The sequence below is a fragment of the Eriocheir sinensis genome, chromosome 41, assembly GCF_024679095.1.
Source record: "Eriocheir sinensis breed Jianghai 21 chromosome 41, ASM2467909v1, whole genome shotgun sequence".
Classification (NCBI taxonomy): Eukaryota; Metazoa; Arthropoda; class Malacostraca; order Decapoda; family Varunidae; genus Eriocheir; species Eriocheir sinensis.
Window position 1 is genome coordinate 9,000,010 of NC_066549.1, and position 70,965 is coordinate 9,070,974.

Genomic DNA, 70,965 nt, shown 5'->3' on the forward strand with positions numbered 1-70,965 from the left:
TTCCACATCTATATCTCTGATGCATATGACAGATTGAGAGGACACTTTCTTATAACACTCTTTACTCCCATACTCACACTTCTTCCTTTCATGACTCTCTCTAAAGCACAAAATTACCTGTCTGCCCTTCACTACCCTCTCACTTATCTCTCCTTGCATGAATCCATGCTTATATAAAACTGTTTCTAAGTAAACTCAAATACTTTCTCCATCCTCTCTTCTTTTCTCCTCTTATACACCATATGAAAGTCATCCACAATCCTCTGCAGCATCCTGCCACTTTCTGACAACAACATTGTATTATCTGCAAAAAGGCCTGGCACCAAAGACTGCTCCATTCCTTTAACTTAATTCCCCTACTCTGGCTTTCATTTCTCTTATACAACCATCCATTCCAACATTAAACAGCAATGGTGACACCACACGTACACCCCTGTCCCACACCTCCACTATAGTGAAACCAGATTGGTGAGAAAATATTTGGGTTGGCTCCTGCAGGTCCTCCTCCCTGCCACTCTGCTACACAGCTCCAACACTTATCTCTTCCTCTCATAAGTTACAAATAGCTAACATATGAGAGGAAAAAATAGGAGTTGGGACTGTGTGGCAGAGTGACGGGGAGGAAAAGACCAGCAAGAGTCAACGCAAAAACGATCTTGCCAATCTGGTTTCAGTATAATACCAAAACTCTCCCTCAGCTCCCTGCTCACATGCAACAAGGCACTCATGAGCCTGCAAAAAGACCCTGCAGGTAAATGCTCTCCCACACCATATATCTTCAGGACATCCCAGAAACCCTTCCTGTACACACTGTCATAGGCCTTAGTACATAACAGCAGCAAACATATTTCTGTCTTTCTCTTGGTATTTTTCAACTATGATTTTCAGTCCAAAAGCTCGATCCATGCATCTCCCCTGTTTCCTAAAATCCCCTTGTTCATTGCCTACTTATACTGATTATTCTCATCATTCCCTCATTTAAAACCTTTTCATATACAATTCGTGGAACATTAAGTGAACTTATTCCCCTATAACTTTTACATTCATCCCTACTTCCTCTTCCTTTGTACACCTGAACATCATTGGCATTTCTCCAATCCTCTGGCACCTCATCCTGCTCCCATGATAGCTCACATAGCCATAACATCCACTCTGCAACTACACCGCCATGCCAGGGGCCCTTCCTACTTTTAACTTCATTACTTCCTCTATCTCATCCACTTCACCTCCCCCTATTGAAATGGCTGTCTTACTTTAATCTTAGGCCACTACTGCCCACTTCTGCTTTCTCTCCCATACTTTCATTAATCACAAATTGAAAATTATTCTTTCATACCTCCTTTCTCTCCTCATTCCTTTTTACGAGCACCCCATCACTCCCCTTTATCCTGTGAGTGTCATTCTTCTTTCATCCCAATGATCTTTTATGGTAACTGTAAACTTGTATTATATAAGTGTGCATACAATAAAAATTAGTACATTTGGAAATAAAGATGGCATGAGAATCATTAGAAATGCAATTTTGAAAAATTAATGAATGGATATGCACACATCAGTATTGAGGAATCTGAAGGAGTGAAAAGTTGTACAGAAGAAATGCCGGGTGACTGATACATGTAAATTATGCATGGGAGTTCTAAAATAACTGAACCAAATGTTGAGAAGGCAACGAGGATGGATGGCATAGATGCGAAAAAATAAGCATGGAGATTAAGGGAGTTTTCAGTGCTTGTATATCCAACAAACAGAAAATCATTGGTCGACGACCATAGTGAATTTGAAAATTAATGCAAGATAAACTTACCAGATGTAGGAAGAATATAGAAAGATCATAAAAGGCAATGTTCAAATAAGGACGATGGTTTATGATGAATGACTGAATTTTGAGAGGAAAAATAAATAAATAAATAATTAAAACAGGATGAATCAAAGAAACATCTGCAAGTATACAACTTATGGGAAAAATATTTGATAAACTGTTAATGATAATACTTAATGCTCTTTGATTATGAGATGAAATAGAACATGAATAATGTGTGCAGCAAGCTATATATTATGTCTGTTCAAATTTCAATTTTTTAACCATAATATTCATACTGACTATAAATATAAAGGAAAATTTATTCAATTAATCAACTTCATTGTTGCTTTCTTGGCTCTTTGATATATAAATAATGAACAGGATCGAAGGATGACATACATTGACAATCATGATTGCCATATTAAACCTAATGAAAATTTGTATTGCAGTTGGGGGAGACAAGATGCTGAGATTTCGCATGGCAGAAGAGCTTAAAGGAACCCCTGAGACTTCTTGAGAAGAGGAGGAAATAGAATCAATGGATAAAAAGTGAAAACAAGTCGATGTACGGCAAAACTGATCAGTAGGTCTGGAGTCATGGGGGTCTTTTCATCTATTCACTTCATGACGCACACAAGAATCTAGTCTATTCAAGAAAACAAATCTTTTCTGTGACATTCTGCCTGAAATCTGAACCTCGACCCCAAAAATATGAGGCGCACATTCTAGTGTCGTCAAAAACTACACTGTAGCTTAAGGCCTGTGGACTCTTTGTTGGTGTCCTGCACCCTTTCACTTTCTAATACTGTAGTAGGATACAATCCCCCAGCTTATAATCCCCTAAAACTCACAGTCAAAAAGGAGCAATTGCAATGAACTGGATATAAACCAATCTGAAATTATCAATGATATTCTGCTTCTTCATTTTCTCACTTTTCTCATCTTTGAAACTATAATATTTCCAGCACATCACTACCCCCCATCGAGGTTTGAAGTTCTTAGTTATAACTAGCATGATTTGGATTGATAAATTCCTGGAGTAAATATTTCTTTGTAAATTCAAAGATATAAATTTATATTCAAATCATGAGACATTTAAATGTGAAGAATTAAGTTATCACAGGAACTTCAAGTCCTATGACAACCTTCATATTTTTGCCTTTTAGCTTTCATGCACAAAGAATTACAACATGCCTAACTGAGGTAATAATGCTCATCATTCTAGCAGTAGGCTCACTAGTTTCCCTGAGTTCCTGAAGGACACCTACCATAATACTCACATGCAGTTTCATTAATTTACTCTCAGACAATACACCTGTCCTCTAACCCTCATCCCTACTCTTTGCAACCTCCTAACCCCACAATATACTAACATTCCTTTGAGCTACAATTTCCTTGTCCATTCTCATCATATACCAAAATCATCTGAGGACATTCTCACACCATAGCTGAACATTAATCTCATAAATTCCAGCCCATCTCTTTATATTCCACAGATTTTTCTTAGCATGGCTGCATATATTCATATATACTGCAAATAGTTATGATGATGGAGTCAGTATCATATCATAAAATATATAAAAAAAGTTCCATATTAATGAAAAGTTGAGAATGCCACTGAAACTAATTTCATCAAAACTTAACAAGCAGTTTAACTTCACAGAAACAGCTAAGGTTAACCTTATGGAAATAATATACTGAAATGCAGATTGTGATGTAAATATAGAAAACTTGTTTTAATTGTTATTTAGACTTGATCAGTTCACATCTGACTAATTCTGTTCCACTGACAAGATTGGAAAGTCATGTGCAACAGCGCTCATCCAGTTTGCCACAACAGATTTGCTGATGCTGTAACTGATTCTAATTTTCTACACTTGAAGACACTGACAGTATGTAATGTTTTGTAACTTATTTGACAGTGTGACAATGTTGCTGAAAATGTAATGATGTCTAAGACAGTGTAGGATACCTTGTGATAGTGTGGAAATATGACGGCATGAAATTGCTTATATGACAAAGTGGTTGTGAAATGACTGCATGAATGTGTACATATTTTATCCCATGGTGGTGATTACAAGGTGAATGTTAGTGATGAGTATTGATATTGCTATCAGAATCATTTCAATAATAAGTATCAGTATTCATATCAGTATTGGGAAGCTATCAGAGTATGGGTATCAGCTGAATAATGTGCCTTTTTATTGGTGTCAGGAAAATATATTGATATCAGCATAGCCCTACTTCTGTTAGTTGATACTTTGAAGAATCCTAGGTTTGATGACTGAATAAATCTATTCCAGACATCCTTCTACAGGTGTTTCTATGGAGCCAATGCCTTGTCCAATCCATCAGGTAAGAAATCTGTTTGCCATCACCACTAGCTTCACTGGTGCACACTCACCACTTTCCTCCAGTCTCTCAATATATGCATACATCTTGGCATGCTTTCCATTGTTCCCCTGTCACATATCAGCATTTACAAGTCTGCATTTCCTCACTTTTTACCATGTCATCCCCTCACACTCAACATATGTTTCAGAGCATATTCATCTCCACTGGTTTTACTCTTCACATTTTTGCTAATGTCAAAATATAATAGTTCCATAGAACTGAAGTGAAATTAAAGTTTCTCCATGGATTTTCCATACCATACAAATCATTCATTCTTCATACAGTACTCATAGCTCCATTCAAATCCCGCCCCCCCTCTGCAACACAATCTTTCATTTCAGCATAACATCTACCACTTGCTAAGCTTAGCTCTGCAGTTATCTAAGTGCCACCACTTCAAGCTAGGGTTTCCTTAGTTATGCCATACATGCATACAGTATGTTTCTTGCCTTTTCCTCTACCATTATTAATTGTTTCTTGTGCAAGTCTTTCATGTTTTGACAGTCATCTATCTATACAAAACGATTGATATACCTGCATTAGCCCTCCCATGAATCTGCTTAAACAAAATCAGCTCCAGACATTATATTTAACATGTGCCGACTGTTTCCATTTTCTACCATCCATACCTTTCTTGCCAACATTTGTCCCTTATCTCCCTCCTCCCTTCATCCAAGTAGACATTCAACTGGTCTTTCCAGTTTCAGTCTGGATTTTGAACCATCTGTATACTAGAAACTCAACTGGCTCTACCACACATCCTCCCATCCACCCTGCAAATGTACAATTTATACTGCCCACAGCCACTTCCACATTTGATGCTCATCATGCCAAATCAGGAGGGAAAAGGAGAAAGGGTAGATATCAAGACAAGGATGAGACATATATATGCTTGCCAATTATGTAATAAGTGGGTTATCAAACAGTCAATGGGAACATATGCTGGGAGTGCACTGCCTCACCTATGGTATCATCACTGGGGTTTCTCTGAACAACTCTCCAAGCAGACACCTTTTCCATTTCAAGTACGTACTTCCCTACTGGATCCAATGATGTGCTCTTGTAACAAGATATGTGAGTGCCCTGTTAGCCTCCTCCACTCAGGGTTGTCTCTTACAGAAATAACTAGCAGATGAGCAGGCTTGATTTCTAAGCAGTGTGCCACATACTCATATAGCTGGAGTTTAGTGGCATTCACAGACTACAAAGGTAATGAGCATCAATTCAGCGTAATGACACAAAGTCCATGATTCTATGAAGACACATCACCAAAGTCATCAATTTGCCTCTTCAAGTCACTATTTAGTGTTCATGTCCATAGAGTAAGACAAGGAGTGCAAGCAAGATGAAATCCAAATCTTCATCATTCTGAGCAGGTATCAACATTGTCATATACTCATCCTGAGTGAGTTCATAACCCTTTCAGCAAATCCTATCTGCCATAAGACTTCTTGACATGCTACAGCATTAGCTGCCCTACCAAAGTATGTGAAGCATTTCAAAATGTCCTTGCCACACACATGAGCGGCTGTACTGATTCATTCAATATACATACCTTCAAACATCTCTACCTTGGCCTTGGCTCAGGAGACCTGAAGTCCTGATGATTTTTCTCCTCATGCAAGTACTTTGAGAGCCATCACTAGAACCTCTATTGACTCAGCAAGGATTAATACTGTATTGGCAAAAATAAGGTCAATGACCTTGGTATTGCTAACTGATATTACACAATTTTTGTGGTTCACAATCTGTCCAACACCCAGTCCATACTATGTACTTTTGAAAAGTTATGTGACAAAAACACAGCCTGCCACACTCTTGTGTTCACAATAAAAGGAGCTGAATATGCCCCCTAACACTTCAAAGTACTCAATCCCTGAGTACAAGCCAGTTAATAGACCAGAAATCATTGCAGGAATCCCAGAAAGTCACAGATCTCTGGGTGCCTCATAAAGCACTATATCAAATACCTTTTTAATATCAACAGGAAGCATCTCATGTCAAAACTCACATTGATATGATCAACCAGTATGCAAAACACTAAAATATGGTCAATTGTTGACTTGCCAGGTGTGAACCTGGACATTCAGGTCTCTGCAAAGTCAGATGACAAAATTGCCAAAACATGGGGTAAACAGAGCTCTGGATTTCCTTTTAATGAGATTAAAGAGAAAAGGCTATACATTTGCTGATCTATATATGACTAAAGGAGATGGGGATGAATTACTGATTGGTGCTGACAGATACTACAGCCTACAGTCTGTTCCATTGAAGTGTTCCTCCCTCAGGTGGGGTTTGTCAGGCCTCTCCTGACTGGCTAGATTCCTCTTTTACTCTCATGGAGGTTGTCTGTCAATCTCATATGCTCTTGTGATACAAGTTTCTATATTACTTGCCTTAGCTCACCTCTTATTCGAGATATATTTGTGACAGCTATGAGCAAGACTAAAACTCACGTACATTTATCAAAATTTGGTAGAATTTTTTTTATGATGAGCATAACTGAAGGAACCGCTCTTAAAGGTTTATATTATCACTGCCATTTGGATGAGTGATCGAAACAGTAGATAAATAAGCTATTTTACCATATAAAAATAACTCCTGAACATCATTCTGCAGCCAGCTTACAGATTTATTGGGATATAAATAAAAAAACAATGATTCATAAGAACATGCAGCACTGCTCTCTGGACATGGGTACACTGGCCACTGCCTGCTGGCACTGATGTAAATACTATGCCATACATTCACACTTCCTTGGTTCCTCACAGTACCTAAACACTTAATACCTCATTTCTCTCCTTTTTTTTTAACATTACAAGACTTCTTGATTTCTGCCAATTATGATACTAATAAAAACTAAGAATTTATGCAGATGTGTAGCATGGGAAAGGAGAGAAATGAGTGGCTACGGGGGAAAGAATCTCATAATTATGGGGATATGAAGAATACGTAGCATGCCCATTAATTATCCTGCCACCACAGGACAGGTAAAAGATTGAAAAGGGGGAGGCAGGGTGACAGGGAAGATTTTGAGTGTCTGGCAGGGTGATGAGTAAAAGAGTGAATGGGCAGCAGGGTGACAGGGAAGAGTTTGAGTGGCTGGCAGGGTGACAACGAAAAGTTTGGGTGGTTGGCTGGATGACAACGAAGAGTTCGAGGGGCTGGCAGGGTGATAGGAAAGAGATTGGCCCAGCTGGGAAGGTGACACGGAAGAAATTGACTGGCTGGAAGGGTGATAGGAAAGAGATTGGGTGACTGGGAAGGAGACAGAGAAGAGACTGAATGGCTGGCAGGGTGACAGAGAAGAGTTTGGGTGGCTGGCAGGGTGACAAGTAAGCAATTAAATAGCTGGCAAGGTGACAGGAAAGAATTTGAGTGGCTCGTAGTGTGACAAGGAGTTTGCGTGGCTTGCTCGGTAACATGAAAGAGTATGAGTTTCTGGTAGGTTGACAGGGAAGAGTTTGATTAAGCGGCAACTTGACAGTTAAAAAGTTTGCTTGTCTGGCAGGGTGATAGGGATGAGTTTGAGTTACTGGCAGATTGGCAGGAGTTTGCATTACTAGGGTAGGGTGACTATGAAGAGTTTGAGTAACAGACAGAGTGATAGGGAAGAGTTTGAGTGGCTGACAGGGTGACAGAGCAGCGTTTGAGTGGCTAGCAGGGTGACAGAGAAGTGTTTGATTGGCTGGTGTGGTGATAGGGAAGAGTTTGCGCAGCTGGGGGGGTAATAGGGAAAAGTTTGCGTGGCTGGCAGGGCGATAGGGAAGAGTTTGAGTAGCTGGCAGGGTGTCAGGGTAGAGTTTGAGTGGCTGGCAGGGCGACAGGGAAGAGTTGGGTGACAGGGAAGAGACTGGGTGGCTGGCAGGGTGTCAGGGAAGAGTTGGGTGACAGGGAAGAGTTTGAGTAGCTAGCAGGGTGTCAGGGAAGAGTTGGGTGACAGGGAAGAGACTGGGTGGCTGGCAAGGTGATAGAGAAGAGTTTGGGTGGCGAGGACATTGAGACCTCGGAATATTTCACATACCTTGGTAGCGTTGCTCAGAACAACGGTGAATCTCGCCATGTAGTCTTACGGTGGATTTGCTTGGCCGACTGTGTTATGAACTCGCTCAGCACGAGTATATATGGTTTTGTCGAGACCTGTGTAGAATGACAAAGATCCGTCTCAATCGTCTGACCAGTCTTCGAAGCCAAGAGCGAGTCGAGACATTTTTTTTTTATAAATAATGTTCCAAAACATACTAATTGGGTCAATCGCAGCAACACGACGTCTTTCTCGATCCATTGCTTGTACCCGAATCTGCGGTGTCACTACACGTGCACTTTTTTATATAGCAAGTCATTTATGACCGACGCCGGGACTTAGAAGTATGTGTATGCGTATGTAGGCCTGTGTGTAAGCATGAATGTGTATAAATGCGTGCGTACAAACGTGTGTGTGTGTGTGTGTGTTTGCGGCCTCTAGATCGTGTGTGAGCGCACGCGCGTGTTTTCTCACATGTGCGCGTAAGTGATTATTATTTAAATAAATTCTAGAGCTGTTAAAATACGAAATGGATTTGGGCAGGTCATATTATGGTAAGGTAAGCATAAGCTATAGTTGCGCGTGGCCCCGGTGCTCATCCGTTACATTGACCATTAATTTGAGCCTGTGGCAGGAAATAGCCCCATTATCCCGGGACACGGAAATGTGTGTGTGTGTGTATGTGTCAGAGACACGCCAGTCCTCGTAGACAGACCGACTTGGTCGGCTCGGCTGACGTCAGCCGATAGAGTTGGTCTGTCGGCACCCTAGCTGCTACGGGCCACCATTGGCAAAGGCCCGTGCTCTCCCCTATAAGGAGTGAGAAACCTTTGAACAACAACAACGTGTGATATCCGGGTCACCACAGTTACCTTTCCTAGGTTTCCCTTCATGCATTTATTGATCAGCCCGAAAGAGAGGATGAACAGCTGGGTGGTCTATATATGCGCCGACTGCCCGAGTCGGGATTCGAACCCAGGACCGTGGATTGGTAACTAGGCGTGCTAACCACTTCACAACGGAGGAGTAGAACTGATAACAAATAGACGACTAAAGACAACCCAGGATTTGCGGAAGTCAGGGCATACGGAGAACCAGATGGAGATATGAAATTAGACCTCTTGCCCAAGCAGGATGGCGTACGCTTGTAACATCAGACATGGATAGGAAAGGCCTTTGTCCTGCAGTGGACAAGTGATGGACTGATGGCTATGGATAAGTGAATGTCGACCACTCCATCAAACTTTCAAAACGAGAGAGTATGATCAACTATATATAAATAGGCCAAGCTGACCCTTTCTTGGTCCTGGGCCTAAAAACTTTCATGCTGCAAGACTATCTGTAATCAGGCCCATAATTTTGGCAGATCGCTTTGGGAGGACTAGAGATCATAGGTTATAATGAGATGGGGAGCGTGAGGGTGGCGAGCGGGGCCAGGATGCGCATGTGGGGGAATTTTTTTTAAAGCACTTTTAGTGGCATTTTGTGGCAAATATAAAAAGCATTGGGGTGATATAGCCCCTCTGGTCCCCCTATAAATTACGGCCCCAGTAAGATAGCTACCACAGCATTCAAATGACTATAGCAGAGAATTAAGTGGGATATTCTATTTCATTAGAATAGTCTATACTAGAATATGTAGAATAGCGTTTTCTCTGAGGGTCATTTTAAACTGCGGCGCCAGTCTTTCATGGAAGACTCGTCTAAAAACATTCAGCTGCCGCTGGCTTATCAGACAACCACTTCTTTGATAGGAAATATCTTCACAAGCCAGGCACAAGAGAACTAGGCAGGAAGAAAATAATTCAGCATACTGTGTGTACCAGGTAGTGGAAACAGATATTGTTGTTGTTAAGATTTTCCCCAAGTATCACTAGGGGAACGGGCCTTTGTCCAAAGACGGCCCGTTAAGAGGGGAAAGACCGCTCCCCCCTGCACGAGGAAACAGATCTGCTTCTTCCACGTCCATTACTATACTTCTACTCTGCTAGGCTTGCCAAGAAGTTTACGATCACCATATGAAAATTTCAGTATTTGTAGTGTCGGCAATAAAAATATTAATTACCAACCGTCCAAAAGAGTTATCAATAATATATAAGTCGTATGATTAAAAAAGCATGGCAAAACGGACCTGAAAATTTAAATAAACTCATTTAAACTTTATGTAGCTTTGTTAGGATACAGGAATGATGGAAACTCAATAATGCAAAACATGACTAGACGAAGTGGGGTGGCTATATATATATATATATATATATATATATATAGAGAGAGAGAGAGAGAGAGAGAGAGAGAGACGTCGCTTCTCGATCAGTCGAATATATCTTCATTCATCTCTATTTTTGTGTTGATGCAAATTACCGCCTCCATGACCAGGCCAAGACACACACACTTGCCGTGTGGCCCCGCCCCGCCTCTCTGCATCCCCTCCCTCCTCTGAGTGGGAGAAAAGGCTCCCCCGAATGATTCCAGCCTTCATTTAACTATAAGGTTGTTACGGCGTGTCGCGTAAACTGCAAAATCGAACCGTTCCCAGGGGCGGTGACGTCAGCACACTGGGAGACTGATGGCGGTGGTCACGGACTGAGACGAGACGGCACGAGGGAGGTGGATCAGAAAGCCGATTTATCCTTGCTCAACGATAGGCTTACCAACCTTGGTGCCCTTTTTGCCTGCTACACTGTTTAAATTTCGATCACTGTTACTGATTTAGTTCATAGAAAGAGGATGCAGAAAAATAGAATAATAACATTCAAGGCTTCAGTGTTCAATATCCACCCAAGCTCAAGTTGTCATCAGACAAACCTGCATCCCTTACACTTAACGTCTCAACGGCAAGCAATAAATCTTCTGGCGAGTGTTTCCAGACCCCTTGGTCGTCATCGTTTCGCGAAGGCTGTATAGCCGCCAGGCTTGACGACGCATTCCCTTCGGTGACTCGAAAGGGTCTTGCCGATGATGATTTAATTATGCTTCGTCCCGCCATTACATTTCCATAAGGGGCCGAGACAAATCTGCGAGACTAATCCCTTTGTACCCCAATGCTGCGCCCGGAAGCCCTCTTGGCTTCTGTTCCTGATTCTCTTATAAGCTGCCTTTTGGCAAACGCTAGTATTCTACAACAGTGCTACTCTAGTTTTAGATACTCCTACTAGAATATTTACTTAGCTGTGGATGCAATACGCATGCCATGTCTTTGATGCAAACAACACTTTGTGATGGAAGCTAAAGAAGAAAGGACACGATGGCCTATAACGAGCAAGATTCATATCTAATGGTCGGTCCGATCCCAAGACCCCTCGGCGCCTTAACATGCATAGCAACATACACGGCAGTTTCATGGGAAAGCAGAAACATCAGTGTTGTACGAAGGGTGAGCACGAGACACATCGAGGGTAACTGTGATTTTGGCAGCCTTCATTCATTACGCTTCGCCCAGTCTAATTTCTTCTCGGACAGTCTTTTGAGTATTTCTAGCCTATGATGCCGGATTCATAAGTAATAGGCGCAGTCAAAGTTCTTGTCACCAAATCTAGGAAGGTTACATATTTGTAACACTATCTAAACCTTGGTACTTTAAACCTACGCTTCACAGATCACTCATGATTAAATTATTCAGCAAAAACAAATCTATAGCATTACATAGTGAATTTTGCACACACGTTTGCATGTAAACGAACGGCACCTCATCTTCTCGTTTTTCTGCCCTCTTTCTTCTCCGCACAAATGGTACTGCGTCAGGTTACTGCTATATATCTTTAGCTGGAGTCAACGAGGCTAGCAGTGCTCAAATGTCCCCCTCCCTTTCCTGTTCTCTGCTTCATCTCTCAGGCAATCTGATGTCACCAGTCTTTCTGTTACGATAATGAGCGTGACGTGGGAACATTATGGACATCCCTGAACGTCTGTAACAACCCTCCTCCTCCCATTCCCATTCCCCTCTCAGCTCGGCCGCTCCCCTACCATGGGCCGCGCCGTAGCCAATCGTCGGGTGGTGGCTCTGAGGATACTCACTTGTGAGCGTCATCCAGCAGGCCTTTATGACCTATTTGCATGCCGAAATCATACTGAGAAGGCAGGGGGCCATAATCTCAATTAAGATCTTGTAACGAGTTTTCAAACACGTCCATAAAAGATGTGTAAAGATTGAAGAGATTGTATATATTTTTTTCGTTATTCAGAGGATAATGTGTTAGATGCATGGGAGCTGAATCTTCCCGGCGCCACCAACAACTGGGAATAATATTGTGAGATGCTGCGCCTGATCGCCCTACCCTCATTCCGCACCGATTATTGTTGTCCTGTCTCTATGTAGCGATATCAAACATACTATTCATTACTGTCACTTGTATATTACTATTGCCAGCCAATACACAACTGAACAACGAAATGGAGTAACGCTTAAAGAAGTGGCTGTTCATAAATATATTGAGTAATAATTAGTGAATAAATAAATCAGCTTGTTAGCAAATGAATTCATGGTAGTATAAAACATAGTCCTTACTTGCTCGAGCGAACACACACACACACACACACACACACACACACACATTGTTCTGGAATTCTCCTACTGTACTTGTTCACTATTTCCAGGAGCAGCGCCAGCGGACCTTTTTGTTTCCTCTTTTTTTTTTTTTTTTTGCCCTAGGGGTGCCTCCTTTCCTGTACACACACACACACACACACACACACACACACACACACACACACACACACACACAAATATAAGTAAGAAAAAAATACAAACTATGGATCTCCCATCAGTACTCACACACACACACACACACACACACACACACACACACACATACACTCCCCTCATTTAAAAAACCCCAGACAAATAAAAGAAAAAAATAAACCATGGATATCCAGCCAGTACACACACACACACTGACACACACACACACACACACACACACACACACACACACACGCACACGGCCGGAACTCTTGTGTCCACTCAGCAGTGGTCAACTTTTATGTCTTCCAGCGGACACGATATTCTCTCATATTGTCGTGGAGGGAGGATGTTGGTGGCGAGCTGTGGGAGGGGGAGGTAGGGTGGGTCGGGGGTGGCGGTGGGTAGCGGTGGTGGTGTGGGGATAAATAGTGGCGGTGTGGTGTTATGAGGAATGGCTAGGGTGGAGATGGCGAGGGTGGTGCTGCTGTGGTGGTGAGTATGTGTAGTGATGCTGTAGTGTTTGCTGGTGGTGTGGTGGTGAAATCTGGTGTGGTGACGTTTGTGGCGGTATTGTTTTAAGGTGATGACGGCGTGGTGCTGCAAGATCGAGCTGGTCCTAGCTTGCTGAAGGGGGTGGTGCTGCAGTTGGTGTTGCGATGTTACATAGGTGGTAGTATTGTGGTGTGGTGGTGGTAGCTGTGGTGGTGGTGTTCACTGATGTTGGAATGTACTGGATGGATATGGTGTTGTCATTGTGGGGCTGAGAGTGCCAGAGTTGGTGCTGAGGTTTTACACTGGTGCTAGTATTGTGGTGTGGTATGATGGGAGAGGTGGTGGAGGCTCAGTGATATGGTGATGTATGTACTATTTTGTTCTTGAGATGGATATCGGGGTGGCATCGTCGTGGAGAGGGTGCCATGGTTGGTGTTGAGGTGTTGCACATTGGCGGTAGTATTGTGGTGTGGTGGTTGTGGTGGTTTAGTGAAGTGGTAGTGTAGTGGTTTCGAACATGCTTGGCTATGATCTGATGGTCTTATGGTATTATGATGATGGGACTGTAGCAGGTGGTAGTGCTGTGACTTAGCGATGGTGGTGATGGTGGTGGTGGTGGTGGTCTTGGTGGTGGTGGTGGTGGTGGTCGCTATGAAGAATGATGTGGTTTATACAATGGATTTACATTATCTGTGAGGCGTCGATCTCCTTCCTCGCTTCATCATTCTTTTTCAACAATAGACAAATACAAAGCAACACAAGATTAAGACGACGATGCACATAAGGTGGTAGCGTGCACACAGGCGGCGGTGTTGTTGGTTGAAGGGTAATAAAGAAGGACGGAAGGATGAAAAGGAAAACATACACATCAGAAGAAGAAAAAAACTAATGCATAATAATATTGAAAAAAAAAATCATTGTAGGAAACGTTTGTTCCATAATACCGAAAGGGTCAAATCAGTATCCAGTAGTTTGTGTACTAAAATGACAAACCAAAAATTACGGAACTGGATGAGGAAGAAAAAAAGAGAAAAATAATGAAAAAATAATCAAACCACAAAATAGCAAAGAAACGATACCAGGGTCAAATCAGTATCCAGTAGTTTGTGTGTGTGTGTGTGTGTGTGTGTGTGTGTGTGTGTGAGCATCAGCCTGGGAACCGCCATGTGTGAGGGTCGAGGGGATGAGCGCCGCGTGTGTGCCGATGATGCTCTTTACCGCCAGCTGCCGCGGCCGCGTCAGGTGGTTCCTCCGACGTTTATCTCTCGCGCGGCTGTGCTTCTCCTCTGGCCCGCTCCCCGCCCCCCACGCCGCGAGAGAGAGAGAGAGAGAGAGAGAGAGAGAGAGAGAGAGAGAGAGAGAGAGAGAGAGAATTACATTATGATAAAGAACTAAGAATACACCTTGCTCTCTATCCTATGTGCAGCCTACGTGGTGATCCTAAGTACTTCAATCAAATAACTCGGTAATCAAATCACGACGATGCTCTTTTGTCAACACACCCCAAACGGGATTATCTGTTCTTTGTTTTCAATACTGTGACGCTCCTCCCTCCCTGAACGACGCCTGTGGAAAATAAATAGTCGATAATGGCATGGAAAGAGCTCAATCTGCGGTGTGCTTTTTATCGGAGAAGTGAAATGGAGATTGAATACGTTACTGCATCCTTCACTGTGGCGAAATTGTCATCCAAAATTACACAACATTGTACTTGAGAGAGAGAGAGAGAGAGAGAGAGAGAGAGAGAGAGAGAGAGAGAGAGAGAGAGAGAGAGAGAGAGAGAGAGAGAGAGAGAGAGAGAGAGAGAGAGAGAGAGAGAGCAGGGATCCTCTCCATTACCGCCTTGCCTCCCCTGCCTCCCCAGTTTATGGTGTCGTCAACCAACTTCGGACAAGGGAAGCAGCCACAACGACCTCGGCAAGACATAACTCGGCCAGCGTCCACTCCCGGGTATTAAATATGGCCCGACCCCGCCTCCTCTTGGCCAATATGTCCGGCCACTCTGACCCTGCCAGCCTCGGCCCGCCCAGAATTAAATCGCCTGGCCACCGTTCCTGGATGATCCTCAACTTTCTATGTTTTTCAAAGATTTTTTACAGGAAAAAGAATAGAAAGAGAAAGAACCAAAGAACTAACTCGACACAGGAAGGATCAGTTGGTGTTCATAGTTGTTCGTTGCTCTAAGCTGACGAAAATATTTTGATCGAAGATATTGGTATTTTTAAGATAGCTGTTGACCACCCTCTCGTCTCTTCTCTTTTCTCCCTTTCTTTCCGCCAACTGCCCAAACTTGCATAAGGGCCAAACTTTTGATGGAATCTTACATTTACAGCTCCTTGTGTTGAGCCTTCGGTAGCCTCGTTCAGTGGACATGCTTGGCGCACTGCTCGCCTCAGCTGTAACACGCAGTGCTGTGAACAAGTGGCTGCCAAGAATAGAGGCAGCGTGTGTCGGTGCTGGTCAGAGTGATAACAACCCCTGGGAGGAAGCAGCTCGGGTGGAGGTGTGTGGCATCTTGGGGTCAGAACTAATCCATATAAGTGGTGGTCATCTGAGAGAGAGACAAACTATTCGCCTCTCCGGTCCGTTTCCTGGACTCTAGTTGCTTTTCTTTACGAACCTTTATTTTCTGTCCATGGTGGTGTTGCTGTCGCTCCCTCCCTGGTAATCTTTTGACTTTTTTCCTTCGAGGGTCTCCTGCCAGGCTGGATCCCATCCACAGGACACTTATGCTCATAAGGATGCCCCCTCATCCCCACAGCACTTTAACCAACTCTCACGAAGGTTGGTATTTCGCCATTCTTTCGTCGACTGAGGGTGAACGAAATCTAAAGAAAATGAAGAGGGTGTAAATCTGAGGGAATCTGTAGGATTTCCCGGCAGCGGATCATCTCTCCTGATGAATGTGTCCATAAGGGCTTGCCACAGAGAGGGGCGCGGGGAGCGGACTTGGCATTAATTATCAACACGGAGGCGCCAGCGGTATAATGTTCCTCCAGATGTGTCCAGACCCCCAGCGGCTGTCCTGCTAGTTTGTGAGGTCCTGCTTTTGGCTCCTTCTCTTTCCCTTCCGCCCTTTCTGCTGATTCCAGTTGGCGGCGTCTATGAGACTCTTTGTGGGTTTTGTTCCTTCCTTGCCGCTTCCAGCACGACGGGGGCCGATTAGACGACAGGAGGTTTTCATCAAGTAGAATTTATCACAATTATTTTGTTCTGATTGACAGACATTACTGTTGATTTCGCTATCAAAAAAGTGTCTACTGTGCAGTTTAATAAAACTGCATCACTTATTAGTGTGTTTCTGTGAGAGGCAACAATACCACGGTTGTAGATTTTGAAGGAATCGACCTTGAGGATGTAAAAGTTTTAGTCCCGTGATCTTATTACGACAAAACAGTTGCCCTTCTTACGTTACGCCGGTTTCAATTATCTTTTCTTCATAACATGCGTGTAACATTAAAACATTTACTTCCACTAATTTAGATTTCTTTCTTGCCCAATATTGTAACATAAAAGTTACTATATAAAGCAAAATAAGAAACTGCTATGGAAAGTGGGCAACTAATTTTATAAAGAATATGAACGAGAAACTATTCAATCGATCATCTTCCCTCGAGATCGGCAACGCTTCAGTTTAGATCGGCAGCAGCCCGGCAGCCGCTGCTCGGTATGATGCACGAGGCTTATACATGAGCGTTATTTGTGACACAGCGTTCAGACTGCAATAACGCAAGTTAGTGGTTTTACAGACTTTCATCGGCAGTTAATACTTCCCCAAATGTTCGCAAGCTAACCAAAACAGAATAATCCTGAGATTTAAACATGGAACAAAAACAAAGGACACACACACACACACACACACACACACAGGAGAAAACGAAGCACACTCTTTCTCCATCACCCTCGCGCAGGAGGAACTCGGGACAGTAAAATTCTCGAGGCATGCAGCGCTCGGGTCCGGCCCTCAACCCCTGGCCATAAGCCTCACCGAGCTGAATAATTCGCCTGCTAATATCTTTCATTTGCATCTCATTTGATCCACTAAAAATGCGTCGAGACAAGCTGTACTCTGGGTTTATGGAGATCTTTCCCCGGCAATGGCGCGGGAGTGTCGGGCCCGTGGCGACAATCCCTGGCGTGATTAACCCCGTGATGTCTTCTCCGCAGCCCATCTCGTCACCGTGTCCAGCTTGATCTCTTCACGCCGCCGCCATGCTTCACACCACGGAATCCCGGCCACAGTACTCTTGCAAGGCACGACAGACCAACGGAGATAGGTGCAATGCGAGAGCGTGAGGGAGATATTATAGATGGCAAGACAAGGGTAGAGAGAACATAACACCCGTTACAGGCTGGGCAAGGGAAGGCGCTCGTCAATGCTTTGGCCCCAGACAGCCGCTGACGAGGCTCGGCTGCCGTGTAGCCACAACTCCAGGACAATGGCATATATGCTTCTTGACGGTATTTGCATTTTTACGTCCACGCGCCGTGCTTGTGAGGGCCGAGGCGTCCCTTTGTTTCTCCTGCAGCGGACGCTTAACGCCGTCAGACAAAGCTCTTCTGGCATCATTACTGCGTGCTTTAGGCCCCGCTGGCACCCGGCGGGAGTAACGAGGCGTGATTACCCCCGAAACAAAACACAGTCGCGTGTGTATTCTGACGACTTTTGAAAAGAAAGTGAAAAATTTTCCTTTTTTTGTGTGATTCCACAAAGAAGTATTTCCTCGCATACTTTTGTTCCTAATGTTGAATATACTTATAATCTTTGTGTTTTCTCTTGATATTCAAATCTTATTATTTTCTCTTCCTTTCATCTAACATTCCATGACTGGGTAGCTTTCGAACTTTTATTTACAGATTCATCACTTCGTCCAATATCTTCTCTTCCTCTCTCTTCGTAAAACCCTTTACGTCCCCTCTCACACTTCACCATAAACACGACTCCGCGAGACGCACTCATGTCGATAAAACTCACGAGAATATGAATGAGAAAAAGAGTTCGTCTCCGAGTTGGCTGTGTGACAGGATGTGTCTTTACCTTCCCCGACAAGCCCCAGCACGCGGAAGGACTTGGATGGCGTTGTGGTGTTTGCGGCCACGTCGTAAACGTCTTAAATTCTGAGACACTCTCTTCCGAGGAGTGCCCTGGACAGTGACCCAGCTGTCCAGAACATTACTAGACCCTGCGTGTGATGCGAAAGTCATGCATGGGAACTGAATATATCGTGGCAATGAAAAGTGCAAAATATCCTGCACGATTATATTTCGTCTTACGGGTAGATACTATAACAAAAAAATGGAAAAGGAAGAAATAGTTGAAGTGATAGAGAAGGGAAAGATAAAGAGGCAAGCGGGGAAGGAAAAGGAGAAATGGAAGGGAGGGAAGGCACGGAGATGAAATGGGATGGATGGGGCGGGAGGGCAAAGGAGAAAGAGGAAGGGCCGCGATATGAAGGAGGGGCGCAGAATAAATGGGAGGACGGAGTGGCGGGGAGGGAGAAGGTCGTTTAAATGAAGTGGTTCAGCTTGCTGGTGAGACTCCGCGACAAACGAGCGACCTATCAGCCCCATAATCTGCCGCCTGCCTGACACGCTCCCTCCGGCGGCCAAGTCAGCAGGACGGCACGCCACGCCCGCAGCCACGCCCGCTCCACGCCACTAGCTGCCAACTTTCCTACATATACGCCCTCCGCGCCCTCATTACAATTACACTTCTCTATATGGAGACCTTTTATGTTTATTTATCGAGAACCGTATCAGCTACACAGCCATAATATCATAGCGCTTATCGTAATGGGCACGTCTGAGCTTGGGCCGGAACGCACGACTCCATTTTCTGCCCCTTATCGACTTTCCCGCGCGTGGCCTCAAGGGTGAGTGTCCCGGAGTGGCTCAGGAGTGGGTTACGCCTGCAGGAAAGCCCCCTCCACCTTGCGGTTATGAGGTTTGCAAAAATTTGAGCGAAAGTTGGTTTATGGGAGAAGTTTTATCAGAGCGGCCACGGAGGGGACACATCAGATACCGGGCATATTTCCCATCGCCTCCGCTTTACGGCAGCCTGTCCCATGTCGCTGCCTGCACTCTCTCTCTCTCTCTCTCTCTCTCTCTCTCTCTCTCTCGAACAGTAAGACAAGAACGCATCGCATCCTAACTCATGATTCATTGACCGCAAGCTCGTTTAATAGCACTCAGCATTGTTAAAGGTTCACAAACTGCCGCGAAACACAAACTACACGGGTATCGAACGAGGGCTCACAAATAACCCTGCCAACTAAAACATTATGGTGAAAATGCAACAAAACCAACGATCACACTCTCTTTCCCTGCCTCCCGAACACGACATTTATGATAACCAAACACTACAACGAAGGGTAATGCGTTCCCTTGCGCTCCAAACGCTGGATTCACAATGTTCGAGCGTCCAAACAAACCAAAAAAGGAAGGGGAGAAAAGGGCTAACATGTTCTCTCCCATTAGGGGTAAGGGTCAGGTTGAAATGAGACGTCTAACTAAAATCATTACGATCAACACACCAGGAACTTCTGTGTCTATGTATGTGTTTGTAGAGAAGAGAGAGAAATAGATGGATAAATAGATAAAGATAGATAAGAAGACGGATAGATAGAGGTAGAGAGAGACCGTGTGTGTGTGTGTGTGTGTGTGTGTGTGTGTGTGTGTGTTCCCGTAGCAGCATGTATGTGTTTGTAGAGAAGAGAAATAGATAGATAAATAGATAAAGATAGATAAAAAGACGGATCGATAGAGGTAGAGAGAGACCGTGTGTGTGTGTGTGTGTGTGTGTGTGTGTGTGTGTGTGTGTGTTCCCGTAGCAGCATGTATGTGTTTGTAGAGAAGAGAAATAGATAGATAAATAGATAAAGATAGATAAAAAGACGGATAGATAGAGGTAGAGAGAGACCGTGTGTGTGTGTGTGTGTGTGTGTGTGTGTGTGTGTGTGTGTGTGTGTGTGTGTGTGTGTGTGTGTTCCCGTAGCAGCAGAGCAATGACGGGATGCATTAACAGGGAGGGACGCTAATGGCTTCCGACCTCCCGCAGGCAGTTTCCGTCCGTCGTGGCCACGCTGGACCCTGCTGGCTGCTGGCTGACCCCTTCCTCCCACTTACGCTCCTCGACTCTAACCGATATTGGCACACTTCCCCTGTCTGCCCTGTTTCTCCCTCCCTTATACCACCGTTCTCTACTTCCCTTATACCACCGTTTTCTGTTTCCCTTATACCACCGTTTTCTGTTTCCCTTATACCACCGTTTTCTGTTTCCCTTATACCACCGTTTTCTGTTTCCCTTATACCACCGTTTTCTGTTTCCCTTATACCACCGTTTTCTGACTACCTTATACCACCGTTTTCTGTTTCCCTTATACCACCGTTTTCTGTTTCCCTTATACCACCGTTTTCTGTTTCCCTTATACCACCGTTTTCTGTTTCCCTTATACCACCGTTTTCTGTTTCCCTTATACCACCGTTTTCTGTTTCCCTTATACCACCGTTTTCTGCCTTCCTTATACCACCGTTTTCTGTTTCCCTTATACCACCGTTTTCTGTTTCCCTTATACCACCGTTTTCTGCCTCCCTTATACCACCGTTTTCTGCCTCCCTTATACCACCGTTTTCTGCCTGCCTTATACCACCGTTTTCTGCCTGCCTTATACCACCGTTTTCTGCCTCCCTTATACCACCGTTTTCTGCCTGCCTTATACCACCGTTTTCTGCCTCCCTTATACTACTCTACCCTGTTTATGTTTCCTCTACACCACTCTCTCCTGCCCCTGCCTCCCCTACACCACTCTCCCCTGTTTATTTCCTCTACACCATTCTCTCCTGCCCCTGCCTCCCCTACACCACTCTCCCCTGTTTATGTTTCCTCTACACCACTCTCTCTTGCCCCTGCCTCCCCTACACCACTCTCCCCTGTTTGTGCTTCCTCTACACCACTCTCTCCTGCCCCTGCCTCCCCTACACCACTCTCCCCTGTTTATTTCCTCTACACCACTCTCTCCTGCCCCTGCCTCCCCTACACCACTCTCCCCTGTTTATTTCCTCTACACCATTCTCTCCTGCCCCTGCCTCCCCTACACCACTCTCCCCTGTTTATTTCCTCTACACCATTCTCTCCTGCCCCTGCCTCCCCTACACCACTCTCCCCTGTTTATTTCCTCTACACCAATCTCTCCTGCCCCTGCCTCCCCTACACCACTCTCCCCTGTTTATTTCCTCTACACCACTCTCTCCTGCCCCTGCCTCCCCTACACCACTCTCCCCTGTTTGCTTCCTCTACACCACTCTCTCCTGCCCCTGCCACCCCTACCCTCTCCCCTGATTATGTGTCCTCTACACCATTCTTTCCTGCCCCTGCCTCCCCTTCACCACTCTCCCCTGTTTATGTTTCCTCTACACCATTCTCTCCTGCCCCTGCCTCCCCTACACCACTCTCCCCTGTTTGCTTCCTCTACACCACTCTCTCCTGCCCCTGCCTCCCCTACACCACTCTCCCCTGTTTATGTTTCCTCTACACCACTCTCTCCTGCCCCTGCCTCCCCTACACCACTCTCCCCTGTTTATTTCCTCTACACCATTCTCTCCTGCCCCTGCCTCCCCTACACCACTCTCCCCTGTTTATTTCCTCTACACCACTCTCCCCTGTTTATGTTTCCTCTACACCATTCTCTCCTGCCCCTGCCTCCCCTACACCACTCTCCCCTGTTTATGTTTCCTCTACACCACTCTCTCCTGCCCCTGCCTCCCCTACACCACCATCCCCTGTTCCTGCCTCCTCTGCACCACTATCCTACCCCTGCCTTGCCAGCCTAACCCGTTCCTGTCTCTATATTCTCCCTCATTCCGCCTTATTCGTATCGGTCCTGGCTTAACACACTCCTCTTTGAACTCCCTTCCCTTCTTTTTACAGCCAGACTTTTTTTTTTGTCGTAGCATTCCTTAGTCATTCTGGTTTTACATCGTTTTGTCTATATATTTATAATTGTGTTGGTATGTTTGTTTATTTTTTTTCTACGTTAAAATGTAGCAGCGTATATTAGCTTAGCGAGTTGTTGATGAGCCAGCTGCGGCCATGCAGTGCTGATAACATGATTAACGCTTCCGTCACAACTTTGTAATTATAGCAGATAAATGTAATATGTTTTGACCCTCGAAGGTATTCAAATTAAAATTATCGTAACTATATGCTTTCCTGAGATGGAAAATCAACATTCCCTTGCCGAGATAGTCTGACATGAGAAGAGCAAAATGTACGTAAAGTAAATGTTTCTACCGTACCACGCCACGAGAGGTTAATTAACGCAGCGGTGTGTCAGAAAGCAGAATTTAATGTCGGTGTAAATGTTCAACTAAAGGCATTTTACACACAAATGGTAACGCAAGAAAAAAATAAATGAAAAAATACAGTGAACCACGCCGTGTTTTTGCCTTCGAGCGATGCTATCATCCTGGCGCTGGCTGAGCCCTGTTTACTCTCTTCATTCAAGGCCACACCACCTAAAATGTGTGTGTATGTCTCTCTCTCTCTCTCTCTCTCTCTCTCTCTCTCTCTCTCTCTCTCTCTCTCTCTCTCTCTCTCTGTGTGTTTGTCTCTCTCTCTCTCTCTCTCTCTCTCTCTCTCTCTCTCTCTCTCTCTCTCTCTCTCTCTCTCTCTCTCTCTCTCTCTCTGTTTGTTACTCCTACTCCTATTCCCACTCTTACTCCTCTCTCTCTCTCTCTCTCTCTCTCTCTCTCTCTCTCTCTCTCTCTCTCTCTCTCTCTCTCTCTCTCTCTCTCTCTCTCTCTCTCTCTCTCTCTCTCTCTCTCTCTCTCTTCCTCTCAAAGACTGCTTGATAAACTTTGCCTCAGGCGTGTCTGTTTTCCCACTTTCACATCTGCATCCTTCCTCCCCATCCTCACTTTCTTCGTATTTTCCTTCGGCCAGACTCATGCCTTTTCACTTTCCTCCTGGAGTCATGAATCCTCCCTTTTCCTCCCTGTCAGTGACGTTCTTTACCAAAAACACATTCTTTCCCCCCTTTACATTGTCCACGTCTCTCTTTAGCCATTCCTTCCTTCCTTCCTCCCTCCCTCCCTGGCATTCCTCTCCTCTTTTCCTCCCGCCATATTTTCTAGCACTCTCTCCCGCTGGCTGAATAGAGGAGAGAAAGAGAGAGGGAGCAGGGAGGGGAGTATTGACACCCAGTATTGCCGCCTGAAGACGCATGGCGGCCCTCCATCATGACCCGAGACACGGGATTTGCATGTCTCTGGCGGGTAACGAGAGGCCGCCCCGCCAGCCACGACGCCTCCACGAAAAATAGAACCTCGCGGGGAAAACAACACGGCAGACGTCGCTCAGAGGCGCTGCGAGGGGAGCAAACAAGGGAAAAATGTAGGGAACGAGATTCTTGAGCCGAATGGCAGCGTCACAGTACACATCACGCATCTCGGCGAAGGATACTACTACTACTACTACTAGGCCTACTACTACTACTACTACTACTACTACTACTACTACTACTACTACTACTACTACTACTAATAATAATAATAATAATAATAATGACCACAAGTTGGAGGTATAGCCACCGAGGGGAGCGCCGCACACTCAGGATGGCGAAATACGACGTCAGACATATTATAATAAGTATTGTTGTCACAGCTTTTGTTTGTAGACTTGCATGCCCCGTTATATGTTATGTCAAAATGTTTTCCCTGCCTTTCCATTTTTTATTCTTCCCGGTGTCTCTTACATACTTATCAGTGAACTCACCATTCTACTTGGTGTCATTCTCTCTCTCTCTCTCTCTCTCTCTCTCTCTGGCAGTCTCCTCCCCGCCGCGATCCCCTTAAAGGTTGTGTTGCGTCGCCCATCACGAATATATTTGACATCATTGGAAAAGAGAGAGAGAGAGAGAGAGAGAGAGAGAGAGAACACCATCGTACTCGTGCTGTACACTGCAGGGTGAGGGAGGGCCGCGAGACGCAGCCGAAGCGCCGTGACGTCAGCGGCGGCTCGAAACAAACGATGATTACGATGCGTGGCCGACGCCAGTTTGGGAATTTTTGTGGCGCGGCTTAGGTCGTCAGCCTCGTCATGAACAGCCATTTCTACTCCGCTATAAGGAAAAATGTCTCGTATCTCTCTTTCCTAGACTGGTATTAAAGGCAATCAACCGAGTTTCCTAAATATTGTTTTCCTATTTCTTATGCATATTAATGCAATATATATATATATATATATATATATATATATATATATATATATATATATATATATATATATATATATATATATATATATATATATATATATATATATACACACACACACACACACACTTAGTTTCTAAACATTAAGTTATTTTCAGCCAGTCTTTCTTCGGTTAATCTTTATTTGTTTCTGTTTATTTCAGCATCTTCCTTTCTCTCTGTGTCCCTCTCTGCCCCAGACTCTTCCCTTTCTCCCTCGTCCGTGACCTGGCAAGGACTAAGCCTGGAGGGAGTGGTCGTTCGTTCGGCTTAAGCCCATGAATCAGGCTCGCCGCTCACCCACAGTCTGTTCCTGCGCCGCCGCCAGCCCGCCTCTGCTTTACGACGCCAGCATCAGCGTGGCAACGGAGCCAGACGCTCTGTATTGTAGCCTAAATGTTGCGTCCTGCCGAGGCTGACGTTAACTACCACACCGAGGGAGGAGTCTTTCATCGGCACAGTGGACGCCATGACTCCGAGCACAATGCATGTGGTGCAGCCAGGAGGAGGTATATTGATGCTACTTCCAGAGCTTGCAAGTGAACCTACATTGTCAAATCAAGCTGTGCGCGCCTGTTATAGCACACGAGCGGCTGTATATCTGACTAGTGGTGTGACATATATCGCCTGGCACACAGCTGACTCATCCACGGATCGGAGCATGGACACGCCAGCCACTCACACACTGCTTCACTCGCCATCAAGGCAAAAGTAACAAAGCTTCCATATCAGTTACCAGCACACACTATGAGCACGCTGATGTGCACTTTATAGTGGGTGGCAGCGAGGCTCCACCACAATAGCGGCAGTCGAGGGGCCACAAATCCCCGTCCTCCACAGAGGCCGTCACCGCCAGAGTGAGAGCCGCTGTCTAGACCTCTGAGGAGCCTCTGTCGATACATCTATAAAAAATGAAATTACGTTTTTTATATAGCAAAATTTTGTTCCACTGTGTATATCAATATGCATTTGTCATTTTTTTAAATCTTATTATTGCTGGTCTCTGTAAAATGGAAGCAGAAAGGCAACGAAAGCAACAACAACATATGCATTTATTGGTGGAGCATGAGCGCCACAGAGCGACTACGCCAGGTACTTCATAAATTGATATTGAACGAAATAGGAGACAATATTGTTCTGCTGAATCTTTCACAGTCTCGCTGCTCTTCCCTACACCTCTGCACGTCCTCGCTCGTCCTCTTCATGTCTCTTCAGTTTCTCTTTTGAGCATCACCAAGAGCTGCAGCCTTACTCTTGAAATTCCTTATAGTGTTTCATGACACTCGCCCGCCCTGACATTAATTTCTAAGACATCCTGACACACTCCTTCCCAAATCTATTCTGTGTGCTATTTCTGCTGCTTAAACTTATTCATCACAAAACTCGTAATCTCTCCTTTTGTCATCTAATTCCTTGGTATTTTCCCCTTTTCCCTTCCTTTCACTATTCTCCTTTGATCAGTGTTTTTCTTAGTCACTCGTTTCTTTCAGGTCCAGCAGCTATAGACCCCCTCCCAGTGGCAAGCTCTTTCAAATGGTCTTTCCTCACCCTCATTCCTTTACTCCAGTTTTAGTTCTATATATTTTTCCCCTTTTCGTAACCCTCTGGGTCCTCAACATTTTTTACTCCTACGCCTTGACTCCTTTTCCTCCTCCGGTGAAACTCAAGGTGTCCTCACTCACACGTCCTCCCTTTTTTATTATTCCTCCTTTCCACCTCACTCCATTTCCATCGATCCCAGTGGCAGACAAACTCCTCCGCCGCCAATATCCATCCCCACTCACAGCTTAAGCTCTCTCTATCTCCCTCTCCCTCTCCCTCGCCATTCCCTCCCCTTTCCTTCAGTCGGTTATGCATATTTTCCCTTTCTCCCTCGCTCTCCCCTCCTCGGCCTTTCCATGGGTTCTCCTTCGTCTTATCCGCGGCTCTTCTGTCTGCTCCCCTCGTCCCTCAAGCCTTTCCTCGGTGCGTTCTCCCGCTCGTCTTCCCTCGCGCCCTCCACTGATGGCTCAACTTTCCTTTACTCACCCGGATTGTTTTCGTTGCTGTTCGCCTCTCTCTCTCTCTCTCTCTCTCTCTCTCTCTCTCTCTCTCTCTCTCTCTGTCTGTGCGGCATTTTCTCCCCTTCTCCTTCCCCCGCTAGGAGAGCAATGTGTGAGCAATATCTCATTAGTGGTGTTTTACCCGTCTGCCCGCCACCCTCCGCTCCTCCCCGTCTCCCCTCCCTGCCTCCTCCTCCCCACAGGTTGGTCGCCGTGAGAACAGTCGCAGATGAAACACCTCCTGCTCACCGCGGCCGAAAATTGGCAGGGGCCCAAATCCTGACCAATTGTTGAACCACCTATTTCCTAAGCGTAATAGGCTTAACAAGAGGGAATAAGGTGACGGTGAGTTGACGCTGACGGATTGGGGGAAGAGGGGGAGGGCGGGGATCGGCGAGGGCAGTAATGATAGAGAGCGAGATGGGTGGTTGTGGCGCGTGAGGACAAAGTATATAGGTTATGGCGGCGTGAGTGAGGGTATGTGAGGGTGCTTGCGTGAAATGGAAAGGGAGTGTGAGGGGAAAAGTAGTTGTAAATGGAAGATGTTGAAAAATAGACGAGTGTGGAGCAGTTGAACAGGAGGGTCATGTGAGGATGATTGAGTGAAATGAAAGTAGTGTATAAGGGAAAATAGAAGTGAGTGGAAGATGTTAAAAATAAAAAAAAGTGTGACGCAGTTAAAGAGGAGGGTTATGTGAGGATGACTGCGTGATATGAAAATAGTTGTGAAGGGAAGATGATAAAACGAAAGAATGAAGGAGTTTAGGAGGAGAAATACCCATGGACGTGTGTGTGTGTGTGGTACCGCGCTATGGAGCCAAACATCGACCCTTGAGCTAATACTTTCCACGTCTTACCTCACGCTCTTTGGTCTCTTCGGCCCTTCACGAGCGTCCCTGCAACATCGCTGTGGCAACACGACGTGTGGTCCTTTCCGAGGTATATTTTGAAGGCTTTCTCAGGGTCACGAAGACAGGCAGCCCCTAAGAGCACTCACACGCACACCCACACACACTTCATCGAGGTATGCTACTAAATGAACTCAAAGTTTTGATTGTTCCGAGGTTTGGAATCAGTTCGCTTCGTCGATCATCACTGGTTTCTTTTGACACGGGCGAACCACAAGAGTTGCCACGTATAATTTTTCCACGGATAAGCTAATCAGTTACCAGACATCACCACGAAAAGTAATACAAAGCCTTACACAAATGTTGCCACGTAAATTTTTTCAACGTATAAGCTACACACTTACCAGACATCACCAAAAACAGTAATATAAAGCGATTTTTGTAGAAACATTTTGAATGGTTTCCGGCAAAATGGGTGGGAGATAAATAAATGCCTTTTGCAAGCATTTATTGGCGGGCGGGTGTGTGGGTAGTGCCTTGATGCAGGTAAGGGCCGGGTTTGGCTGAGGCCGGCCGGGCGAGGGAAGAAAAATAGAGAAATTCAGTGCATATAACGAAGATAGAGAGAATGTATTTGGTAAAGAGGATTGAATAGATTGGAAGAGGGAGATGGATAGATGTAGATGGAGAAAAAGAGAATGCTGGATAAAGGGGAAGGGAAGAGAGAGAGAGAGAGAGAGAGAGAGAGAGAGAGAGAGAGAGAGAGAGAGAGAGAGAGAGAGAGAGAGAGAGAGAGAGAGAGAGAGAGAGAGAGAGAGAGAGAGAGAGAGAGAGAGAGAGAGAGAGAGAGAGAGAGAGAGAGAGAGAGAGAGAGAGAGAGAGAGAGAGAGAGAGAGAGAGAGAGAGAGAGAGAGAGAGAGAGAGAGAGAATCTTGCACCAGTAGTTTTTGCAATAATTTCATTCATATGATAACCTTTTTTTTTTTTTTTTTTTTACAGCAAGGGAGACAGCTCAAGGGCAATTAAACAAAAAAAGCAACAAAAAACCCCGCCATGTCTGTCACCTTTCGGCACCATAGCCAGGCGGACGAGGTGTTAAATCGGGAAAATACGAAAGAATCCTCTTTGATTATAATATTTTTCGCAGCTGATATTAATAGTTTATTTACCCTCCCTTTTTTTGGGGTGGTGGTCGCTGGATGACAAGCGTCGCTTCCTGGTCGTTCATTATTTATAGTATTTGATTTTTATACAGTGTCATGACCACCCCCCCCCAATTGCGGCAGGCAGCTCCAGCGACCCCGCCTGTCACGCCGTCTTCTGGGGAGGCCGAGCCCTTCCTTGAGTGAGGACGTTGGTCAACTCGAGGTCGGGGCTGCGGACAGGGTCACGAGCCAGGCGAGGGTTGCTTGGCATCAGCGTCATCTCCCACTCCTCCCTGAGTCGAGCCGCCCGCTGCAGCTCCTCCAGCTGTGGCCGGTACACACCTCGGCCTGCAGGCTTGTAGACGCTGCCCCCACGTGGCCCACCGGGCAAGGAGAGTTGATGAAATTTCACAGGAAACAGTTCAGAGGGATGAAGATATTTAGTTTGCAGGAAACTAATCTCCTTTTCATGGGATTATATAAATATGAAGTAACATACGATAAATTTAGGTGAAATATTTCCCCACAGTAGCGTGCAGGGAAGGGTTATGACATTTTATGTAAAAAATATCTCATTTAAGCCAATCACATAGGCTAAATCATTTATTTCTAAAAAATGTTAATAAGCAAGACTGGCGTTACCAGAAGCGAGAGTAGGGGCAGCCCACCAGGTAGACGAGCGTGCTGCCCCACCTGAGACGCATCACGCCCTCGAAGATCTCCCGCGTGGAGATGTCGTACGTCCGGAAGCACTGCAAAGGTGGGGAGGCTGCTGAGGCATTGATCCATCACTTACATCCTCCGTGATATGAGTGTGTGTGTGTGTATATATATATATATATATATATATATATATATATATATATATATATATATATATATATATATATATATATATAAAACCACAGAATTTCAATAATCTTAAGTTACCTGGGAGAATAAAGATTGTATCCACTATAAGTTGGTGTTTCCAGCAACAGCTTGAAGGGAACACCAATCAGTATCTTCTGCCCAGAAACAATAATCATTAAGACAGACATCATCCCGAGCTAAAGATGCCGGCACTGGAGCCAACTCAAACTGGTTACGAATAGGCTTATCGTCTAAACATATCCATGTATAATTACCAACATCTAAATTCCAATTCTCAGTCACGAAGGAAGCAGTCCAGGGAAACAAGACCAAAGACAAATTTATAAACTGTGGTGGTCCATTCTACAAAAACAGCTCAACAGGCCGACTGAAGTTCTTCGTAAACCTCCATTAAATATAATGTAAATACGTCAAGAGTGTGTCACACACCACATAGCCAGGGATCACCTGAGCTTCGGAGGGTACACAGGTGAACGTCGTCACCAGCCTTTGTTCTTCGCCAACAAAAAATGATAAATGAAACCGCTGTAAATATATAATACAGAACACACACACACACACACACGCACACATATTTTTTTGAGGTATAGGACGTATTAATGGGATTAACACTAATTTCAATGGGGAAATTCGTTTTAGTTTACGAGTGTTTTGGTGTGCGAGCAATACTCCAGTACGAATTAAACTCGTAAACCGAGGTAGTACATATATATACATGCATACATATACATATCGACTAACATTTCTTCGAGAGTTCAACACCAGGCACTTGAAATATGTGTATTACTTCCTAAACAATAATTTTGATAAATATAGTGAATATAATAACTGTATTGACAGAAAAGAAACTTTACTTACCATCAAGAAAATTTCGTAACTGTGGTACTTGTCAGCGCTGTCCTCGGCGTGCAAGAAGATAACGAGGGACCGAGGGCTGCTTCGTGGCACCCACGTCATGTTGCACAGGTCACGGGATGGCGGTGTGACCCGCCGGGCAAACCTCAGTTCACGGTGCAGCCCTTCCTCATATTTAGCTTTTAGCACTCTGAAAAAAAACATCTATGTGTATATCTATATCTGTCTATCTATATCAATCGCTCAGTACGAGTACATGGCGTTGTCGATATCTGTGTAGAAGGACAATGATCCGAATCTTCAAGTCGCTTGTACTCCCTGTCTTACTCTATGGCTGTGAGACATGGCCACTAAATAGGGACTTGGAGAGGCGGACTGATGCCTTTGGTAATACGTATCTACGAAGAATCATGGGATATCACTGGAATGACTTTGTCAAACCGGCAACTACTCACTGAGACTGATACGACATAATATTACCTGCAATATCCTTCAACACCACCCCCGGCTATACGGGCGTGTGGAGCGCTTACGAGAGGCCGACCCTGCTCATCAGGTTGTCTTTGTAAGAGACAATCCTGAGTGGAGGAGACCAAGGGGACGCCCACAGAGCTCGTGGATTGAGGAAGTCGATATATCCTGCCAGGAGGTACTTGGGATGTAAAGGGGGCCTGCATGGAGACTTGCCCGAAGGAACCCCCGGGCTTGGCGTCGTAAGGTGGGCGAGGCGACGCGCCCCCGACGTGTGCCACCACTGATTGATTGATTATCAATATAGCTATCTATTTATCTATCTATCTATGCTCTAACGTGTAGCTTACAAATATCCTGTTTATCCGTGAGTATCAGGACTTAGTACATTTCAGCAATGACTCACAGGTCCAGGTCGTTGACGGTCACCTCGGGGTTCTGGTTGTAAAGCATGCGGTTGAAGTAAAGCTCCTGCTCAAAACCGTTGACGTGCACCCCGGCAGAGCCCGCGTGGAAGGTCCTCGACACCTCGGGGGACACCACGTCACGACCTTTTCTTCGGTCTTCCCACGTCAGCCACCAGTCCCAGTCTGCTTTTTTCTGGAGAGTTAAAGAAGACCAACGATGAGGGACGAGTCCTTTCTTCCAGGAAATTACTTATGCAGCATATTTTAAACTGTTAGGTCTAAACTAAAGTACATGGGCATATATTTGTGGTAATGAAACTGGAAAGGGTTTGTATTGGCACGGAATTACTTTACGAAGATTGTTTTTAATTATAATTATCAATGACTTTAGAGCCTCACCCCGGGCGGCACCCACTTCTGCGTGATCTCCGCTGCGTAGGTTCTCGAGGCCAGCCAGCCATACATTGGGTAAGAGCGAGCCCTCAGTAGCACCCGCGGGTCCTTGGCTGTGTCGGGGAAGCTGTTGCTGTTGAAGGCGTTGATGCAGGACACGGTAGGGTCCCGGTCTAGCAGTGGCGCAACCTGATGGTTGAACCTGCTCGGGCAGGAGGTAGGACGTAGTTTGGGAAAGTAATGTTATAATATTTTCAATTGCACAGGACGGAGATTTTTCACTTAAAATATATGTAAGTCGCAAAACATCAGATTTTTATGATGCCTAAGTTGTAATACTACTTTAGCTACAAAAGATATTGACCACATCTGATCACAGCATGGATGAATAAACTCTCACTCTTTAAGCATGGAGACGACACAAACAAACAAAAGGGAATGCAGAGAACTGTATTTTTTTATATCTTAACAATTACCGAAGATTAGCCTCGAAGCAAGCTCTCAGTAAAGCCTCTATCTAGCTGACGATGCTGAATGAAATGAACCTGAGAACAAACTCATTTCATAAAGTGTTGATCAAGTCACCTTGGCTAATAACTCAAGAGAGATGCTATGAATGTATTCACTAAACCTGTAGCTCTGTTAAACCTCTTTCTATACCCCCAAATACCCCTCACGTTATTGTTCAGTCTAACCTCAGGAAGTCCGGTGAGAGGAGGAGGTCGTCCTCCAGCATTATGGCCTTGTCGGCGCGGGGGAAGTGCCTGAACACGCTGGAGAGGGCGAAGCGGACGTTGGCGTTCGTGCGATTGCCAAGGACGCCCTCTGGCCGGTGTACCAGTGTGTCCACACCCATCACGCCGGCCAGGGCCAGCGTCTCCTGGTGGGCGCCGTCCACCACAACCAGCACCTCCGTCTGCCATGCTCCGGCCTGCGTGAACAGCTGACGAAGAACTCTGACAAAAAAGACGCGGGAAAAAAATCACAAAAAACTTTCTTCAGAAACTTAATCACCCCTGTCGAAACGCAGAATCAAGTAAAAGCTGTTAACAAAATGAAAGAGCTATTAATCAGAGACAACCCTACCTGTAAAGATAGTAAGGTCTGTTGGCGGTCATCACTACGACTGGGATGTCTTCGCGCACCGGGATGGTTTGCTGGTGAGGGAGTAACAAGACTTAGAACAAGAATTATAGAATAGCACTCACGATACGCTTAAAGGAGAACTACAGGTTTGCCCAGAACTTCCTGAACTGTGTTGCAATAAGTTTAGTACACACTAAAATATTTTAACCATTAGCTTTTGGCATGACACTTTGTCCATCATTTACCTGAACTTTCCGGGTCTCGGGGAAGAAGGGCCGCTCGCAGGCACACAGGTCACCATAACCGTCATACTCCTCGCAGAAAGCTGCCTGGCGGCTCATACCTGGAACATCATACCAGGCACACCTACTGCCTGAAGAAAAAGTTATTATATTTTTTTTTTCGCCATTTGATATAAATGAGTTTTATCGTAGCTACAGTATGTACGAGAAGAAACACTAATAAAGAGGTCACAAGGTTTCATACTTCGCAGCTTTCCTAAGCAAAGAACAAGAAAAAAGCATGTCTTAGTCCTTCATGTCAGTACAGTTCATGTACGACTGAGTGGGGAACAAGTGAAACAACAACGCAAAAAACGTGGCAAAAAATTAATTGCAGTAAGTTGCAATAGAAAGCCAGTTCAGTTTTAATGCCAACTGACATAATACTCTTTGTTAGACACAAACACTGTTCATGGTACAGGATCTAGCACTTTAGCCAGTTAACAGTCCACGTGAGGTTTCCCTGGTCGCCGGAGACCCGCGTGGGCCACATGCAGACACTCGGTGACCTGCACCCCACAAGGGTTCACTTGCCTTGGCGCTGAGTCTTGGCCACGTTCACGTCCAGCCTCAGGTCGGCCGCCGGGTACTGCTTTGGACTCCTCGTGGTAGCCGCCTCAGCCAGTGTGCTCCCTCCCGCAACGCCCACCCACGCCCACACCTCGCCCTGCCCGACGCGCGCCGCCCACTTCGACCCCAGCGCCGAGAGAGCGTCTTCAGCCTCTTGCCCTAGAAACAAGACCCATTCCGGCTGGAGGTGGGGAGGAAAGAGGAGTGAGATAGAGGAAAGTGTGGAAAATATGAACAAGTGGACAAATAAGATTACAGTAAACAAGATTTTATCATTAATTAAAGAACAAAATTATATCATTAAAAGATAGCCAATATTTATCAGTTCTGTTATCTGTTTTTATGGTCAAAGTGCATCTTTCCGAATAGTATGATAAAGCCTCTCTTGACAGGTTATGTCCTACCCTTAAAATGTCAGCTACATGTGGCATTCTCTTCATTTTATAACAACGTGTTTCTATTTCCAACTATGCATATAAATATACATTACTCTCTCTCTCTCTCTCTCTCTCTCCATCTATCTATCTATCTATCTATCTATTTATCTATCTATCTATCTATCTATCTATCTATCTATCTATCTATCTATTATTTATCTATATCTATCTATCTATCTATCTATCTATCTATCTATCTGTCTATTATTTGTCTATATCTATCTATCTATCTGTCTATCTATCTATCTATCCATCTATTTATCTATCTATCTACCTATATATATATATATATATATATATATATATATATATATATATATATATATATATATATATATATATATGTTATCTTACTCACGGCCCCCAGCACCGCCACCACCCTGCCGGGCTGCATGGTGGCCAGGCACTGCCGCAGCCGTCGGTGTTCGGCCGGCTGGTGCGTCAGGAAGTGCTGGGCCATCATGAGGTGCCCGCGGGCCTCATGCACCACCAACACGTGCACGCCAGAGTGAGCCGCCCCAGAACGTTCCAATGTCGGCCTCCGTCCCTCACTCTCGTACTCCTGGTGAGAATACTCATTATACGGTTTGTGCAGACTATGAAGTAAGGGATCACGAGGAATAAAAAGGAGAAAGTAAAAGATAAGAGAACACGAGACTCACCAGGACGTTGTTGATGAAGAACTGTACGAGGCTGTCACTGAGCCGAAGTGACAGATGGATATGTCTCTCTTTCGCTGCTGTTAAGAAAAATAGTAAAAGGTACAAATGAAATAACTAAATAGATAAGGAAGTTAATAAAGAAATAAAATAGATATGTATATGAATAATAAATGAAAAAAATACACAAAATAAGAAAAATGAAAAAAAATTGCTGAAAAAAACCCTTCATGAATACCAAACGTAATGACGCCCACAAGACTGCAATAATAAACTGACATTTTTTTTGTGGCAAGCGTGTTGTATCATAGGCTTAGTAATCCGGTGTCTTGTCTTTCAAGGTATACTGAATTCCAGTTGATAATTCTTGTTTTCATTTTCCTCCCCAGTGTGCTGAACTGCCAAGCATCACGGGTATGACGTATGTACATCTTCCATCTAAATCTTCATATATGTCACCATCACCAAAGCTACTTCAACTACTATTACTACTGCTACTACTACTACTACCACTACTATTGGTACTACTACTACTACTACTACTGCTGCTGCTACTACTACTACTATTGCTACTATTACTACTACTTCTACTACTACTACTACTACTACTACTACTACTACTACCACTGCTACTGCTACTACTGCTGCTACTACTACTACTATTGCTACTACTAGTACTACTACTGTTATTACTACTACTACTACTACTACTACTACTACTACTACTACTACTACTACTACTACTACTACTACTACTACTACCTTTATCACTACCACTACATCACATGAACCAGGATCATGAATATCATTGCCACCACCATCAATAATATTAATTTTCTATGCCTTCATATTTACTTTTCATAATCATACACATTAATATCAACACCCACCTTGTTTTCGTTCGTAAGTGTCAAGGTCGAATGGTCTATACTGACGTTCTCCTGAAAACGAAAAGAAAAAAAGGTTGTTGGTGAATGGTGAAAGAATGAAAAAAAAAAAAAGGACAGCAAAGCACTTCACCAAGACTTAGGACACTATTCAGCCTTGATACGACTCTTTCTTGTGTCTTCACTAATAATCACATTGGTACATTTATTTACGTTTATTATTGCTTCTTTTTCCTTCGCATTAGCTTTAGGGTTCATACACAGTTAAATATCAACGTCTGCTTAAGAGGTAAGGCTGACTGGAACGGTTGATGCATGTAGAGTTAACAGCATGTGACTACTTTCTTTTATCGCCTGAACCAGTCAAACAAGGCAGTCTTTTTGCCGCCGAGATCCACCACTCAGGAGGTCGGAGTTGTCACGAGTGTATGTAACCCTTTAAGCCGTCAAAGCATTAGAAAGATAAAATGCAAAAAGTCTTTCTTGGTCTGCGAAATCCTGCATTTGTAAAAAAAAAAAAAAAAACATATATTCCAACAGAAAGTGATTCTAGTTATTGAATAGATTAATTAGTAATGCGAGAAAGGAAGCCTTGAGTGGCGAATATTTTCTTTATTTCACCAGGCACTGTACTCACGAGCAATATTCCTCCACTGCACCGACAGCTCCCCGCGCACCCCCACCATCGCCAAAGCTATCACTACCATAACCACCACCGCCACCACAGCTCCACTGGGCCTCATCCCCACCATCACCGCGACAAGCACCGAGTCTCCCGGGCGTCACATCTGTTCCTCCACTATCTCCATTCTGTTTAGTGGGCACCCTTCATTTACACAGCACAGCCAGCTGCGGCCGCCCCTGTGTACTGCGGGTGAGTGGCGGGCGGGAGCCAGCTCAGCAGCCTGGCCCCGGGCACCGGCAGCCCAGGTAAATCTTAACAAGGAAAATCTGGAGAAAATCAGGACCTGCGCGCTAGTGTAGTGTTGCTAGGGGTGGTGATGGTAGTTGGCAATGAGGACTGGAAGGGGAATATCGCAAAGTGGAAGTGATCAAATAGTCCAGAGTGCAGACGTTGTATCCCAAACATTTCCAATAAAACTACGTGCTTAGAACGCCAATGTGCCACGGACAGATGGAGGCGCTAACAGCCGTGTCAAGATGTTCTATGAAACACTTGTGACTAAATAACTTCAAACATACCTCGGGATGGCCTTGAATCAGCCTAAGAAGCCTCGCCATGACCGTGCCTACCGCAGGGCACGCGACGCCCCTCCCTCCTGCCTGCTGCTGCTGCCCGTCCTCCTGACCCTGCTGGGCCGCCGCGCCGCCACCGCCCCTGACGCACCCGGAGGCCAGGAGGCATGGGAGTACCTGGCCAGTGAGTGCGTAATGGAGTTATTATCATCATCATTATTATTATTATTATTATTATTATTATTATTATTATTATTATTATTATTATTATTATTATTATTACTACCATCATATTCACCATCATCAGCTGGGTGTAAGAGGCTTTGTCAAGTTAATGTGGGACGGGAGAGTGCAGGATGAACAGTGTCTGAACACGAGGAACGTACTGCTGTAGAGCAGGGCGGCAGGCGGCCAGGAGAGGACTGGAACTAAGATGACCGAATGTTTGGAAATCGACACTTGCTCTACACTCCGTACACATAAACAAATTCAACCGTCAAACAATATAAATAAAAAATAATTTCGTGTCAGGGCGTTCATGTTTACGAAAGGGACGCGAGCAAGGTTGCCACTCTCGAGGTGTGGGTGAGTTGTTGATAAGAGTGTGATGCATTACCCTTGGCAGATTGTTTTACTACTACTGTTTTCTACTTTTAATATCATAACTACTACCAGCGGCAGCAACAATAGTAATAATAACCATGGTAGTAGTAGTAGTAGTAGTAGTAATAGTTAGTTATTTTTATTGCTGTTAGTGTCAGTGGTGATGGTTGTAGTGGTGCTAGTAGTGGTGGTTTCGTATAGTAGTAGTAGTAGTAGAAGTAGTAGTAGTAGTAGTAGTAGTAGTAGTAGTAGTAGATTTTGTTATTAATGAATCAGAAGTAGGAGTGGTATCAGTAGTAGGAGAAGGTATAATATTAGGTAGGCATGTTTATAATAATTGTAATCGTGGTTGTTGCATTTAACCTTATCGAAAACCTTCAGAGATTAAAACTAATAATCTTCTCCCGCCTGGCATCGACGAGGACTGGACTCTTCCCTGAGGCCTCTGCAACACCCCCGGCCCTTGTCCGGTGAGTGCATGGTGTCAGGAGGAGGAGGAGGAGGAGGAGGAGGAGAGGAAAGGGAGACGGGGAGGAAAAACGAGATATATAGTAATGAATTATTGGGGAGACTATATTCGAAATGTTCTCGCTGATTCTTAGGTCATGCTTTAGGAAAACAGCTTAAATGAAGTGTTCATCGTCTAAAAGTAAATGCAGTAATATATTTTACTCTAATGTATTATCAATATCCACGAAGGTGTGGGCCCAGCCGCGGAGAGGGGCAGGGGCGTCAGCCTCGCCGCTCCCCTGGCGGTGGAAGTGCACGTCGGCACCGACAACGTGACGGTGCGTGTCGACGGTGTACAGGTGAGCACGCGCCACACGGGGCCCTGAAAGGGTTCTGTTAGGCAAGTCTTCTGTGACCATAACTGGTGCATGGGCAGTGTTATCTTCTACCAGTGAAAAATCGCACAGTTTAATTGCTAGAAAAGTCGGAATTTCGTCACTTAAATGTAGAAAGGAAGATAATCGAGATTATTTACGTAGATCTTCGGTGCACCTCAGCAATGAAATACTGTCAACTCATCTCATTTAATAAAATCAGTAAACTGAACAACCGAGTGTCCAATATAATCTCGACGTGATAGAAACCACCAGGGTTACCTGTACGTCTGCCTGCCAGGTATACCACGTCGCTGGAGGGGCGCGGAAGGCTAAGGTTCACTTCTGGCCCAACTCAGGGGTGCACCTGGTGGTCCTGGGGCCGTGGCGACAGGTCATGATGCTTCAGCGCTTCCTCACATATCAGCCGGCGGAGCATCTCGACCTGGCAGCCGCCCTCGCCTCTATCCAGCCTGGCCGCGTGGTGGTCCTTGCTGCCGCGGTAAGGAGGCCAAGGTCCGGCACGCTTTTTGCTCTTGATATCTGAGCACTGAAGAAATATATTATCAAACAAATCAAATGTTGAGAAAGATTAAGGATTCAAATTTCAAACATGATTGTACGATGCAAATTGATTGTTTATTTCTTTCCCTACAGCCGGACTTTGCTCTCTTCTTGGGTCGAGCAGCGGTGGAGGCACTCGGCTCTTTAGGGTTCCAATTGTCACCGAGGATGGCGAGGGGCGAGGCTTGGGCGGGAGTGGCCATCACGGGTGTGGGTGTTGTAGCAGAAGGCGCAACGACACTCCAGGAGGGAGTGTACCCGGCGACCAGCCTTCACCTGACAGCAGTGACGCAGCCCCGGGACCATGGTGCGACGCATTGGCATAGTTAGGCCTGGTCGCTGGGGGCCACAACCCCAAATGTTTAATGAATATCCTTGGATCTCGATTGTTGATTGTACTATACTTATGAGCAGGACAGAGTGTGTATGTGTGTGTGTGTGTGTGTGTGTGTGTGTGTGTTTCAGTTATACTCTCTATAACCGCAAATTCTCGACCCTGCAGCATTTGAGTGTAAGTGGCACAGTGAGCCGGGGAGGGAGCTTCAAGCCTCCTTCTGCAGGCAGTATGAAGGTTACGGGGACTTTTGTGCCTGTCAGCGTCCCTTCACGCCAGACATTAAGTATCGACAGGTTAGTTAAGGAAAGCCATCACCTGTCCGCTGGTGTGTTATTGCACGTAATTGCAATCAGAAACATGGTGTAAACGTTTATCGTATTTTTCTCCACCTTTAGGAGCGAGTGATGGTGAAGGAAGAGATCCCGGTGGTGATAGTCACAGCAAACAAACCTCGCCATCTCTACAGGTCATTTTTCACCACAACCTTGAAATCGTAGAGATAACTAATATGTGATACATTGTCTGAAGAACACAATTATTCTTTGTTGCACTGGCATATTTCTTCAGCCACACATTGTAACATCAATTACTGTCTCGAGAGGGGCTGATTTTCGCATACGTATTCAAGATTACTGAGGAACTTATTCACAATCGAGGGCGGCGGGCAGACGGAGGTGCTGGTTGTGGTGGACGGCGCCCACCAGGAGACGCTGGCCCTGGCCGGCGTGATGGGCGTGGAGACACTGGTGCACCGGCCAGAGGGCGTCCACAGTAATCGCACCAACGCCAACGTCCGCTTCGCCCTCTACAGCGTGTTCAGGCAGTACCCCCGCGCCGACAAGGCCATAGTGCTGGAGGACGACCTTCTCCTCTCACCGGATTTCCTGAGGTAGGAAAAACATTAGGCGAAGATACAGCTAAAGCTCAATAAGTACTGTCACGACCTTCAGCTCCATCTCTCAGACCTTTGAACGTGTCGTCGATGTGAATCTTTATGTATATCCAGAGGCAAGGTCGACCTTGACATTTGGCTCACGTGTACATCTTTTTCTTTACTTATTCGTAATAGGATGGGTGCAAACTGTAGAACAATGGAGGCAGAACCATTAGAAACTAATAAAGTTTTATATAAATTGAATGGTGAACAGTGTAGGGAACCACTTCAGAAAAAAAATATATATATAAGTATCAACTAACTCTCCTGTCCGGGTCAGTTTCTTCCACCAGGCAGCGTGGGTATTGGACAGTGACCCGACAGTTTTCTGTGTTAACGCATTCAACAGTAACAGCCTTCCGGATACTGCTGCTGATGTCTCTCAGTTGCTGAGGTCTGAGGGCTTTCCCATGTACGGGTGGATGGTGGGGCGGAGCTACGCCAGGCAGGTCGTCACCAACTGGATCCCCCAAGGAGTGAGCATTTTTCAGGAATATAAATGAGCGATATGCTACCTTATGTTGTATGAAAACCGAACGTTTCAGTTTTGCTTTACGTTGTTTCCTTATCTAACTGGCAATCCATTCACACTCAGAGCAGGCACTGGGCCATGTTTGCGCTCCCTCTATAAATTCCCTCCTTCTCAACAGCCCGGGGACTGGGACTGGTGGCTCATGAAGGCGTGGGCGCAGAGGAACCGAGATGTGGTCTCGCCTGAGGTGTCCAGGACGTTCCATGCTGGCAATGCTGGCGAACATGTGGACGGCTTTGAGCAGCACCTTTACTACAACCGGATTCTTACCTCCACTCAGCCTGGCACCAGACTGAGGGACATCTCAGGGTAAGTTACGCCATCTAGCTTGTCAACGTGCAATGGGTATATAATGGGGAGAGGAACGTTTTGGTGATGGAGTAAAGGAGAAAAGGGCAGTGAAAAATATCAGGTGAGCAAGTTTATGTGCGGGGAGGGGGTGGGGGTGAGGGCGATATTTATTCCGTTGTTCCATTGTTCCACAGCGTCGTCCTAAACAACTATGTGCAGCACCTGGCGTCGGAGATCCAGCGGGCGGAGTTGGTGATGCCTGATCCCAGGGAGAGAGATTTCCTGCCGCCAGGACGGCCCGGCCCCTTCGTTGCCTTCGTCAGGGCGGGCACCAGGAATGACGAGTTTTACAGTTTCAGGGTGTTCTTACTGGTGAGATTATTGCGTTATCATGTTCTTATTGAAATCATCAGAGTAAAATAACATTAAGATTCAAGGGCATTGGGTAACAGGATAAAACCTCATGGTGCAGACTAAAATTAAATAAAAGAATAAAAGGAATATGAGAGAAAAGTCAGAAATGGAACTGATTCTTTTGGAGGCAAAGTGAATACCAGGAAAGGTCACACCTAGAAAATCACTGATGGGAACTCAGACCGAAAATATCATCAGAAATTTTTAATGCGACGTCACTCACAGAGACCAACCAGAGCTCGGTTAGAAAGGCTACGGCCGTGAATCCAGGAAAAGATACGAACACAACGACGGCTGGTTTTTAAAGTTTATTATGACTGGAGGACAACATAATATCGCTCACTCGACCTTGACAACTTTCACCTTACATAATCATTCCCTCCCTCGCTCTCTTTTTCCTTTCGTCTGCTAACTCCCTCCGTCCCGCAGAGCACCCGGACCTACTACTGGGACACTCGGGAGATCTTCAGGGGTGTCATGCGGCTACGGCTACAGGGACGCCTCTTCTACATCGTGGGCTGTCCTCTCTCTGAGCTCTTCTGGTATGATTCAGAGACCTGTGAATGGAGGTGCACTCCCGGCGTTATTAAGTCACAGGGTTAAGGGTTAATGTAGATAGGATGTGTTAACGCTCGCTGACGGTGGTAACTATCTGTTGAAGGCATGACACAATAGTTTAACATGCTTAATTGCGATCATTTATAGAAAATAGTAACACCTAACACCTGATTCTTGACTGTAAAGATTGCTTATGTATCCAAAACATTTGTTTGTGATGACACTGCATTACGACCGTTCATTTGGGACACGAATCTAAGTAACATCTTACCGCTGGTCTTCACAAAGCCTCCAAGATCCCTGCAGCATTTAATTCTTCTGTGACCTCTTGCTTTAGACGACGGTTTCCTATTTTACTTTACTCATAATAATCCCCATAGCCATCTTTTGTGTTTCATCTCTCACTCCATCCTTAACTCCGTTCTAAGCGGTTTAGTTCTTTGGCCCCTTGCTATAGTCAACAGTTTTCTACTTTCCTACTCCCCTGGCCACCTTCTGTGTTGCCCCTCTCACCCCATCCTCTATTCTTTACTAAGCAGACATCCAAAAATTTAGTTCAAACGATGATAAGTCTTTCCTTCCATTTTCTTTTCTCTTTCAGGTGCCGACCCTCCACTAACACTTCCATCACTCTCTCCCGCAGCAAACTCAAGCCTCGGGACGCCCCTGTGACTAGCCCGTCGCGGAGGATCGTGAGGGCCGTCATGAGGATCAACAACAAGTACGAACAGTCCCTCTACGAGTACGGCATCCGAGGGAGGCGCCCGGCAGTTGACCTTCAGGAGGAGGCTCAGCTGCTCAACTATGTCCCATGACGTGTGTGTGTGTGTGTGTGTGTGTGTGTGTGGTCTCTCTCTCTCTCTCTCTCTCTCTCTCTCTCTCTCTCTCTCTCTCTCTCTCTCTCTCTCTCTCTCTCTCTCTCTCTCTCTCTCTCTCTCTCTCTCTCTCTCTCTCTCTCTCTCTCTCTCTTAGTTATTGAAGGCCGGTGCAAATACCCAAACACTCACTGCAGGAGGGCGGTGTTCATCCCCTATTCTCATTGTGTTCACTCATGACTTCCATAAGCTGAATAAGTGTCATGAAATAAAGTGTATTATAATTCGATGTGGTGAGACTCCTGTCCTTACTCAGAGGGTGCGGGGGGGGGGGGGGGGGAAGGGGGTTAAGACGCTTTGCTAGTGGAGATGACCGAATATCTTCATGGGCCACTAGTTGCGACAAGAGAATAAATACTTCCATGTTCAGTAGATGCTTGTATTTCTTTCATATACTTTTGTTCTTCTTTTTTTTACCGGTCAAATGAAAAAAAATTAAGATGACCGAATATCTGCTTGTTTTTCCTTCATATACTTTTGTTCTTCTTTTTTTTACCGGTCAAATGAAAACAAATCAAAATGACCGAATATCTTCATGGGCCACTAGCTGCGACAAGAGAAAAATTACTTCCGTGTTAAGTAGATGCTTGTTTTTTCTTCATATGCTTTTGTTCTTTTCCTTTTTTTTTACCGGTCAAATGAAAAAAAAAATCAAAACGGAACATCAAGTTTTCCCTCACCGGGCTGCTAAAATAGGGAAGCAAACTCAGAGGCTTTCGAATCAGGAAAACTACAATATAAAGCAGGCACTTGTCAAGCTCACAGGCTCTCGAACTGGGAAACTACATTACAAGACAACATGAAACACCGCATTGAACTATGAACATCGGGAGACAGTGTTGTATGAAGGAGAGGAACCAGGGAGTCGAAGATCGTAACCTGTTTTATCACCCCCACAAGAATCTAACTGTGGGATTCAACCTCTACAACAACACTAAATACCAACTGGACAACATCACCGAATCGTCTTTACCTGTGTCGTATCTTATAATAACAACAGCAATACACCAGTCTCTCATTCAGTCGCATTACGCCTTCGGAGGAGCATCTTAACACTTGAACAGCACCAAAATGTCCCTACTACACACCTTTATCGAAAATATAGACCTATAGCGCCCCCACATTCAAATCTCCAGATCACAAAATCCTGATATCATACACCAGAACCCTCATATTTCAGAATGCTTTCACGCCACCGTCACATTGCAAGCTTCATCCACGCTTAATACAGGTTGAAAGGAAGAAGCGAAAGGTACATTTATATTTTTTTTCTATTCAAACCGAGTATCTTGAGCTAAAGATTTGGCAGAGTGCATTGTATCAAAGTTATGTTCCGTTCAGCTTTTTTCATTTTTATTTGTACAGAGGCGACGGCAAAAAAAAGAAGCAACAGGAAAAAATAAGACCCGTAAAACTCCTGCTCCCAAACAGGAGGTTATTTTCCTACTCAAACCAAGTATATTGAGCTAAAGGCCAGGCACAGCACAGTGTATACTACTTTTTTTTTTACAACAAAGGAGACAGCTCAAGGGCACAAAAAAGTAAACATTAATAAAAAAAGCCCGCTACTCGCTGCTCGCTACTTATGTTCATACTTTCACCAATTATATTTCCGCATCATAACCATAATCTTTTATTTTATCCGAACCGAGTATCCAAGCGATAGGTCCAACAAAATGCAGTGTATCATAGTTATATTCATACCTTCACCTTTCATAGCTTGGCATCAGAACCCCAACCGAGGCACCTCATGGCTGCCAGCTTCACCGCGGTACCACCACCACGTCAAAACAAACACCACACACACGTTAAGCCACAACCCAAACATGCACCCGGAATGCAATAGAACACCCCGGCCGCACGACAGCGATATCACATCACCATCAATACCACTCTAATTCACAGCCGATTCTATTATCACGCCATTCAGTCATCGGACAATAATCACACGCAGGGTCATCAGATCGCCTCACAACCGCCACCATCGCGCCACACAATAGGCCGCCACGCACCGCCGCCACCGCCGCATCGCCCGCAACGCTACCGCAGCCCACAGCCACAACCGGATGAATGGCTGTACAAATTTGGGCCATCAATATCTGTAAATAAGTCATTACAGGGAGCCTACGGCACCACAAAATACACCCATCCATCAGGTGGCGAGCAGAGCGGAACGTGTGTGTGTGTGTGTGTGTGTGTGTGTGTGTGTGTGTGTGTGTGTGTGTGTGTGTGTGTGTGTGTGTGTGTGTGTGTGTGTGTGTGTGTGTGTGTGTGTGTTTCTTTTAAGTGAAGAAACCTCAAAATTTCTTAAAGATATTCACAATATTTTCACAAACTTACTACTTGTAATTCACGTTCTATATATCTCCAAAATGGATGGCGATGATTAAATAAGTCGGTGGTGGTCTGCCCATTTATTTCCCGCGGCGTAATCCATCACGCTCAGCAAGGCAACGCTGATTAGAAGAGCTGCAAAAAAGTGACCTCATCAGCTGGGCTTCCTGGGGTCGCAGCAGAAACGATTTGCCTCCTTTGTACAACACTATTTTTCGCTTTCTTCTTCAGTCGGCAAACAAGTTACCTATATATAAGTTTTACAAATACAGTAAATAATAAATATAAACCTGATTCCCACTTTCATTACTGACTAAAACCATGAACCCTGTCCTCTCACCTCCCTCTTCCTCGCTCATCACTCTCTCGCCCCTTCAGCACGCCTACGAGGCCTTTCCTTCCTTTATTTGTTTCCTTTATGTTACCATCCACATATTTCCCCTTGTTTTGTTTCCCCGTCACATCACCTCTCTACCCTTCTCTCTCTCTTCCCCTTTCTCTTTCCCCTTCTACCCATTTCCTCTCCGTTCCTTTCCCTTTTCTTATTTTTTCTCCTCTCTGCTCCCTTCCCCTCACGGTGCGACAAGGACCTGCCAAGACGGGAGTGCGAGCTGCTTCGTCACTTCCGCCCTTCACAAGACAAATGGTGACTAACTTACGACTTGGTTCCTCCGCAGTAACGACACATTGAATGATATTAATGAAAGCCCCGAGTCTGCATCACTCACATCTTCGCCTCGTCTCCAGCACGGCCTCTACCCCTCCACCCAGAAGCCCCCTCCCCAGCTTTTCACCACACCGCGCTGCCTTTCATTCCTCCCCTGGTGGTAAGCCTTTCTTCCATTAGTCTACCCTTCGGACCACCGCTGCCCCCTTTCCTTGACTTTTTTTTTCAGTCCCCAAAATTATGTTCGATATTTTTCACCTACAAGTTTGATTAAGCAAGCTCTGCCTCTTTCTTTCCTTCCCATGCCTGCCTCCTCTGTCATTAAATAGCATAATCTTCATCCAGTCACAATAACGTTAAACAGCCTTCGCAAAAGCTCTCATCGATTTTTTTTTCAAATTTGTTTTCAGCCAATGCACACAGAAGCGAGTTTTCCTGAGCGTCACCTCTACCACACTCCTCTCACGCTCACATTTTACGTTCCTTCCCCATCAGTTATTGCTTCCCTCATCTGCCCCTTCGATTTAACCCTTCATCCCCTTGGCCATCACCCGCTTGTTCTTCCCTCATCCGCTTACATGACTCGCATTCTAACACAGTCACTACATTTCCCCTCTGTCGTTCGTCCATCAAATGTACTCAATTCTTTTTTCCGGCTAGGGCGCGGGAGACATCCTTCCAACACAGCAGGATATTCGAGGGCGGCAGAGCTAGAGGAAAGTTTCATGCCAACACAACACCGAACACAACTCTCTCCTATTCTTTGGCGGGCTTGCGGGGCGTTGGACACGTGTATACATGGAGGGGTGGCAGCCTCACTTTGCCTAAGCCACTTGCACTTTAGAGGTGGTGGCTGGAGGGATCGTGAATGGCTGAGTTTTGCACCGCCAATTTACATTCCTCTGTGCTGGAAAGCGAAATTCTCGGCGTGAAAAACGGTGCATATTGATTACTATTTCCAGTCTTTGGTTGGAGGAAGTAGCATGCAAAGTCATTTAGCAATATTTATATCGGCTCTATTTCCTGTTGCATTTTTCCGTCCCGCCTTGTACGCCGCGCCGCCGTCCCTTCCTCCTCTCTGCCGCATGAAATTAATGCGTCGAGTTATTCCTCGCATCAACAACACAAACGGTCCGGTAAACAGCTCATCATAATCCTGCCAATATTAATATGATTACAGTCATGGGGGAGCACAGGTGGCGGCCATCACGCTGGGCTGAGTGGAGAGGCGGCACGGGGAGGCAAAGAGGGAGGAGGGGAAAAAGGGGCAGCAGGGAGGGGATATGGGAGGGTAAGGGAAGTGGTGAAAAGGGTAGCAAGGGGAGAGGAGAGATAGGTATTGGGGAGAAAGGGAAGCAGGGAGGGAAGTGAGGAAGGGGATGGGGAAGAAGGGGCAGCAGGGAGGGGATAGCGGATTATAAGGGAAGGAGGAGCAACAGGGTGAGGAGAGGGGAAGGGAAGTGGGGAAAAAGGGTAGCAATGAGAGGGGAGAGATAAGGTATTGGGGAGAAGTGGCAGCAATGAGGGAAGTAAGGGGATGGGGAAGGAGGGGCAAAAGGGAGGGGACAGGGGAGAGTAAGGGAAGGAAGAGCAACAGGGTGAGGAGAGAGGAAGGGAAGTGGAGGGAAAAGGTAAAGTATTGGGGAGAAGGAGCGGCAGGGAGGGAGGTGAGGAAGGGCATGTGGAAAGCAAGTGCAGCAGGGCGGGGAGAGGGGAAGGGAGGTGTGAGGGAGGGAGAGACGAGAGGGGAATGTATAATTAAAGTCACACCCTTGAATCCCACGAGGACCGCAAATGCACGGGGCCACGAGAATGCAGAGGCAGAACTAATATCCCGCTAATCGATACCTTGCTAAAAATTGCGCCGCTTTTCGCACAAATCCCAAAAGTTTGAATGCACGTAAATCAGGAAAGCAACAACCAAATATTTCAATATATAGAGAAATAATCCACCGTTGTTATGGATGATATATAACTGTACTGCATTTTTATAGGAACATACACATACATTTACAGTTTCGGTTTTATGGGCGAATGATGAAATGACGATAAAAGATAAAAGCCGCCAGTGGTGAGTAAATAGAGCACGCGGCGGCGGCGGCGGCGGACGAATATCCTCCCTGGCGCCGCTGCACGGGTGGGTATGCCCCGCCCTCCACCCACCCCCCCGCCCATTTCCCGCCCGTTATACACTGCGGAAATGAAAATCTGGGCGTGTGTGGTGTTCTATACGTTTTGCACAGCGCTCTTATTAGTTGTTTTCATCATAAATTTGGACATTTAATCCAATTACACCTGCCTGTTGATGTGTGGCGGCAGCAATTATAGTGTCCATATTCTGGGCGGGAACAGTAGTGCCGCCCGTGTTGTGTGGGCGGGAGTGGGTGGGGGGCGGGGTGTGTGGAGGCATGAATGTTGATTAGTTTTCGAATGGAGTTTTAGCGGACGTAATATTATATACTTTTTTTTTCATAATCCCGTGATTCCAGTGACGCAGCCCTCCGAGCGACCGCTCCTGCCTCCGTCAGCAGCAGCGTGGAATCAATGTTTTTGGTCAGTGTGTCGCCAGAGTTTATGAACATGCGAGGGTGTTCTGTTCAATCGGATTTTTTTTCACTTTTTTTCAGAGTAGGGTGCGTCCATATATATTTTTTGGCTCGCACCCTCACCGACTGACGTATTGGTGGCATATTCTGTCTGTTCTGGTGTGCGCTTCATGTGTTCCGAGCTCATTTTTCGCTTCCGAGTGTGTGTATGTTTGAGGGGGAAAGGGGAGTCTCGTCAAAGCATTGCGCTACAGCTTTCGGCACAAAGCAACATGTAAAAGAACTGCATCGTTTGAGAGACACATGAACCTCCAGGGCAGACACGGCAGACACGTACCCAGACAAAGCAACAAGGCAGACGCGTAGATAGTGAATGACACTGCGGCGAGATCTGGCAGGGAGTAAGGCCATATACCACAAACGGCTGGCCACGGGGAGCGCTCAAGGGGGGAAAGAGCCACAAAGGGGGCCATAAAGTCACTATCTGGAGGTATACAGCGCGCGACACTGTGACGGCGGGGCGAGAGACGTGAAATCTGGCGAGGCGTCCTGACACTCGCCTGCCTCGGTGATTTCAGACGAAGTACTACGTCATTTCTGGAGCCCCTTTTCCCTCACTCCCGGTCACGATGCCTCCTCGTTACTCATCGGGGGGTAAACGAGTACTCAACACAGTAACAACCATAAACGAGGCTAGGTTAACATGTGCCATCTCTTTTCGGGTTAATATTGCTAGGGTGCGGGTCGTCGGCTGTTCGTCAGGATGAGCGAAACCAGGTGGAGGCGGACGAACACCTCTGACACGAGCGTTGGCCTCTGGGGCGCCTAATCGCCGGTGTTAGAGGCCACAAATCTGGATTCCCGGAGCATGAACTTCGACAGGGAACAAAGTGAAATTTAGATGATCTGGCGCTAAGAAGATTAACCGCAGTTGCTTGTTTTCACAGCCCTGCCAGACACGTCAAGGAGGATGTTGGGAGGCAGGCAGGTAGGTGGGTTCTCTCTCTCTCTCTCTCTCTCTCTCTCTCTCTCTCTCTCTCTCTCTCTCTCTCTCTGTAGGGGGTGTATTTGAGTCAATCAGTCGTGTCCTTCTTTCCTATTCATCTTAATTTTAAAAGCCGTCAATTTTCTGGAGTCGTGTGCATCCCCCTTCCTTGCCCGTCCATCACCATCCCCCCTTCTACACCCCCCACCCCCCAGCCTGCCAGTCCCACTCACTCACCCTCTCCCTGCCCTCCCTAACCTCCTCCCTACGCCACCCTCTAGGAGCCTCCCCTCGAAAGGCCACATTAGGGTTGAGCAAATCTCTCTCTCTCTCTCTCTCTCTCTCTCTCTCTCTCTCTCTCTCTCTCTCTCTCTCTAACACACACACACGCACACACACACACACACACACACACATACACACACACACTGGCGTGCATGCATGCATGTTTCCAATTAATTAACGTCCTTCATTTTACTTCTATGTACCCTTTTATGTATGTATGAAGGCATGTATGTATGAATATAAACGTGTGTGTGTGTGTGTGTGTGTGTGTGTGTGTGTGTGTATGTGTGTGTGTGTGTGTGCATGAGCGCATACGATTTTCTGCATGCCTGACATCTGTTAATGCTGTTGCAACTACAATAAAGAGAGAGAGAGAGAGAGAGAGAGAGAGAGAGAGAGAGAGAGAAAATCGTATCACGTATAGAATACATACTCTGAAATGAAAAGTGTTTCTGCCGTTTTCCGTAATACGAGCCGTCTGATGGATGGAAAATACTGTACACAAGATTTACATTTACGTTTTAATTCGGTTCCCATTTGCTGGTTCTGTGCGCCGGAGCTACTAAGTATTATACAAACACAACGCCAGTTTGAATTTATATCCGTAAATCTAGGAACTAATCACAGCTTTTTGGGATCCTTTTTTTAAATATTTTTTCCTCTTGTCTCTCATTTTCAACAACATCCTTTCCCTCGCAGCCCTTATGTTGACACTCCTCTCCCTTCTTTTACTTTTCGACGTTTGTTTTCCTCTATTTACCTCTCTTAATTTTCCCTCCTCTCTGTCTCATTAAAAACACCAGAATCTCTCCTTCAAGAACCCTTATCTTAGCACTCTTCGCTCATCTTTCTCCTTTCTTTATCACCATTTTTCCCCTCCCTTCGTCCCTCCCTCCGCCCTTTCCTCTCCGCCTCAGCAACACGTCTGAGAAAGGAGCTCATTTTTCATCGTTTGCATGGGAAGCAGCGTGCTCGGCTAATGATGAAAGATTGGCCCCGCTGATGCATATTCCTTTGAAATCACAATGACAGCCTGAAGTGAGGCTTGTTAGACAGGCCTGAGGGGGGGAGCGAGAGGGGCAGCGAAGGAGGGGCCGAGACAGAGGGAGGTGAGGGAAGAAGTGCAGGCGACGCTGGTGATATGGCAGGGAAGAGAAGTGGTCTTTGCGGGAGGGCTGTGAGCGGGGAGGGAAATGGCGACCGTCAAGATGAAAAGTTGTAAAAAAAGTGTGTGTGGAGCGGGGGGGGGGGTAGGACGCCATGCTTCTTTATTTTCGATGAGAGTGATGGTGATAAAGTTGGTCGTGGCCTTCACTGGAGCTGATATTTCTTCACTATTTCTTTACAGTTATATATCTTCTTTTGTAATATTTTGTTTTATATAGACTGTAAATCTTTCGTCGTTTCTCCTTATTTCCCTCATTCCCTTTCTCCCTCTTTGCTGCCTCCCTCCCTCGCCTCCCACTCCCCAGCCTTCCTCCGCGGCTCCTCCGTTCCAGCCACTTCTGGTTTGCTCTTCTCATTACGTTTCACTCGCCTAAAGGGCCCCGCAGGTGGTGATTTTTATTCTATTAGTTTGCCAAAATTCATTTTTACTATCAATAAATAGAGCAAATTGTAACAACTTTTTAATTTTCTTGAATTTTCATGATATTTCGTAGGACAGCCTTTCTGTGTCCATGTAGGTGGGCGTCACGGTGCACATGTGTGTTCGTTAGCACATAAAGGTTAGGCAAACATTGTTATCTGGGCTGAGGCTCCCGGCGAGGCGAGGGAGCGTCAGTGTGGCCTCGCCTGCCGCCTCACCTTGTTCTCGATCCAATTTCAAGTCATTTCTGCTTCAGTTCGGTGCCCCCATAACCTACACCTGCATAGTTAGTACCTGCCCACACCTGCCGTGGCAACGCTCACAACACCACCGCCATGACGAGAGGTATAAAGGAATATGCCCGGGAATGCCGTGCACTTTTATGTCCGAACACATGGTCAAAACTTGCATACTGGTCACTATCGTTCATGACATGGAATAACAATGAGCACGTGCGAGCCATATAGGAATGAATTTGAGACAGTCAATGAAAATCTTTTACACCATCAAAGTTAAAATTACCCGAGTTGAGTGTGCTGCCTTCCAACGCTAACTGTCCTGTTATTGTAAATTCCGACAGGTGTCCGGTGGCGATGTAGGGGAGGAGGCCTAAGGAGGAGGAGGGGAAGGAGGAGGAAGAGGAGCCCCAGTATCGAGGTGGAGGTGAAGCGAAGGAAGATCAGACCACCTCTGTTCAAATTCTACCGAGTGAGTCGCCTTCACCCCTGGCTGGGCAGCTCGTCCTTCAAGCCGCCTGAGAACAGGTGAGGAAGCTGGGCCAGGCCTCGCGTGCCCGTGCAGAATGGACACTTTACGAAGTCTGCATAAAGTTGAAAAGATGATGAGATGTCATGAGACAACATGTAAATTCGATGGAAAGTGATACGAACAGAATGTACCACAGTGGCGATACTTTTTAGTTTACGAGGTATGCTGAGATGAGCCTCAAGTTTGGTGACCTCACTGCTTGCGGCTGTATTATTCGGGGTGATGATAGGATTGACAATAGTAACAGACAAATTTACAGTCTTTATGCTGTGGACATGAAGTTTCAAAAACATACAACAAATGCATCACCCCGCTTTTCTTTCGCTTCACGTGTGTAAAAAATATTTAACATTTTCATAGTCACCTATCTTGCACCGGTGCGGTAACCAATTCGAAAACGATGTACATAAAAAGTAAAACAGTAATTCATACACACACACACACACACACACACACACACACACACACACACACACACACACACATATGTGTGTGTGTGTATATATATATATATATATATATATATATATATATATATATATATATATATATATATATATATATATATATATGACGCGTTCTGTGGTAGTGATGTGTGTCGTGTATGATAACTTTAACCTCTGTGCTGAGATGCATGGCTCTGGGCAACCATACAGCTTTGATTAAGGTGATACCGTGTGGTGAAGGGCCATAGTGCCATGCAATAAAATGTCGTGCCACGCGGGGGTGTATTATGAAGTATTATTCCATCTATTTTCAGCTCTATTAGGCTGACGAAGAGGTAATCCTAAGTAGATGATATGGGAAAGAGAAAATAAAATTCAAATTCATTTTTGAGTAGTCTTGATGTCCCTCCTCTTGAGTGGGTATAGGCCACGAGGATATTAAAAGATAAGTGGAAAGAAGACCGCCTGGTGGGGGAAGTGTTGTTACTGGCTGACAAGTTGACCAGAAAAGTGCTTGACATTGAAAGCTCCGTTCTCATTTCCGCACTTCCCAGAGTGCGTTAACCCATCCGGAGCAATACCGTGATGCAAAAGGATGTTCACGAAACCTTGTTATGAAATACTATATTGAGTTTGCAACCTAAAGTTTTGTCAACCGATTGCGTGCTGAATCTTGCAATACGAGCCTGTACTAATATTACCTCGCCTAACAACACATAATATTGTGAATTGGCATGCCATGCCTTTAGATATGACGCAGAGTTGACTTCATTCAGTGTTGAGCACTTCAGTATTAAAGAATAGCGCATTACTGCATCATGGATGGTCGAACTGTTCATTGACACGTCACTATCATACGAACTGGCAAGTTGCAAACTACATTTTCTTATGGGTCTTATCTAATATTTTCTTGCCATACAAAGGTGTGCTGTTTAAATTCACCAGCAATATCCTTTATAAATATCGTGCTATACTTTAACATGAATCGCCACGCCCAACTAGGCATCACTGCAATGTCCAGTCATACCACACCATGCTAGTAATACAGTGCATTACACTATAACTATATACACTATATAAGAGAAGATGGCGCCACTATAAACACTTGCCTGCGCCATGACGGGCTGGGGCCGAATACCATCCAGGCCCCTCAAGCAAGCCTACAGGCGCAATAGGCGGAGACGTAAAAATAAAAAATAAAATATAAATAACGTGCGGCACTGGACCGTGGAGTTGCTTCGTCGTGGTGTGTTGTGGTGCACATTGTCCCATCTCCCCGCCACGCAGTACAGTGTTCCAGCCCTGCCTCTAGTAGCAGGTGTTAAGGGATCATTATCCGCCCATACATCGCCGTTATAACCACAGTGATAGGAGCAATAATGAAACGCATTTAAAGTGGCATTCTTAGAGAACTAGGATGGCTCCCCTCTTCATGTCAATGTGGATGACAGCGTAGATGAGCTTTACCAAATACCACTTCCACTTAAGTCATTAAGTCAAGCAACATGGCACCAATGTCCTTTTAGGGGGCCTGACATCTTTTGATAACTTCCTCTCTTTTAAGGAATTCTGTAAAACAACTTAATGGCTGATGTTTTAACCGTATGGTACACGTTACTATTTTGTATTCCCTCTCAAAACGTACATTATTAAAAGTCGTATGTATAAATGAAGTGCAGGGTTCCTGTGAGCGTGTATGTATGCGGTTAGCCCAATCACGTCAAGTAAAGATTTAATACGTGAAATAATCTGTTCACATCTGCCTCTGTCACCTCTTGAGTGTCTCTAGCAGAGAGGTGGAGTGCGGCCACATCAACTGCTGGCCGCTGCTGAGACTGCTGAGGCTCTCGGCGTCGTGGCCAGCCTTCTTCACGCCCGTGGCCCTCCTCGAGCACAAGTACGAGATCACAATGGCAGTTCAAGTAAGGGTCTGCATTTTCTTTTCCTTATTACAGTAGACTTTGTGTTATGTTTTGTTTGTTTGTTTATAGTCCATTCACCATGGTCTGCTCACGTGCTAGACGCGATCACCCGCCAGTACCCTGCTAGTTTTGAGCTTAGAGCTACATATTCAAGTACCTTTGGGTACCTGTTTGCGTGTTTGCTTGTGTTCGTGTGCATGTGTGTGTGTGTGTGTGTGTGTGTGTGTGTGTGTGTGTGTAAATGAGCACGGTAGAAAGAAAATACACACGCTACAAACAACACAAACACACAAACCTCGAGCTATAGAGAAACATCGACATTTCTCCACCCCAAGAGGAGCTGAGCAGCCACGTGAACGATGGCTGTGACCTCAGTATTCGCAATCAATACTTAGAGTAAACTAAGCGTAAAGGCTGCCAAGGCTCGTCGTAGGACTCCAGGTACATAGTGGCAGGGCAGGTGATACATAATTGCTGCAAGTCTAATTTTGGAACCTTCTCTTGTGCCCTGTTTGCATGAGCTTTTGATATAGCTTTCTATTTTACTCTTGACCTGCCTCCTTTGGTGCATAAAAAAAATCAATAAATGCCGCTCCATCTACTGCTCATGTCCATCAAGGCTCTCTATAAGTAGGACCATTTGTACATTAATGTGCCCAGATACTGAGAGACACGCTAGAAATGGTAATATGAAATGATTGGTATAGTGAAATACAGAGTTGAGAACATTCCTAAACTGATATCATAGCTTCGAAAATCATATTTCTCTCTCTCTCTCTCTCTCTCTCTCTCTCTCTCTCTCTCTCTCTCTCTCTCTCTCTCTCTCTCTCTCTCTCTCTCTCTCTCTCTCTCTCTCTCTCTCATTCTATTTTTGTCCCTCCCAGGTGTTGTGCCTCGCTTTAGGTGTCCTGTTCAGCATTCTGGACATCGCAAAAGTAGAGATGTCCTAGCAAGACAATCCCTCTGCGGCTGCCACCAACACCGCCACCACCACCACCATTGCTACCACCACCGCCACCACCACTACCACTACCGCCACCCAGCTGCTTGCCATGTAGTCCCAGGTTGACATTTAATCGATTTTCTGTTGGTAATCGTTTTCTTTTTAGTTTTTTTTTTCTTTTACTTCCTTTTGGGCAATGCATGTCATGATTACAGAACTGTCTAAAGTTGTGCTGCGTCTGCTAAAGTTTGCGAGAATAAATACACAGTGCTTCAAGCTGAGTTTTATTTTACAGTAAAGGAAGCAGCTCAAGGACCCAAAATTAAAATAAATAGATAAAAAAAAGAGTCCGTGAGCATGACAAGACAACTTATTGTATACATAAACACCAGGTAAGCTAATAAATAAAAAATAAAAAAAGAGCAGACAGGCAGATAATAAGTTCAATCAAGGGATAAATATACAGACAGACAAATAACTGGGTGGAAATATAAACACAATGATGTATAGAAAGATAGATAGGTAGATACAGATAGATAGATAGATAGATAGATAGATCAGGAGGGAGAGAAAGAAAAAAATGCTGGCTGGGGAGGGTACTGGGTGGTGGAAGGAGGGGTCTTTTTTGAGGAATAGAGCAGGTACAGGCAGGCGTGGCGGAGTGCAAGTAGGGAAGGGTGGGTGCAGGGCTGGAGTGGGTAGGGGATGCTAAGTGAGGGGGAGGGAAGGCGCAACACTAATAGGGGAAGGTCGGAGGGGAGGGACCCAGGGCAGGAGTGACACTGATGCTCGTTGGCGGGGTGCGGGGAGGGCGGGTCAGGGGGAGGGGGCGGGAGTAGCGGGGTCACTCAACAGTTTACATAATCACTGTCATGCTGTCTATAAACGCGGTGAATTTATGTGCGATAACTCTATTATAACGCATGCAGTTCCATGGTGTGTTCGCCCTGCATCATGATCGTATTAACTGCCTCCAAATGTGGCACTCCCGTATTTCTGGCGCCGCTGACAGGCACTCTGCGCTACTAATTTAATTTTACATCATGTTATGGATATTTAGAGGGTTAGCGGTTACATATGAGTCTGTATGAATAAGCACCCAACTGTTTTTCACTGACACGTCATGCTGGCATTAATATCAAGTTTCGCTCATGAATTGTAAATATTTGCCTGACAAATATATAATATGCACCCCCGCTTTTCTCCCTCCCAAACCTCCCTCCTCCATGTGAGCGACTAGTGCTGTCTCCTGTAATGCACACCCGCTCATGATCAGCTCTGCGTGTAGAGCATTACTGTGGGCCTTGCTCTTGTCTCGATTCGTATAGTTCGTCTTTCCTGCCGCTTGCGAAACTCGTACAGAAAGGCGTTGTGACTTTTTTCACACGCAATCTTCACTGTCTGCATTCTGTCACTTTTTACGGCAATTCAATTCTATTAAGTCTCTGCGCCTAACAACAGCAGCAATCCCCCCTCGAAAAAATAAATGTACCTTGGTGTTGGTCATTGCTAGCCAGTGGTGGAGTCTAAAAAGACGTCATGAAGGTGTACACGGCAAAAAATGATAAAATCTCTTACGTTTCCTAGCAGCTTGTCTGTAATACATGATGGGGATGGAATAAGTGAAAAAAAAAAAATGATGCAAAATGCATAACACAATCAGTCTCAGTTAACGGAGTAATGATTTTTAGGAGAGGGATGCACAATGACATTTTAACTAGCTGTATATTTTTTTTGCAATCATGATCATTTAAAAAAATATCAAACTTGTTTATTGGATGATATCAAGTCAGTTAATTTTGTCACACACACACACACACACACACACACACACACACACACACACACACACGTGTCAAGGTGGTCAGGACAGATGCATGGCACCGTGGGGCGCCCCCTCCTCCTCCTCCCCTCGAAGAGACACACGGAATAGAGCTGTGGAGCGTCTTCATTGGGCAACTACGTCTCCGCTCTCCTGCCCCCTCACAATAGGTCAGATCCCACTCAAATGACGGACACAATAGGTTCTGACACCTGCGGCTCTAGGCAGCCAATCACAGCCGCCTTTATCACTAGTCTCGGCCAATCATTAACATAATCAATCAATAAGCCCCGCCCCTTCGCGCCGTCGTGATATATAAACTGGAGCCAACAGAAAACGGGCTCAGTTACTTTGTTCGCGCTGTTGGTCGTGGTTGCCGCGAGTCGTGTCGCACAGTGCCGCGAGAGACGTGGAGCGTCGGCCACAGCTGGCCCCCACCCGCCACCTGCTGATCCAGAGACGCGTCCACTGACTCCTCATCAGCTCTCCAAGGTAATTACTGCAGCACTACTTCCCTCGTCATGATATACTTTCACGAAGCAGTTTATAGTCCTGAACAATATTCATCAGTGGAATTAGCATGTCGGCTACACGGTAAATAAAAGTTTTTAGGAACAAAAACAATGTTCGTTGACCTACGGGAATTGTTTTTAACGTTATGAAACTTTTTTAGGTAGTAAAACAACCCAGCAGTTCAAAAAGTAGGCATGTATTTACTCTTTTGTTTGAATAACACTCAACATCATCCTGTGGCATTTTGCATTCCACCTACTGGAGCCAGATGAGAATTAGAACATTATTGATCTCTTTCTTGACCGCTGGTTGAGTCATGGTCGTGAAATATTCAGGACTTCAGGGAAGGAATACGAAGGGGGTTGAAATTAAAAAAAAATAAAAATAAAAATAGCTCGGATATTTCTCGTTGGATAAACATTGGCCAAAGGGGCAGTCCTAATATTTGAGTGTCGAGAGGGTATTAGAGGAGTGTAGGTGTTGTGAGGCTGGCGTGAATGTCCCGAGAGTGTGGCTGAAGGAGTGTATCGTTGCAGGCGTCATGATCATGGAGGCACTGCGGGGGGTGAGCGCGGCCTCCAGTCCTCACACTTCACCCACCAAACGCACCTTCGACGTCGCCTTCCTCACCGGCGCCCACGACCACCCCCTCAGCTCAGACGTGCCCTCGCCCGCCCCCAAAGTGAGCAGAGTGAGTGGGCTGAAGGTCCCTCCGCCCTCTCTCACGGAGTCGCCCGGTGCGCCGCCCACCCCGCCCAGCGATGACCCCGCCCCCGGCAGCGCCTTCACCAAAGTCACCAGATCGCAGGGGTCGTCTCCACCACACTTCAACGTTGCTGCCACTACCCTGGACGCCCTCAGCTCTACTTGGCCACCCGTGTCAGCCTCCTTCAACGCTGTCAGCTCGTTGTTAAACAGCGGCAAGTCTTTAGCGCCCCTGCTGGCCGCCCCGGGCCTCCTGCCTCCCGGTCTGGCGCCTCTCCTGCCTCATGCTATCCCTGATCGTCTCAATAATAATCTGGTGGAAGAATATCTGAAGTCACATCACCAGTTTATGGACTCTAAGCACAGCAGTGAAATGTCCGCCAGTGAAGCATTGTCTCGCCTGCGTTCGTCCATGTATCCCACCGACCCATACAAGTTGCCATTCTCCCTTGGTTATCCGCTGACGGGGCCGTCCCCTGCTGACGCCGTGAAGCTGGGCGCTGCTCCATTTCTACCACAGCCGTCCGTGTCGGCCCTGATGCCCCCATCTCTCTCGATAGCTCAGTCAGCTCAAAATGTGTGCGCAAAGTGCAATATCTCCTTTCGCATGACTTCTGATTTGGTGTATCACATGCGGTCGCAGCACAAGCGGGAAGCAGATCCGTACAAAAAACGCCGCAACGAAAGACTCAAGTGCAGCATCTGTGGAGAGAGTTTCCGTGAGCGTCACCATCTGACGAGGCACATGAGCGCCCACCAGGACCGCGAGGAGGACGGGGAGGCCAAGTGAGGTTCTGTGGGCCAGCAGAGGGCGCGGGCCGAACGACTCATCAGGGTTCTCTCTGAAGCCTTCAGCGCACGGCCGTCCCCGCTAACACACCCTCGCGTTGTGTTCCCGCCCACGCCAACACAATGGAACCCACTTCCATTTGATGCATCTGACTGGGCCCACAGATTCCGCTACAAATAATGAATGAACTGTTGCATCGGACAAGTGTAATACCGTCAAATGTATGATTTTTTTTTCTTAAACGTGAAAATAAGAGTCAAAGAAAATTATTATTCTTTAAAAAATGTTTGTAATATTTATTGATATACGTGTCTCTATGTCTAAATGGTATCCAGAAAACAGTGTAAAACTGAAGGTGGTACAAAGAGACAGAGTGGCAAATAACGCTAAGTAATGCGTTCGCCACAGCAATTGTTGTATTACTAAGGGAACAAAGTGAACAGTGCGTCCCGAAGAACCCTATTCAGTTAGGACATGTTCCTGGACGGTGGTGTCGTGACGGGCGTCGCTGGAAAGGAAGGTTCCCACCTAAAGCACGGCCGACACAAGGCGCCGCACCGCTGCCGCTCGCCGACGTTCAGGACATTACAGAGGTGCCGCGACGTGAATTGTACATGCATGGACATACAGTGCAGTGAGAAGCTGGTGCTACGTCACAAATAACTTAAGTATGACTCCTAGAAAAAGTGTTATCTAATAACGATGTGGATTTTTTTTTTTCATTGAGTCCCTTGCTGCAAATAAAATTAATAAAATGACAACGTGAGACAAGAGCCCCTGAAGGGTTGGTCTAGCAGGGTGGTGAGTGTTGTGAGGTGCTCTTGTGTACCGGATAAGAGCTGAGTGACGGTGCGGCGAGAGAAAATTCATACTGCACCCTCGCGCACTGCTTGATGTGATACTTGTGCAGCACTGTCATGGTAGGTGTTCACTGTCCCTCTTCTGTCGGGAGGAAAAAAAATAATGCTGCATTTCCTGTGTACAATTTTCTGTTAACCGTAAGTGGAATGTGTGTACGTCGTTTCCTCCAAACACTCTTTCCTCATCCCCCCCTGCGTGATGTGTGTGTGTGTTTGTGTGTGTGTGTGTGTGTGTGTGTGTGTGTGTGTGTGTGTGTGTGTGTGTGTGTGTGTGTGTGTGTGTGTGTGTGTGTCATTGTGATCAATATGTAGTCGATTTAAAATATGACTCTTATGCACTCGTCCTTGTATAGATATGAATGTATCTGTATTTATTTGTGTGAATCAATGCATGATTGCATATATGTATATGTATGTGCGCACGTATGGTTGTGCGTAGGTATGAGTAAGTGGCGTATATGTGTATGTACGTGTGTGTTTGTGTGTACTTCTCGACTTTAACTTACATGTAAAGTGGGATCGGTGTATATAGCTATACTTTTAATGTTGATTTCTCATACTAGTCACAAGTCCAGCGTGAACCCAGTGCAATAAATTCTGTAAATACAAGTTATAGCGTTTTAAAGAATTCTATGTAGGGGTAGTAGTGTTGGTGTCGTGGTGACGTCATCGAGAGCTCACAGCAGTCTCAGGAGAGCGAGAGGGAGGTCAGTAGCGGGCGGGGTGACGCGGGCGGGTTGGTCAGTGTTATGTACTGTTCTCGTGACGTCACTCCACTTGGTGATCTCACAGCATTGTCCACCAAAAATCAAGTAATAAAATCTGTCTTTGGAAAGAAGTTACTATTATTCATTGGCCCTCAAATTGCATGAGTAATATTTGGCGATGCGCGCGCGCTCGTGTGTGTGTGTGTGTGTGTGTGTGTGTGTGACAGAAAAAGATAGATAGCTAGAGGCTGATAAACAAAGAGAGAGAGAGAGAGAGAGAGAGAGAGAGAGAGAGAGAGAGAGAGAGAGAGAGAGAGAGAGAGAGAGAGAGAGTATACTCGTGTTTTTCCTTTCGCATAACTAATGAACACAACTAATTTTGGGTTAAGCCGCTATTTGTTTCATACTTATCACTTTTTTTTGTCATGTTTGCATCACTTTATCTTGCTGCCAACAGCAATATTTCTGCCCCAAAATACAATGAACACCGTGGAGTGGCACAACAGGAGCAAGCTGAGGTTTTGTACCTGCGATGTTAACATCAGACAACATACGGCTTCTAAATTCTTCAGATTCATCCTCCTCATAGTAACAGTATAATAATTCAGATTTTTAATTTACTTTACCCGACAGGCTTCCTTCCCTAGATAAGGAAAAGTTGCTTTATATGTAAATAAAATTTTGAGGTCACGTATCACCTTTAATGAGTCGCTGTTTGCTTACGAAAATACAACGATCTTAAATGTGACTATAAAGCAATTCGCAGTGTTAGTCTTATCTTTGTATGGTCATAAATGCCAATGACCTAACATTTAGGAGCATTTTTTCTACGTCGATGGGCAGCACAAGACTAGTATATTAGCCGAAAGACTTACAAAACGGTATCCCTGCATGACGAAGTATTAGTCCTTAGAGCTAAGTGAACACTAAGCAAGTAATCCTCGGGCAGACTGGCGAGGGCTTACCGTGGATTGGTATGAACGGACGGGAGTATAGCGGCGCCGAGAGACCCGCTTAGCTGAGGCGAGAGCAACGCATCAGCCACACGGGAGAGAGGCAGGGCTCACCCAAGGCCGTGGCTCGCCGGACATTCGTGCAGGCTGCGGCCGCGCCCGAGGGCGAGGTGAGCCCCGCCGTCCGCGTCCTGATCCGAGGCTCAGGCGTGATCCCTTCCGCCAATTAGCGGGATACACAACCCTCCCGCCTCATCAACACCCGCGCCTCAGGAATGTACGACTAACTTATCCCTTCTTTACACACACTGCTAACGTCTCCCTACCCTCATCCATCTTTCTTCCTCCTTTTACGTTCCCTCCTTCCCTCACTCCTTCTCCTTCACCCATTGCTAACCTCTCTTCCTTCCCTTCCTCTGTCCTCCGCTTGCTCCCCTGACCCTTCACATTCCCCAGTCGCCTCCCTCCCCTTCTCAGCGTCTCGTGGCTCGTTTCCGCGTCCCCGGACATGGAGGATCCTTGGTAATGAGTCTTGGTGTAACATGACAATGACTGCGTGATGAGCGAGGGGAAAAGCACAGGTAATTCATAATTGATCTCTTTTATCTTAAAGTAGTTTGCTAAAGGAATAAATTTGATAAGAGGTTCCAGTATGTGCCAAAGCTTCCCTCAAGAGTGTAATAATGAAAGCCACAAGTTGTGCACGAATAGCCAGAAGACTTCACGGGTTTTGTGATCCGAGGTGTTGCCATATCTTTTAGAAATTCAGTAATATCTGTGATCATGAGTGCACCGCCCTTGCACCTCCCTGGACACCCCCGGGACGCGCTTCCCTGCACACCCTCCTGTTCCTGATTAACATCCGATAAAAACGGAAAATTACTAAAGACATTTGCAAAAGATATTTAATTAAAACCATTATGTTTGAAGGAGACTTACATGAAAAAAATATGTTGGAACTCATTATTCAGGACGTCGCCGAACTCTCATTTTGTTGTTCTTTCCGAGAGCGGCTCAAGTGGACGAAGATGAAATTGATCATGGTGTGGACTTTGGTGGAGTAGCTCCGTGGTGCCCCGACCGGAACACTCCACTGTTAATGTCTTGCTGGACTTCTAAAATCTTGGCCAGAAAATGAAACTGTTCATACATTATTTTTTTCCACTTTAGTTATTTATCCTCGGTTTCAATTATATTTTTAAATGCGTTATGCGATTCGCGTATTTATCCTTTCTGAGACTTAGCTAAACCAAGAGTCTTGTCTTATAACTAATTCCAAGAAAAAAAGATACATAAAACACGCTAATTTATATTTTTCTTTTCCCATTACTGGCTTCACAAGCGTTACAAATACATCCTTTTGTAAGCTCACTACAACATAAGAAGCTATTGTTGTTACTTGCGCGAATACAGTTCCACGTTGCTGCAGTCATCACAACAGTAGTTTTCATAGAGCCTTAATAATTTAGCATTTCATAATAAATTACTAAAGACAGGTCTCTCTCTCTCTCTCTCTCTCTCTCTCTCTCTCTCTCTCTCTCTCTCTCTCTCTCTCTCTCTCTCTCTCTCTCTCTCTCGCTGTGCTCCACTGTTCTAGCACTCATTTTCCAGCAGCATTACTTGGCACACTGATCCAATAAGTGTACACGCCTCGCTGCCCGGACAGCGGCGAGCAACACTTGCTGCATGTTTCCTCAATTTTGTTGCCCATCCTTCTTGGGTGAGCGTAACTTATTGTGTCTACTGGAAAAATATGAGCACCATAAACTTTTGTAATTGAACTGCTGGTCATCTATATATTATACTTTTTGTTATTTATATTTCTTTACGAGCGTTAATTGTATATTTTGTAGTCACACACACACACACACATATATATATATATATATATATATATATATATATATATATATATATATATATATATATATATATATATATATATATATATATATATATATATATATATATATATATATATATATATATATATATATATATATATATATATATATATATATATATATATATATATATATATATATATATATATATATATATATATATATATATATATATATATATATATATATATATATATATATAAACTACCTTTTTATATGCAGGACTTATAAAAAAATACCTTATTAATTATTACCGAGGTCACAGCTCCATGAACATAATACGGCACTTCTAATACAAGTTTCCTTCAGTATGCCCTTTAGTATTCCCATCGGAGCACATACACATATTTCCACATTCATCGCTCTGAAGGGCCGATCGGAACAGTAAGGAAAGTTGTAGTTATAAAGCCAGCGGCAGGCAGTCACAGGTCCGTCAAATCATCCTTTCCCGCAGTGGAAGTGTACCTAAGCCGCCGAGGAGGAGGCGAGGCATTATTCCGCACCGCTACGCGGGGCATTGTGTTTTATCTCCCTGGTTAATCCCGCCCTCGTGCACATGTTACAGTGAACCCTCAGCAGACGTCCTCCTCATCCTCTGCCCCGCAGCCACCACCTCTAAGGTCTCTCTCTCTCTCTCTCTCTCTCTCTCTCTCTCTCTCTCTCTCTCTCTCTCTCTCTCTCTCCGAGGGCACTTGAGCAGGCGTGGCCACCTGTTCGGCGGTCTGGTCGACATCACATATGGTAAGTATCAGGGTGACGAGGGCCCATTTAAACAATATTAGTTTCCTATTGGTCGCTCATCGGGCTGGCATGAGTCAGTACCCTGCTAGTGATCCTTCCTGCTGACTTTTCTAGCTCATTTTTTAGTTCGTGTTTTCTTTTCTGATTGTTATTTATATATGTCGTCTTTTAATTAAAGGGCAGTGTTCATTATTCATAGTGATGTTGTGCGTGTTGCAGTGATGTTCACTGTAGCGGGGCCATCCCAGCATCCTGTGGCCCATCTGTCACTCTCCACGTGGTGTTCGGTGCCGTGAGCATCACTGGGTAAACAATAATTTTCTTCTCTCTCCGTTGGTTATGGTGAAGGACAAGGACAGTGATGAGTAAGTCAAATGTAATAAGTGCAGTACCTTTACCAAGGCCTATAATCTTGCGAAGTGCAAGGCCGCCGCGCCACCCCGCCGGCTGCAGTCACGGACAGCTGCCAGAGAATCGGACGCTGTCGCCATGTATTGTGGTAAGTCCAAGCCCGCGCAAACATTTTGAAAATCTGGCGCGAATCCTGGATCATATGGGCATTTGTACGAAACCCTCGCTCGGCGCATGAAATACTGGCGATGCAAAAATGTAGCACGACATCAGTTTTTCGTTTCCAAACTATTTTTCATTCGCGTGCAACAGAAATGGAATAACATACGCTTATTTTCAGAAACCAGAAACGTCAAAAAGTCTAATTGAACCCTCTATGTGCTTGACGTTAAGTTACGAAACAGACGAAACGCTGCGAGATAAAGAGCTCGGCGGGGTGCCCTGGTTCGGTCCTAAATGAGTCTGCTCGAGCAAAACATATGGTGCCTCGCGGACAAGTTGTCTCGTCGCAATCCAAGTAATGACAACAGCGAATCTCGGCTCACCTGTTACTGGAGACGGAGCACGAACACCTAATAGGAACGCGCACTCAGCTGGGGAATGTAATGAAAAAATACTTTAATTCGAAAACTCATTATGTGTTGAGACGAGGCTTGAGTGTCTCGGATTCCGGGTATTAATTTGTTTCTCATTGTGCTGACGCGAGAGGGATAAAACACGCCTCAGCACACTTACGGGGGGATATTAGAGCCACGTGATGCCCTAAGGATAGTGAGATAGATAGATAGATAGATAGATACATAGATACAGAGAGAAAGTTAGTCATTAATTACTTAAGTGCAGCGTTAACAGTGCATTACTCCATACAACTGACATATTTCTTTATACATTAATCCCTCCCCTTTCTTTTCCATCCATTCTCTCTTTCTTTCTCTCTCTCTCCTTATTACTCCCCTCCCTCCTACATCCTATTACTGTTTTTCCTCATTGCTCCCTTGTTCCCCTCCTCCTCCCACTCGCCTTTCACCCTAACTCCACATATGGTTCAGACCAGTCGAAATATCAATCGGGGAGAGGACGAGGGGGGGAGGAGGGGTATGAAAAGGGAGGACTTGGGGGAGGGGGATAGGAGAGGAAGGAAGGGCTGAGTGAGATGGGGGGGGGGGGGGTCACATGGGTATAGGGCGGGTAGGTAAGGAACAGAGGACGGGGGGGGGGGGTGTTATGAGGTATTCACGGGGGAGGGAAAGGGAACGGTGGTTTGTTAGGGAGGGGTGGAGGGGTGAGGGAATGGCTGTGGCTGAGGAAAATGAATGGCGTATTCATTACTGGAGATACAAGTCGGGGGTGTGAGCGGCCCCGGGACGCCCCAGGGAGCTGTTGGGCACGTTTTGGAGGGGTCGTTGAGCGGGTGACTCCGACGGGAAGGGGAAAAAATAAAAACGAAAATGAAAAATCTGCCATAATAAAAATAGGAGCAAATAACATGTCGTGTATTAAGGAAAACTCTTGAAAAACACTAGAAAAAGGCAGCATAAAAATATAATACATGGGTCACAAGATGAAAAGCCACAATTCTAGCAGGTATACGATGGTCGAGGTGACGCACGGGAATAATAATAATAAAAAAAAGAACACTTTGCGCAAACCAAAGCTGAACAGGTATTAAGAAAAGGTTGGATGGGTGAGTGTTGTTGTTTGGAATGTGTCCGTGAATGTGAAAATTGACGTCTGCCTGTATGCGTCTTTTATTCCAAACGTCGTCCTTTTTTCTTCTTGTCTTTGTCCAAACACCCTTCTTGCCTCCTCATCCCAATTCTTCATTCTCACTTCCCTCTTTTCTTCTTTCTTGTCTATGTCTAAACACCCTTCTACTTGTCCTCTTCATCCTATCTATCTCATTTTCCCTCTTCCTCCTCTTCCTCCTGCTCTTTGTTCCCCTCCTCGCCACTCTCTTCTATACACCTTGCTTCGTTTCTCTCCCATCCTTCTCCGTCCCTTTCTGCTCCTTCCTTGTCCTCCTATGAACCACTATCCCTTCAAGTACATCTCTCCTCTCATTCCACTTTGTCCTCTCCAATCACCTTACCCTCGTCCTCCTCCTCTCCTCCTTCTCCTATGCATCCACCAATCCATTCAATCCTCCTCTGCTCATCTTTCTTCTCTCCCTCTTCCCCTGGGCATCTCTGTCCCCATACTATTCTCCTCTGCTCCTCGTTTTCCTCAATCCAGTCCTCCCCCTCCTCCTCGTCTTCCTTATCTCCCCTTTTCCCTGTGCACCTTCCTCCCCATCCAGTCTTCCCCGGCTCCTCCTCTTCCTCCTCTCCCCTCATCCCCTGGGCATCCTCCTCCCCATACAGTGGCACGACCCATTAGGCGAAGAGCAAATGAGCCGACAGACAGCCTCCCCTCAGACGTATGTTACATTAATAGCTCATAACGATATTCATGACATCTGGGCGGCCCTGGAAGGCTCGCGGGAGGAGAGCAGTGACAGCCATGAATGCCGGATTGAGAGAGAGAGAGGGAGAGGGGGAGGGAGAGGGAGCGAGGGGGGAGAGTAAGAGAGAGAGAGAGAGAGAGAGAGAGAGAGAGAGAGAGAGAGAGAGAGAGAGAGAGAGAGAGAGAGAGAGAGAGAGAGAGAGAGAGAGAGAATAGGGGAGGGCTGACAGCTTTTTTGCCTTCCCCCCTTCCCCCCCCCACTCCCCCCGTCAACCTCTCTCTCACCTACTATGCAAAATTCTACCGTGTTTCCTTTTTCATTTCCATTTTTGTGTTGAGTTCATTGTGCTCTCACGTTTTAATAGGGGTGTGTGTCTCTGCACATGCTTTGCCGGTACAACGGGGCATAAAGAATGATTTTTTTGTGTGTAATGTTCTTTTTGTTCTTTTCTTTATGGTCGCAGTGCAGCGGAAAATTTTCGTCGCGTCGGCAGGTCATCTCTTTTGTGTCTGTTGGTTGTTGTCCGTGTTATGGGCCCCGCCTCGTCGCCTCCACCTCCACCTCCATCCACCCCTTCCATGCGGCACGGGGGGAAAAAATGAATAATAAAAGAGAAGAAAAGGCATAAACATAACACCCCGAACGTTTGAACATTTTCATATTCCAGCTGAACAAACACGACAAAACACGAATATTCCAGGGCGGACAATACACAGTTGCATGCTTCACACGTTCGGCTCAATACACACACACACACACACACACACACACACACACACACACACACACACACACACACACACAGATATATATAACAACGAGGAGCACCAGTAGCAGTAGCAGGTGTTAGGGACGAGTATCCAAATAATTAATGTAGCACCTGCTCTGTAACCATAACTCTGACCCCGACGTCATTATAATTTTAGATGCTTCCTTGGTGCTTTGTGTTCTCTCTCTCTCTCTCTCTCTCTCTCTCTCTCTCTCTCTCTCTCTCTCTCTCTCTCTCTCTCTCTCTCTCTCTCTCTCTCTCTCTCTCTCTCTCTCGAATTAACTTGTGTGTTCATGTATGTGCATTAGATGATCACCCAACACACACACACACACACACACACACACACACACACACACACACACACACACACACGCACGCACTCAACAACGCTGGGTATTCATGACGCCTGGCGAGCAGATTAAAATAAATAAAACCAAACAAAAATAGAAAAAAAATAACTAATCCATCGATCACATACTGTTCGGACGCCGGCTGTGAATATGTAAAACCGAAACTGTCGCCTGAAAAATAGTTGGCGGGATGCTGTGCTTTACTCAGCGATGGGGGGGGGGGGGGTGAAGGGGGGAAGGAGAGGGGGAGGGAAAGGAGGCTAAGGGAGGAAGGGGAGAGGGATTAGTGGACTGTCATTGACCTCCCCAAGTATGTACTATGCACAGAATAATCGTGTTAGGTAAGCTTATGGGGGGGTGCGGGAGAACAGGTAGGGGGTGGAGGGGGTTAGAGGACAGGGAGGGGGAGGAGGTGGAGGTTACTGGATTATCAATGACCCACGGAAATATGTATATAGAAAACTGGCGATTTAGTGAAGTGTTGTAAGCCGGGAAAGAGTGTTGCTGTGGGTGGCGAGGGGAGAGAGAAAAGGGAAGGAGAGAGGAGAAAAAAGAGGAGGCGGAGGAAGGAAAGAGAGAGGGGGATTAGTAAATGGATTGGCACCCCTCTCCCTCCCTTGGAGTGTGTGTACAGATGATCAGAACCAGTGTTAGGTAAGTTTTTGGTTGTTGTTGTTGGAATAGAAGGGAGAATGGGAATTGGGAGGGGAGACGGGGGTGGTTATAGGGAAGGGAGAGGAGGATGGGTAGGGGAGGGGACATCAGTGGATTACCAATAACCTCTCTTTGTTATTGGTATAGGGGGTTATGAGTTACGGGAGGTGTTGTTGTTGTTGTCGGTGGTGTTGGTGGTGTTAGTGTTGGTACTGGTGTTGGTTTTGGGGATGGTGTTGTGGTAGTATTGGTATGAGTGTTAGTGCTGATGTTATTGGTGGTGGTGGTGGTGGTGGTGGTAGTGTTGGTAATGGTGTTGGTATTGGTGTTGGCTTTGGGGATAGTGTTCGTGATAGTATTGGTATGAGTGTTGGTGGTGATGATGTTGGTAATGGTGGTGGTGGCGGTGGTCTTAATGGTGGTGGTTGTGGTGGTGGTGGTGGTGATGAGGCCAGACGTCCAACGCAAGGCAGCTCCAGCAAACCCATCATCATGCATCCTCACCCAACCATGAATATTTATCGCGGCCTCTTTCGTAAATTTCAATCGCATTTGCACTCATCACGCGACCCCTCAGTCTGCTCCACTCACCCGCTCCTCTGTTCGTCGGCCAGTCTCTGCTTATTTCTGCACTAAATCAAAACTCATCTAATTCATACTATTTGCTGCGACTCTCATCCTCCTTTCCCACTATGAGAGCCTTATTAACGCCACCCTTGTTAAATCTCTTCATCCTCTTAAAATCCTCAGTCAGGTCACCACGCTTTACGCTATTCTTTTTGGATGATGGATGTTATTACGGGAGATGGCAGTGGTAGTGGTGTTGGTATTGGTGATGGTGGTGAGGGTTAAAGAAGCAGTTATCTATGTTACTGTTGTGGTGGTCATGGTGGTGGTGGTGATGGTGATGTAGTGGTAGTATGGAAAAGTCTGGTGAAAATATTATGTTTTCAGTGGTTGTGGTGATGGTGAAGATGATGAAAATAGTGCAGTTATTGTAGTGGTAATTGTACATGCTCTTGATATTGCTGTTTACAGAAGTGGTAGTGGTTGTAGTGGTGATGATGGTGAAGATGATGAAAATAGTGCAGTTATTGTAGTGGTAATTATACAGGCTCTTGATATTGCTGTTTACAGAAGTGGTAGTGGTTGTAGTGGTGGTGGTGATGGTGGTGGTGGTGGTCGTAGTGGCGGCAGCGTTGGCAAAATAACTGGTTTTTGGTCATGAAAGTGCCGAACTTGAGTGAAATGTCGATAAGGATTAGTGGTTGATTAAGTGATGACCGATGACTGAGTGGCAGCAGCAGACCAGTCAACTCTGTTATGGTATATTTTTTTTGACTATTAATTGTATCATAATAACGAGTTTGTTCGACTGTAATTCCTGTATAAGATAGAATTTTGCAATACTTTTTCCCATAATCTCGAAAGTTTATATAGAACAGGTGTTATTCTTTATTGCGGAGTTCTCTTTGCAACGCATTTTTCTAGCTATTTTTTCCATTATCAGTGTACAAAGGATTACCTACACTCCTTAAGACATGAACACACACACACACACACACACACACACACACACACACACACACACACACACACGCACACACACACACACACACACACACACACACACACACACACACACACACACACACACACACACACACGCTGTTGCTTGGAAAGTAAATGAAGAAGCGATGTTACTCCACCACCAACGATGAACTGATTATGTAATGAACAGCTCAAGTGATAATTATTCTCCTAAATAAATAAAAAAATGCTGGCGTCAAACGTTCTGAATGTGCTATCAATGTTACCTATGTTTCAGTATTTATTTAAGTGCAACAAAAATAACAAACACCATTCGCCAAACTTCCGCTGTAGTAACAAACAGCTCACACCCAACGTCCGCTGTAGTAACACCCAGGATACAGCGGCCGTTCACTGAAGTAACAGCCGCGTCTGGTCAAGCGTTCCCTGAAGTAACAGCTCCGGTAAAACGCACACTTGACATGCTTCGGCCCGGCGCAAGCACCAGCGCAGGACATCAAGCCTGCCAAAGCGCCATCAGCCGCGGGCATCCCTCGGGCGAAATGTGAGCAGGGTTGTGAGGGGACTAGAAGGGAGCGAGGAACGAGGAGGAGGGACGCGGAGTCGAGTGAGGGGAGCGCTGGCAGAGGGCTCAAGGGAG

At 45.6% G+C, this 70,965-nt stretch overlaps 4 protein-coding genes and 1 long non-coding RNA gene across 6 annotated transcripts in view; 4 read left to right on the forward strand and 1 right to left on the reverse strand.

Moving 5' to 3' along the window:
* Window positions 1–4,113, forward strand: part of LOC127009620 (uncharacterized) — a 7,010-nt gene extending 2,897 nt beyond the window's left edge. Inside the window, exon 2 of the long non-coding RNA XR_007762113.1 lies at window positions 2,251–4,113. This is a non-coding gene — a long non-coding RNA (uncharacterized LOC127009620). The remainder of the gene's footprint in view (window positions 1–2,250) is intronic.
* A 24,558-nt stretch (window positions 4,114–28,671) lies between these two features.
* LOC127009622 (protein O-linked-mannose beta-1,2-N-acetylglucosaminyltransferase 1-like) lies at window positions 28,672–36,939 on the reverse strand. Of its 2 annotated transcripts, none has more exons than XM_050882851.1 (13): window positions 36,234–36,439; window positions 35,600–35,650; window positions 34,713–34,789; window positions 34,409–34,612; window positions 33,574–33,794; window positions 33,008–33,131; window positions 32,763–32,833; window positions 32,372–32,632; window positions 31,683–31,878; window positions 31,283–31,476; window positions 30,409–30,595; window positions 29,320–29,429; window positions 28,672–29,042 (listed from the first exon to the last, which is right to left on the reverse strand). In XM_050882851.1, the coding sequence occupies exons 1-13, from the start codon at window positions 36,346–36,348 to the stop codon at window positions 28,841–28,843; spliced, it is 2,013 nt and encodes a 670-aa protein (XP_050738808.1). In that variant the 5' UTR covers window positions 36,349–36,439; the 3' UTR covers window positions 28,672–28,840. The 2 variants fall into 2 exon arrangements, with proteins under 2 accessions (XP_050738808.1, XP_050738809.1); XM_050882852.1 differs by lacking the exon at window positions 36,234–36,439 and adding an exon at window positions 36,800–36,939 and having other exon boundaries at window positions 28,675–29,042.
* LOC127009621 (protein O-linked-mannose beta-1,2-N-acetylglucosaminyltransferase 1-like) lies at window positions 36,590–42,736 on the forward strand. Its single transcript, XM_050882850.1, has 13 exons — window positions 36,590–36,977; window positions 37,819–37,866; window positions 38,096–38,205; window positions 38,522–38,722; window positions 38,878–39,091; window positions 39,287–39,414; window positions 39,517–39,587; window positions 39,750–40,010; window positions 40,336–40,531; window positions 40,706–40,896; window positions 41,073–41,250; window positions 41,722–41,834; window positions 42,494–42,736. The coding sequence occupies exons 1-13, from the start codon at window positions 36,806–36,808 to the stop codon at window positions 42,663–42,665; spliced, it is 2,055 nt and encodes a 684-aa protein (XP_050738807.1). The 5' UTR covers window positions 36,590–36,805; the 3' UTR covers window positions 42,666–42,736.
* Window positions 42,737–51,465: 8,729 nt separating this feature from the next.
* Window positions 51,466–55,456, forward strand: LOC127009750 (uncharacterized). Its single transcript, XM_050883130.1, has 4 exons — window positions 51,466–51,475; window positions 51,711–51,894; window positions 54,137–54,266; window positions 55,151–55,456. Exons 1-4 carry the CDS (start codon window positions 51,466–51,468, stop codon window positions 55,214–55,216), a joined length of 390 nt encoding a protein of 129 aa, XP_050739087.1. The 3' UTR covers window positions 55,217–55,456.
* Window positions 55,457–57,380: 1,924 nt separating this feature from the next.
* Window positions 57,381–60,726, forward strand: LOC127009623 (PR domain zinc finger protein 8-like). The gene is made up of 2 exons (XM_050882854.1): window positions 57,381–57,523; window positions 58,081–60,726. The coding sequence occupies exon 2, from the start codon at window positions 58,086–58,088 to the stop codon at window positions 59,037–59,039; it is 954 nt and encodes a 317-aa protein (XP_050738811.1). The 5' UTR covers window positions 57,381–57,523; window positions 58,081–58,085; the 3' UTR covers window positions 59,040–60,726.
* Window positions 60,727–70,965: the final 10,239 nt, after the last annotated feature.

Excerpts from the sequence above, each read along its gene's own strand:
- LOC127009622 (XM_050882851.1), bottom strand. The coding sequence starts at position 36,348 with ATGGTGGGGATGAGGCCCAGTGGAGCTGTGGTGGCGGTGGTGGTTATG. Across the intron at positions 34,790-35,599 it reads CACTTACGAACGAAAACAAG|CAGCGAAAGAGAGACATATC; the intron begins GTGGGTGTTGAT and ends TTTTCTTAACAG. Across the intron at positions 31,477-31,682 it reads AGAAGTGGGTGCCGCCCGGG|AAAAAAGCAGACTGGGACTG; the intron begins GTGAGGCTCTAA and ends TTAACTCTCCAG.
- LOC127009621 (XM_050882850.1), top strand. The coding sequence starts at position 36,806 with ATGGCCTTGAATCAGCCTAAGAAGCCTCGCCATGACCGTGCCTACCGC. Across the intron at positions 36,978-37,818 it reads GGCATGGGAGTACCTGGCCA|GACTGGACTCTTCCCTGAGG; the intron begins GTGAGTGCGTAA and ends GGCATCGACGAG. Across the intron at positions 41,251-41,721 it reads GTTTCAGGGTGTTCTTACTG|AGCACCCGGACCTACTACTG; the intron begins GTGAGATTATTG and ends TCCGTCCCGCAG.
- LOC127009750 (XM_050883130.1), top strand. Across the intron at positions 51,895-54,136 it reads TTCAAGCCGCCTGAGAACAG|AGAGGTGGAGTGCGGCCACA; the intron begins GTGAGGAAGCTG and ends TGTCTCTAGCAG. Across the intron at positions 54,267-55,150 it reads AGATCACAATGGCAGTTCAA|GTGTTGTGCCTCGCTTTAGG; the intron begins GTAAGGGTCTGC and ends TGTCCCTCCCAG.
- LOC127009623 (XM_050882854.1), top strand. The coding sequence starts at position 58,086 with ATGATCATGGAGGCACTGCGGGGGGTGAGCGCGGCCTCCAGTCCTCAC.